At 43.6% G+C, this 72,089-nt stretch overlaps 1 protein-coding gene across 1 annotated transcript; it reads left to right on the top strand.

Moving 5' to 3' along the window:
- The first annotated feature begins 23,576 nt into the window (after positions 1-23,576).
- LOC134466117 (C-signal-like) lies at positions 23,577-60,202 on the top strand. Its single transcript, XM_063220016.1, has 6 exons — positions 23,577-23,773; positions 24,995-25,049; positions 25,902-26,089; positions 26,980-27,147; positions 30,085-30,195; positions 59,924-60,202. Exons 1-6 carry the CDS (start codon positions 23,636-23,638, stop codon positions 60,035-60,037), a joined length of 774 nt encoding a protein of 257 aa, XP_063076086.1. The 5' UTR covers positions 23,577-23,635; the 3' UTR covers positions 60,038-60,202.
- The last annotated feature ends 11,887 nt before the right edge of the window (positions 60,203-72,089 follow it).

Here is a 72,089-nt window from a genome sequence, read left to right as displayed (position 1 = left end):
GCCATTACTGGAAGTGATGAAATTCCAGATGTCCTGAAATGACTGTAAATGTCCCTCCACAGAATCATCTGCAAAGATTGTTTTTCTGTCTCTCTATCTCTCGCGTCCTTTCTCTACACCCTACTTGCCATACTTCTGTCGCCCTCTCTCTGTCACTGTGTCTGTCTCTCTTTCTCTCTCTCTTGTTTCCCTCCTCACTGTACTTCTCTCTGTCTCTCTCGTTGTGTCTGTCTCTTTTTTATACCTCCTTTGCTGTTTGTTTGTGTCTGTCATTTTGTCATTTTCTCTCGTTCTCTTCACATCTCTCTCTCTCTCTCTCTCTCTCTCTCTCTCTCTCTCTCTCTCTCTCTCTCTCTCTCTCTCTCTCTCTCTCTCTCTTCTCTCTCTCTCTCACACACACACACACACACACACACACACACACACACACACACACACACACACACACACACACACACTCACACACACTCACACACACACACACTCACACACAAACAGTTAAAATCAGGCTACTTAGGATACATTAACCTCTACTAAATATACTAAATAAGCCATAGGCTCCGAGTGGGAGCAGCACAAATGTCTGAAATGAATCACAGGGTGCCCAATTGCCTCCCTCTCCTCTTTCCTCTCTGGCCCTCTCCTCTCCCCTCTCCCCTCTCCTCTCTCCTCTCCTCTCCTCTCTCCCCTCTCCTCTCCTCTCTCCCCTCTCCACTCTCCTCTCAACCCTCTCCTCTCTCCCCTCTCCTCTCCTCTCTCCCCTCTCCACTCTCCTCTCAACCCTCTCCTCTCTCCTCTCTTCCCTCTCCTCTCCTCTCTCCCCTCTCCTCTCCTCTCTCCCCTCTCCTCTCTCCTCTCCTCTCTCCCCCCTCCTCTCTCCTCTCTCCTCTCTCCTCTCCTCTCTCCCCTCTCCTCTCTCCTCTCCTCTCTCCCCTCTCCTCTCTCCTCTCCTCTCTCCCCCCTCCTCTCTCCTCTCCTCTCTCCCCTCTCCTCTCTCCCCTCTCCTCTCCTCTCCTCTCCTCTCTGCCCTCTCCTCTCTCCTCTCTCCCCTCTCCTTTCCTCTCTCCTCTCTCCCCTCTCCTCTCCCCTCCCCTCTCTCCCCTCTCCTCTCTCTCCTCTCTCCCCTCTCCTCTCTCCTCTCTCTCCTCTCTCCCCTCTCCTCTCCCCTCCCCTCTCTCCCCTCTCCTCTCTCCCCTCTCCTCTCTCCCCTCTCCTCTCTCCTCTCTCCTCTCTTCCCTCTCTCCCCTCTCCTCTCTCCCCTCTCCTCTCTCCTCTCCCCTCTCCTCTCTGCCCCCTCCTCTCTCCCCTCTCCTCTCCTCTCCTCTCTGCCCTCTCCTCTCTCCTCTCTCCTCTCTCCCCTCTCCTCTCTCCTCTCTCCTCTCTCCCCTCTCCCCTCTCCTCTCTCCCCTCTCCTCTCTCCCCTCTCCTCTCTCCTCTCTCCTCTCTCCTCTCTCCTCTCCTCTCTCCTCTCTCCCCTCTCCCCTCTCCCCTCTCCTCCCTGGCCCTCTGCTGACCTCTCTGCTGAGGAGAGGAGAGCTGAGTGGAGGGGATGGCTACAGTGTCGTGCCACATGACTCACAGAGAGACTAGCAGCAGGGGAAACTGACGGGTCGAGGGGACAAAGGGGTCAGTTATTCCGGTGACCAGTTAGACAGAGAGAGGGGAGGCACCGAATTGGGTCCTCATGACATTGTATATATATTGTGTGTGTGTGGGTTGGGTGCTTTGGCTGGGCCCAGGCGGGTGATTTTGTGCTGGGTCCAGCCAAAGCTATCAGTGGCCCTGTGCTGTGCCCTGTACCAGCCATGAGCCTCTCTCCCACTGCTGCTCCTGCTCCTTTCCCCAGTGAATGGTGCAGCTCTTTACATTACATTGCATTTAGCCGATGCTTTGATGCATAGCGACCTATGGAAGAGGACATATACACTACAGTACCAAAGCAATATACCAAATGTGGGAAACATGAAGTACAGCCATAACCAAGAAAAATAACAATGCAAAGTTCAGCAATATGCATGAATCCTAGCCATAATTAAGTACAGCAATATACAAGAATCTTAGCTACAACAGCAATATACAAGAATACTGTACATGAGGCAGCCGTGTCCTAATGGTTAGGAAGGTGGTCTCAACACCTTAGGGCAGAGCCTATATTATATCCTAGCCTATACTTTCTGTCACCAACATTGTAATGTCTTTGTCTTTAATTTGTTACGCAAGGCTCCCAGTACTGTCATAGCAATGTTGTTATGGTGTAGTTGAGTATTTTCAACAAATAATGAATAGACCCGCCATCTGCAGTAAGACGCTTGAATTCCACCCTTACCTCTTCCCACACCTCCATCCATGACTAAAGTGCCCTTGAGCAAGGCACCTAACCCAACATTGCTCCAGGGATTGTAACCAATACAATGTAAAATAATGTAAATCACTTTGGATGAAAGCGTCAGTTAAGTGTAATGTAATGTAATGTAATGTATGTAATGAATACTAGCAATACCAAGCACAGCTACTGGTCTGGTGTCCATAGACTGGCCTACACTGACTCTCATGGTGACTTAGACTTAAGGCTGAATCCCATTTCACCCCTTAGGCCTTCGCCTTTCCCCTTCCCCTCCGTTTTGCATGTTCATGTGTAGGGGTAGTGCTGTAACAAATCACGTTAAGACAGAGGGGAAGGGGGAAGGGTAAGGGCTTTCTACCCCTTCAAACTGATATTTTCCGAAGGTACATTTCAAACGGAGGAGCGAATGCATTTAAAAAGAGGTGGCACCCACAAAGCACACAAATACAAGTATTTTTCACCGTAATTTACGGCTGTACAGTTGTAATAATTGTTGCATTGAACTAGGCTTACCTGTAATATTACCCCAATGTATAATGGTCATTTTCTCCATGAAACGCACATGAAGAAGTTCGATATTAATGTCCACCAATGCATGGAAATCGTGAAGGAATTGCAAGGGTCTTGCAACACCATTGTCCTTTTTTAAATTGTTGAACGAGTAATTACAAGGTAGTAACATCGGTTTAACCATAGAGAAGCTGGTTTTTGCATTTGGTGATTGCTGAGGGGCTGTCTCAATTCGTAGGGGTTTCGTTTCAAGCCCTACCCCTTATTGCTCTGTTTGAAGGGACGAGGGGCAAAGGGAAGGCGTAGGGGTAGGGGTAGAAATGGGATTTGGCCTTAAACTTCTTTATTGTCCATTAAACTTCCATAAAATCGGAATTTCTCTTTGGTAGTGGCATGAAGACACACAAAGACAAACACACATCACACTCAACATAATGAATAAAATAGATATGGGTAAGAATTAGATAAAAAACAATACAAATAAAAGCCTCCCACACTATTCTGTCTACTTAACTCAAATATATATAAAAAAAAAAACATTTGGAAGTTATCATACTACTGTTAGCTGTCTTTGTCTGTCCTTCTGTTTGTGTAATGCATACCTGTTGTGCAGAGATGTATGTGTGCATACCTCTTCTGCAGAGGTGTGTGTGTGTGTGTGTGTGTGTGTGTGTGTGTGTGTGTGTGTGTGTGTGTGTGTGTGTGTGTGTGTGTGTGTGTGTGTGTGTGTGTGTGTGTGTGTGTGTGTGTGCTTCGTCATGCTGATCTCAACCACATGTATTACAGTCCCTGCCCTGCCCTGGCATGCATGCCACCGTTCACCTGCACAGTCATGCTGACTAATGTTCACTTCACGCACATGCATGCCACCGTTCACCTGCACAGTCATGCTGACTAATGTTCAAGGCACATGCATGCCACCGTTCACCTGCACAGTCATGCTGACTAATGTTCAGGCACATGCATGCCACCGTTCACCTGCACAGTCATGCTGACTTCTGTAATGTTCACGCATAACTGCTAGAACAGATCAATACAATGACACTGTACAAATCACTCCAGCAGCGCACTTTCCAGCAGCACCATCGGAAAACACAGACTGTGGGCTATTTAATTCATTAACGTGATTCTAATTTGCAGCATGAGAGTGAATGGGTGTCAGTGAGTGAGTGAGTGAGTGGCAAATTGAAGTCAAGAGTATGTGTAAATCTCACACTTAACAACCGGGGGTGGCCTAGTGGCTAAGGAAATGAACTAGAAATCAAAGGGTTGCAGGTTCAAATCCCACCATTCAGCTCCCTACCACACTCCATTACCCTTGAGCAAGGCACATACGCCCCATGCCTCCCTTGGCCTGTTGTATTGAGAAATGCACCTCAGCATTGTGTGGGTAACTCCTTACTTTATTAAAATGAGGAAGGGCTTCATTTCACGTTTTTCATCAGTTGCCATGTGTAGTCATCTCCGAGACAGACAGACAAACATGACAGACATTCTCGACAAGAAAACAGTCTCAAACACACACACACACACACACACACACACACTCCCACACACAGCCATCTTGTTTGCCGTCTGCAGTTCACTGTGGCATAATCAATGTCATTTGGAAGGATGGTTGATGTGACGTGAGGTACCGTGCCTATTCTCTATTCTATTCTAATGGTGCAGTCTGCCTGTCTGCTGTCCTCGGGGACGTCATTAATGTCACTGGAGTGGAGAGTGCTACTGCAGCCGCACAACAGTCACACACACACACATACACACACATAGTCACACAAACACACACACACAGCATGTCATCACATCGCAGCTCTGGGAGGAAATGCCCGGGGAGGAAATGATGGCTGTTTGCCTGGCTGGGTGTTACGACGTTCACAAAAGAACTGATTCTTTTGAACAGCTCCTTGATGTGAACGATAGCAAACAAGTCGCAGATGAGGAGCCGCTCCTTTTCAGATTTTTTCTTCGTTTTGAGCATGTGGCCACCACATTACTACGCCATTTTTTATTAAAAAAACAAACAAAACAAAAAAACAGTGCCTCATTCTCAGAGACTGGCAGTCTTTATGGAAGACAGCCACGTATTATTTGGGCGATATGAGCCAAAGGTGGCTTCCTAAAATATAATGCACCGAATAAATAATTTAAGAGTTGTAAAAATACACCCTTAAAAAAAAATGGTGAAAGGATCTTTGAAACACTTCGAGACACAGGGCTGGACTGGGACCAAAAAAACGACTCAGCATTTTCGTTTTATAAACCAGCCCCTCACAGCCTCACTGTTTTTCTACCATATTATGTTTGGCTCTGTCCCTTTTCTATGTTAAAAATGGACCAATGGGCCACCCCATCATTGGTGGGCCGGTCTTTAAGGGGACAACATGCATAAATGGTGTATTTTTACATCGATCCATGTCAGCCACGAAGTGTATTATCATCCAGGCTTTTTAAATTACGGTAAGTAAAAACTTCCGTGCTGTATGTAGCACGGACGGCCGCCATGTTTCTTCTTAGAAACTTTTCTGTGTTTACTAGGTTGCCCGGCCACCCATAACGGTCCTCGCGATTTGATTAGCCCTGTCATCGGATAACTTTCAGCCTCGCAAAACGACCAGGGTCTGCTAGACTGCCCCCGGGAGCAAATTCTATTTGCGGTCGCTAGGGGCGTCTAGATTTCTAGGCTACCTGATATGAGGACTGTCGGCCCACCGGGAAAATGCCCTGTATGCCAGATTACCTGTCCAGTCCTGGTGAGACGCATGGTGTTGCAAACTCTCCAGTATTTAATCACATCCCAGGAGGCCTCCTCAGGCACTTCATGGCACTCTGCTGGCAGTGTCTATTCTTCACACTTGACATGGTGCACTCACTAATTTAATAATGCTGTCAAGTTTTTTGTCGACATAAATGTCGTCTCCAAGAGTGTTTACAGCACTCACTGTACATGCTACACAATGATTCTTTGTGGGTGATATATTGCTGTGATTAAAACTGAATGGGAAAAAGATAAATATTTCTTAAGATTGGATAATATGCTGCTGGTGTAGTGGTGGGATATAATGCATTTTGTGCTGTTTTGATTTAATGCATCACGTGTTCCAAATGCCCCATTGCAAATACACTCATACACACAGGCACACACACACATACACACATACACACACACACACACACACACACAAACATTCACACATACTCTTTCTTGAGAGAATGCTGTGTCACTCTGATTCTTTATGTTTGTCTGTGATCAACAGCAGCCTAGCTCCGTAAATATGTTACCAGTCACCATGGTGATTTGATTGCGATGCTCCACCCACGGACGGAGACCGGGCGTGACAAATAAGTCTTTCACACGAGAGCTCCCAGCTCTGTCTGTGTGCCTCTGTGTGTGTCTGTGTCTGCGTGTGTGTGTTTGTGTGTGCGTGTGTGTGTGTGAGAGAGAGAGAGACGGTTAGAGAAAGAAAGAATGTGTATGTGTGCGTCACTGTGTGTGTATTCCAGCAGCGGGTGTCTCTCCTGCGGCGCTCGTCAATGCTTGGGGGGGGGTTGAGACTTCCTTCCCGGCTGCAGCTTTGTTTACTGTAGCCAGATATAGTGTACACACCATCTTTCATGTGCCGCCCCCACTCCCACCCAGGGCCACACACATGCATGTGAGCCTGCCTGAGTGTGTGAGTGTGTGCATGCCTGCATGTGTGTGAATCTGTGTGTTCGTGTTCGAATCAGTGCACGGGTGTTCACAATGCTAGTGTTTACATTTAAAACTATGTTTCCACGCCCAGTCGCCCACCCCAGTGACCTGCAGACATTCCCCTGTTTCAGCCTGTAGCAGCCCCACATTCCCTGTGCTACAGTACATTACATTACACTTAGCTGATGCCTTTATCCAGAGCGATAGTTATTTATTTACAGGGTATTGGTTACATTCCCTGGAGACAATGTGGGCTTAGGTGCCTTGCTCAAGGGCACTTCAGGCATGGATGGAGAGAGGCATGGCTGCCCTATATGTTAGAGTAATTTGTCTGCCCACAGTCAGTCAGTTGTCAGTTGTCCTCAGTCAGACAGGATGTCAAACTCAAATTGACCAAGGACAAAAATCAACATCTGAAGCAAAGTCACGGGCCTAACTCAATTTATTTTAAAAAACAGACTAAAATTAAGACTCGTATTTAAATTTCACGAGCAGATTCCCATCATAGTTCAAATGTGCCTGCACTACTGTAGTTGCATTTGAGTGTATGCTGTTTCACTGACCTGGGCCCTCTCATATTCCTTTGATCCATGACATTTCATGTTCAAGTCTTTCTGTAATACGCTAAACATTTATGGTGTATGTGGGCCAACTGTAGTATACGTTTGAAATTATCTTGCGGGCCAAATATAATGACTCAGCGGGCCAGATTTGGCCCCCGGGCCTGAGTTTGACATCTCTGCGGTATCTGGATTTATACAAGTTTACTCTGAGACGTTGACAACCCATTTTTTACTGTGTGCCGAACTGCCCACATCATCCTCACCCCATCTACTCCGTGACTCAGCACAAAACGTGTCCTGCCCGTCTGGGAATGAAAGTACTGCATACAAAGTTTGTAGAAGCAGCCACAGCCTTAACTAAACAATTCAAGCCATTGTAGCCAAGCGACAATCAAAGCAGTACTGGTTGTTATGATCCAACCTGTTGCAAAAGAGAAAACATGCAAAGAAAGAAAGAAAGAAAGAAAGAAAGGAGAGGTATAGGGCGAGAGAGAGAATGGCTGTGTGCGTGTGCGTGCGTTTCATATTCTTTTCTTGTCCCCCAGAACCTGCAGGAGTTGGCATAGAGGCACCCTGTGGTGATGAAGGTAGCTTAGCTTGGTAAAAAGCATTAGACATCTCCTGAAACAGGCTACCACCTTACCACCATCATCATGTCAAACTTAACTCTCCGACGACAACACAAATGAATGCTCCAAAACAAGAGTCCACTAGCATTGTGAAAACATTTAAAGAAAAAAGAAAGCATGCAAGCAAGAAAGAAAGAAAGAGAGAAAGCCAGAGCCAAAGATTATTAACCACTTATCATGAGTTGGAATGTGAAAAACGAGTCGTCCTCCCTCCTGTGGTGTCCCATAGAGCTTAATAATTGTAGGAAAGCAAATCACTTCATGATGTAATACTATTTACAAAATGAGAACAAAAGTTATCAGTTGTGGAATTCGTCAATATTATCCTCTCCCTCCTGTAATTACACAAGTAGTGATTTGTTCATCAGGTTTCTTTACTGTGTGCTATAAAGATATGACTTCTGGCCAAGAAGGGAAAGGCTCATGTAATACCTTATTGTGTGAACAACCGTGTAAGCACAGCTCCTGAATCCCCTCCCTGCACAGCAACACAGCAGTGACTCATGTAGGACAGTGGTTCTCAACCTTTTTTGAACAAATGCCCACCCTTGACCTCATCATAACCTAACCAACGCCCCCTTGACCTCATCATAACCCTGCCAACACCCCCTTGACCTCATCATAAGCCTGACAAGAAGGATCCAACTGAGTTGCTTATTGCCATTGAGAGGCTTTAGTCCATTTTATTTGTTGATGCCTGGCTGGCTTATGAGGAGGTCATGGGGGCATTCAGAGTCTTGTGATGAGGTTCAGGGGTTTGTTCGAAAAAGGTTGAGAACCACTGGCTTATGGGTAGGCTATATAGGTAGGCCATATAGAGGGTCCAACACAGTCTCACGTTAAGTGGAGGGTGCACACATCCAAGAGAGAGCAAGTGCTTGAGAAGAAAGTACTTGAGGAGAAAAGGAGAGAGGGATTTTCACACTGCTTGAAAGGAAGAAAGTCCTTTGTAAGCAGTGTGAAAATCCTTATCCCATTTCCCATTGACCCCATTGACCTTTAAACAGAACCGGCAGTCCCACACTACACCAGTCCTTTGGCAGCAGTGAGCAGGTGGCTAAGGTTTTATTGCATTTGCAGACCTGTATAACATAGCATAACATAACATGAATACTGCCCAAAAATTTGGTTTTCGGAGAGCTGTGCATTTTATCCGGTGCAGTAATTTTGTGCTGTTAATATGTTATTCAATGATGGAGACGAAACACAAACATTGCTTATCACAAAAAAACAATGTTGTGTTAAATTATAAAGTGTGGTGTGAAAAGGGGCATTAGTGAAGGAGTACTTTACTTGTGCTGCTGTAATGTCTTAAACAGTTCTGAGCTCGGTGTGTGTGTGTGTGTGTGTGTGTGTGTGTGTGTGTGTGTGTGTGTGTGTGTGTGTGTATGTATGTGTGTGTGTGTGTATGTGTGTGTGTGTGTGTGTTTGTGTGTGTGTGGTGTGTGTGTGTGTGAGACAGAGCGCACGCGTGCGTGCATGCATGTGTGTGTGTGCTATTACATGGTGTTGGGTTGAGTATTGCATGTGTTTATAAATGGAACAACAGCCGCCTCTCCACCCACCTGCTCGCCCTCCATGAAGTGTTGTGCTGCACTCTTACCTGTGGTGGCATCAGCTGAGGGCCCCTCTGTAATGGCCCGACACCAGACACAACTTGAGCGATTCCAACGACAGAAGTAATTGACTTTGTATTGAGTCGCAGGTGAGAGAAGAGACAAAAGCGATTTGGCCGATTAGAGGCGATTCACGCGACTCAATCGACAGCTTGTGGTTGGACTTCAGTGAATATTATGCAAATTAGTCATGATGTGGTTCGACAACAGCCGCCACAGCCAATGGGAATATCAGAATGCTTGCATTCTGCTTTTAACGGGCATACTTTGTCGCTTCTATTGCTCATATCGCTCTTGCTACACAGTCCAGCGATTCTCTGTCATAACTCTGTACCCCTGTTGCTCCCGCTCACCCACGCAGACAGACAGGCAGGCAGAGAGGCAGCCAGGCCGGCAGACAGAGAGGCAGGCAGCCAGGCCGGCAAGCAGAGAGGCAGGCAGGCAGGTATGGTAGGCAGGCAGGTAGATAGGCAGGCAGGCAAGCAGGAAGACAGGCAGGCAGGTAGGCAGGCAGGCAGGAAGACAGGCAGGCAGGTAGGCAGGCAGGCAGGAAGACAGTCAGCCAGGCCGGAAGGCAGAGAGACAGGCAGCTGGCCGGGAAGTGGTATCGTGCATCCCTATTATAGGTGCACATTTCCTCTGCCCAGCACAGTGCAATAAAGTTTACCTGCAAGACCTGCTGTGTATGCACTAAGACCACCTTTAATGTACCGTACCGTATATACCTTTAATGTCTGTACTGCAGTGAGTGCTTTCAATCTCGTTGTGAATGTGTATAGTGACAATACTGTAGTGCAATAGGCCTTTTATTCAAGTCTCACCACAGGTGTTGCAGAATTTTGACTGCTGTAGCAGTAAAAGAAAGTTTTAGCAGAGGGCATTGTGGTTTTGCAATCTTACCAACAACAACACAATAAAAATTCTCCAAAGCCCAGATAGCAAAATGTTTTTGGCAGAGTTTTGGGCCAAATTGTGTCTTGGCCTTTTGGCTGGCTTCGGTTTGAGTCCCCGGGCCAAAAGTGGCCCAAATTTGGCATGCCAAAACCAACCAAACCCAGCCATAAATTGACCAAAGTTCACCCAAAACCTATTTGGGATTTCCAGGTACAGCCTTAAAGGCCCCAAAAGGAATTCCAGACCCCACCCTTCAGCCAAAATGCAGCCATAAAGTACCCATAACTGCCATAAATGAGCCTAAATACTGCCATAATGTACCCATAATTCAGCCATAATGTACCCATAACTCTCCCAGAACAGCCATAAATGACCCTAAATACTGCCATAATGTACCCATAATTGATCCCAAATGTAGCCATAATGGGGCCAAATGTCACTTATTTGTCTTATAAGTTTCCCTGTATACTTAAAATGTAAGTACCGGTATACAGAGAAACTTATAAGACAAATAAGTGACATTTGGCCCCATTATGGCTACATTTGGGATCACTAAATATTCCTGTTTTATTGTTGAAAATCGCACATTTAATAAATGCGTGATTTTCAACAATGAAACTGGAATATTTATGCATCTAGAAAAAAAAAACCAAGACAATTAAATACATTTCATTATACTTTATTGCCTCCAAATGCTGTGACTGGTTAGGGTGGGCAAGTGGCTGGATTTGATGGATGGGTATAGCTGCACGGCAGGTGGTGGAGGACTGGGTGACTTGATGGGTGCTTGGATGTCTCGGTACAGGCCTCTTGTTTTCATCTTGATCCCCTGGCCAGTAAAAGCAGGTACTCTATTGCCACATAGAGGTAGGTAGATCAGATCAGATTCGCGACATCTAGGAAAGAATAAAAAGATAAACCAAATTGAATTACTACATGCAAAAGTAAATTTGAAAACAGTGGCATTAAATTTTTTTTCTTCTTTTATTTAACCTTTATTTAACTAGGAAAATAAACCTGTTGAGATTAAAAATCTCTTTTAACAAGGGTGTCCTGGCCAAGTGGCGGCACAAATGCACTTGATTAATAGAGTAATAGACGGGAGAGGGGGGAGGGGTGTTATTAAAATTTGGTACCTGTTTTTGAGATCCGATTTGATTGACCCCTCCCACAGGTGACTGCAGTGTCCGTTCGCAGCACAGCATCTGAAAAGAAAATGTAGATGTTATTTCATATTTTATACATTTTAAATGACATGAGTAGTAGGCTACAGTAGATTGTACAACCATCTACGGAATTGTCAAAAGTAAAAGGGAGAAAAAGAATAGGGAAAAAAAACAATACTCAATCAAACAAAACCCTGCCAAAACATATAACTTGCACTTGAGTATATAGTAGCCCACTGATTCTAAGATTCTAAGAGTACTGGTGAAATTGGAGGTTTTTTTTAACCTAGCTTTTAGGTTTTTCAATAACAACAAAGCAGTAGGCTATCTATCTCATTGGGTGTGCCTACAGTAGAATAACTGGTGAAACAGACTAGTCATTATGTTATATCATGTGCCATTGTTAAAGCTTTCTGACAATTAGTAATGCTCCCACTACCCTGGACTTGTCAATAGGCATATCTGAGGTGTTTTTTCCCCCTTATTCAGTCTTTTCAGAGATCCTGGTCTGGGGGCAGGCGTTTGTTTACATTTCACCATGAATTCACTTCTACTTTTACCTTTGACACCTCTAGTAAGCTACTCTCTGTGTTGAGGTATTACAAATGTTAGAGCAAGATTACATAGGCCTACATGGGCCACATTTCTGTATACGGTTTACCCCCTGTTGTTGATAGCTGAACAATACACACTGCCTTAACAACTGATCATGTTAAATAGCCAGCGCTTAAACACAAACCGACCATTGCATTACCCAATACAGACGTATACTTAAAAGCAGTTACATTAAAAGCAAGGACTTTCACAACGAACGAAGATTAGACCAGAGAGAGAGGTTAATAAATTGTGGAACCAACCTGTAGTATGCCTGTCAAAAAACAAGTTCCTCCACCGGGTGACTTCAGCAGCAGCACATCTGAAAAGACAATGTAGAAAAAAGCAGATTCACTCGATTGCTTCAGTAGTAGGCTAGAATTACAGTGAGTCCAACACTTTCCGTGACAGACAGATATTGCTAGATAGTGCTCTGCTTTGTGCCGATAGGTAGAAGATGCTCCATGCCTGAGTTAGCTTGCTCCCGGCTTTTGCTAGCTGTCGTTGGGCAGTTAGCTGGGATTGCTAGTGTTGTTGTTCTTTGATTGAAATTCCCTTGGCATTGATATCTGAAAGTGAATTTCAACCACAGAACAACACTTAATCAACCGTTACTGAGTATGAGGGTAGCAACTAAGATTAAATGTCACAGTTGTGTGTCACAGACGTTTGTGTTTTAGCTCCTGTTAAAAGGGTATCTAAGTTTCAGCGCATAACACGGAAACCGACGGTCACAGACCTATGAAATCAACATTAAAAAACCGATAACACAAAATGCCTCATCTCTTAAGTCATCGGCGGTTGTATTTAATATAAAAACGTGTCAACTGCACTTACCTGCATAAACTGAAGTCTGACACACACTGGCGCTGGGGAAACTGAAGTGAGACAAGCACGAGTTTCTCTTGACAGTTGATTTTGGCAGTCTTTTGGGTTGCCGTAAGCGCACCAATGTAGAACGTTGCTGTCCCGCTCTCCACCCGAGGTTCAGATTAACCTGACACATGCCATAACCTGGCCATAACTCATTCATTCACAGTCCGCGCGTTTTAATGTGTTGTGGGAAGCCATAAACAACCCATATTTTAGCCAAATCTTTGTTTTTTTTTGCTTTCCAGAGGAACGCCCCAATTCACTGGCGCCCAGGTCAACCATAACCATGCCAAAATTTTGCCAAAAGCTTATGGCTTGCCAAAAGGAAGCCATAAATTGCAGATATCTGCCAAAACAAAGCCAAAATATCTGCTATCTGGGAGGTGTCTTTACTGAAATGTAGGCTACGTCGATTCACAGTTTGACGAATGGGCTAATAAGATTTCACAGCGGAGGTTAAGATTCATTGTAATACCATTTCAGCAATGGTGGAAAAGGTACACAGTGTACGTGTGTTTGTGTGCGTGCGTGCGTGCGTGTGTGTGTGTGCGTGCGCGTGTGTGTGTATATGACTGTAATTCGCAGTGTAATGCAATATATAAGTAATATTCCAAGTGTTTTAAATTGCTACATGCCTCCTATCTGCTGCATACTGTATGCAGGGCTCTGGCCCAGTGTGTCCTCTGCCATTTACTCTCCTTCATATTCCCTTGGACACTAATTAAGGATCGTCTGATTTATTATTTATTTATCTAACAGAGAGCTCTCCCAGACAGCCCTGCTGAAAGCCAGACATCAGACATGGTCAAGGGCAGGGCTGGCCTGGGACAAAACAGGATGCCAGGCATTTTCTATCATCTCATATCTGTTACGAGCTATTTTGACCACAACAGGCAAAATTAATATTGAAATCTTACTCAGAAAGGTCAGCTGTGGAGTCACGTGACCGTGCCCAGCTATGCAGACGTAGATTTCCGAGCTCTGCCTCGTAACCCTCCTAATTTAATATATTTCTGAAAACTGCCGTTTATTTTACACCGTTTGCCTACCTAATGTCGACTACCAGCATGTTGGGTAAAAGGGGGCTGGAAAAATCGTCACCAGAAAAAAAGAAACCGAAGGAAACCGTGAGTGTCACGCCAGAACTGGATGCTGCTATCCTGAAGGCTGTACGTGTAGCATTAGCAGAACAACAACAACACTTCGATGCTGCTATTTTATCTGCAGTCAAAGCAGCAATGGACAGTGCGGTAATACCAGCTCTATCTGATTTAAAAGTTCAGGTTAAGCAGACGAATGATGCTGTGCAGAACGTGGTGGCTGATGTTGAGCACCTGGGCAAAGTGGTGAACAAAAGCCAAAATAAAGTTGACTCGCTTCAGGCTACTGTGCGCGCTAACAACCGAGATGTGCAAGAACACAGTGAGCTAATCGCTGCCCTCAATGATAAAATCACTGAAATGGAGGATAGGAGCCGGAGGAACAATTTAAGACTGGTGGGTTTAGCCGAGTCCGCTGAAGGTTCAGATCCAATTGGGTTCCTGAAAGCAAATCTGCCACTATGGATCCCATCTCTAAAGGGACGTGAGATAAAAATTGAGCGAGCACACAGAATGTATGCGAACGAGAGGTCCGACGACCGTCCACGCACTTTCATCTTTAAATTGCTGGACTATACTGACCGCCAGGCGATCTTGGATGGGGCACGGGAGGTCTTCCCTATTTCCCATGATGAGCAAACCCTGTCCTTTTTCCCGGATTACAGCGCAGCAACGGGCAAGAAGCGAAAGGCGTTTACCGATATAAAAAGGAAAATGATCAAGTCCGGCCTGAACGCATTTCTCACGTACCCAGCACAACTCAAAGTCCAATTCCAACGCAAAACACACGTCTTCAAATCACCTGTCGAAGCGGAGAAGTTTTTCTTCAGCATCAAAGCACCAGCCACGACTCATCGGACGTCTGCCTCTTTCCTAGCAGTCGAGGGAGAAGAGGTGGAGCGCAAATCCAATGGCCAGAGCGCTGACGCGGACTACAACGGTCCCGACATGGATACATCCCAGCCAGCCCCGTGATTGACACCACTCTCTCTACCCCCTTTTCCCCCCACAAGGACGGTAACATTGATCATACTTGAACTATGGTTTCCGACCTATTTCGTAGGTTTTTCTGACTGAAGTGCTTGTATGGCTACATCATTTGGGTTTGGGGATGCGTTTGCATTGCGGTTAACTAGTCACGGCTCATAGCAAACTTGCTTTCTCTCAGGTCTTGGGGAGCGGGACTACTCCTGCGCCCCGGCGACCTGCTTCTCTGTATATAGTTTTTAGTTCTACCGTCATCTTGTTTTTTTTTCTTTTAGAAGTCTTTAACTTGGGGGATACAGTGTGCACATGTTTTAAGTTACTGAAAATGAGGGGCTCAATGTATGCATCGCCAGAGATATCTTTACTTCACTGTTACATATTTTATGGGTGACATCAATATAATAAGCTGGAATGTCAAAGGCCTCAACTCACCGATTAAACGCACAAGGGTTTTAGAATTCCTCCAACGTCACCATGTATCGATTGCTTTTCTCCAGGAGACGCACCTACGACGAGGGGACGTTCACCGTTTCCAGAATAGGCGTTTTAAAGTGGTAGCACACTCATGTGCAAATACTAAATCAAAGGGCGTTTTGATTCTTGCAGACAGAGGTTTACAAATAGATTTAGACCATGTAGAAGATATGGATGGTAGATTTGTTTTGGTGGTTGGCAGGTTTAATAACACACGTTTACTTCTTTCTTCCATATATGCACCTAATGATTTTGATCCAACATTTCTTAACTCAGTTCAAAGTAGCCTGTTAAAATTTCCTGACACTGACCAAATTGTGTGCGGTGATATGAATTCCGTTTTAAATCCTGCCTTGGACCGCTCTTCAGGGAACACATATGGCTTAGCCTCCTCAAATGCATTGAATGCTTTTCTAAAAGATTTAAATTTAGTAGACATATGGCGAATTAATAATAATTCGGCCAAAGAGTTCTCCTTTTACTCAGCACGTCATCGTACTTATTCCAGGATTGATTACATCTTTGTCTCACCTACTCTAATTAATAACATGAGGTATACTAAAATGCTGCCTATCCTCTTATCTGACCACTCCCCCATTCTTTGCAACTTTCTGCCTCCTTCCCCCTCCTCAAAATTTAAAAGATGGCGATTTAACACTTGTTTGTTGACCAATACAGAATTTTTGGTAAAATTAAAAAATCACCTTGTTGATTTTATTGATCTTAATAGAGACTGTACCAACCCACAACTTTTATGGGAAGCATGCAAATGTGCTATACGAGGTTTTTGCATATCTTTTTCATCTTTCCTGAAGAAAACAAGAAATAAAAGATTCTCTGAACTTGAAATAAAGGTGGGGACACTTGAGAAACAACAGAGTGAACAATTTTCAGAAGAAAGGGCAAACTTTATCTCCATTCTTAAAACAGAATATAATGCGCTCTCTCTTCAAAGATCGGAATTCATTTTACATAAAACTAAATTGAAATATTATGTTCATGGGGATAGGCCTAGCCGACTTCTTGCCTGGAGGCTAAAACAAAATGAAGCGAGAGCGTCAATAAATGCCATCAAAGACAAAGGGGGCAAGATAATTACTAATCCTGTGGGGGTGAATAATATTTTTCGTTCCTTTTATGAAGACCTTTATGCTTCAGATGCTAATTTTAATCAGCAGAAATGCACAGACTTTCTCAATAGGTTGTCATTACCCAGGCTTGACCCGTCTGACTCTGATTTTCTTGATGCACCTGTTACATTAGAGGAACTTAAGAAGGCAGCTGAATCACTTAATAAAGATAAATCTCCTGGCTATGATGGGATACCTCCCGAACTATATGTTGCGCTTTGGGATAATGTGGGACAGCTTGCTTTAGACTCTATTAATTTTGCAATAAAGAACAACTCATTTCATAGAGATCAAAAAACGGCTTTAATTACCCTTCTCTTGAAAAGTGGTAAAGATCCACTTGACTGTTCAAGTTATCGCCCTATCTCTCTGATTTGTGGAGATTTAAAAATGTATGCAAAAGTATTAGCCAACAGGATTGACACTGTAATGGATAAATTAATACACTTTGACCAAACTGGTTTTATGAAAAGAAGGCTGGCTGCAGACAATATACGTAGACTTCTTCACATTGTCGATATTACACAAACCCTTCCAGTTGATTGTGCAGCGCTCTCATTGGACGCTGTCAAAGCTTTTGACAGAATTTCCTGGCCTTTTTTGTGGGAAGTTCTGAAACAATTTGGATTTGGCCCCAAGTTTATTTCTATGGTTCAGACCCTTTATGAGACTCCCCTGGCTTCTGTCATAACAGGTAACCATCAGTCCACAGCCTTCACATTACAGAGAGGGACAAGACAGGGCTGTCCTCTCTCTCCACTCTTATTCGCACTGTCTGTGGAGCCTTTGGCACAGGCAGTTAGAGAACATGACCATATTCACCCCATCACTATACACGGTTCCAAACATGTAATTTCTCTCTATGCCGATGATATTTTACTTTTTCTGTCTAATATAAGAAGTTCAATCCCCCATGTGCTTTCGTTATTTGAAGAATTCAAAGATATAGCAGGTTATAAGATAAACTGGTCAAAATCGGTTTTACTCCCTCTTAACTCTGAGGCAAAAGCAATCCCACTTCCTCCTGGTATCCCTTCTAATTCTACCATGCGCTATCTTGGTGTGGATATATACACATCTGTGTCTAAAACTGTAAATGAGAACTATGCAAAAGTGTTCCAGAAGGTCAAAAGTGACATACAACGATGGAGTGTCCTGCCTGTATCTTTACAGGGAAGGAACTCCATTATCAAGATGAATATACTACCCCGTTTCAACTTTTTGTCTTTTATGTTACCTGCCCCCCCTCCTGCAAAACTTATTGATCAAGTCCAAGCTATGACCTCCAGATTTTTGTGGAATGGCAAAAGGGCAAGAATCAAATCAACCACCTTACAGCGTCCCAAGTTGGATGGAGGCCTATCCCTTCCAAACTTCAAATTTTATCACTGGGCCTTTCAATTACAAGCGTTGCGTACCTGGACAACTGTGAACTCTGCAGTACCTTGGAGGGTCATAGAGGAAGCTATAGCGGCACCCCATAGGTTGCAGGACCTTTTGTATATTAACCACAAACATAAGAGCCGTACTAAGCTAGGTAGTATAATGTCATACTCCCTTTTGGTGTGGTATAAAGTGCAGAAATGTCTTTGCAACATGCCCTTGTTTCATAAACTGTCCCCCCTCTGGAATAACCCTCTTATCTTAACAGCTAATAAACCATTCACATTTCCCCTGTGGTCAATGAAAGGTATCCATACTTTTGAAAATATATATGGTGACAATGGTCTTCATTCTTTTCAGGAACTGAGGCAAAAATTTGACATTCCAGCTTCTTCATTTTTTCTTTACTTAAGATTAAGATCTTCTTTGATGGCATGTGGCTTGAAGTGTGATGCGCAAATACAGACTCATCCACTGTCAGAGTGGTTTGGCATCTTTCAATGGGCCCGAGGATGGGTCTCAAGAGTATACAAAGAACTCACACGTTCTCAATGTAACCTACTACCCATCACAAGCATCTGGGACAGGGAACTTAAAGACTCTGAGCCGAACTGGAAAAGGATATGGACAAATATTAACAACACCTCCAGGAACTGGAGCCACCAGCTTATCAATCTTAAACTAATCCATAGATGTTATGCCACTCCTTATAGATTATACAGAATGGGCTTGCTTTCTAGCCCTGAGTGTACTTTATGTTTGAACACTGTTGTGGGTACAGTAATGCACATGTTCTGGGAATGTGACAAAGTTTCAGCGTTATGGGCTCATGTGTGTAAGGTTATGAGTAAGATACTCATGTTTACAATAGACCCAGATCCATGTTTATGTTTGTTAAATGATGACACAGTCTTGCATTTTAAAATAATTTACAGGAGGATCATTTTTTGTGCATTTACAGCAGCTAAAAAAACTATTTTGAGTTACTGGCATGATAAAAACTTGAATTTAGTCAGCAACTGGATGATAAATGTCAGATACATGGCCAATTTGGAACTCTCCACAGCTCGAGCACATCGGGCAAAGCCAGAAACTGTGGCTGCTTGGGGACATTTTATTTGTGAACTGTCTGAACTCCTTAGAGGCTCTTGAGTTAGGCCTGCACCCCTCCTTGGACAATTCTCTATGGTTACAGTACCATTGGATGACAAGCCCTCCCCCCTCCCCTTGTCCACTATTCCCTGACTTCATGTTATGAGGATGACGGTTTGTTTGTTTGTTTGTGTGTTTGTTTGTTTATTTTTTTGTTTTTAAAAAACCTAATAAAAAGTTAATCACAAAAAAAGAAAGGTCAGCTGTAGCAGCATGAGGATTGACACCACTACAATAAGCGGAGGACCAGGCCAAAATCATCAACAGTCCACCGAGCAAATGTATGCCTTATGGCCAATCCAGAAATGCCCAAGGGGCATTATTAGGCCAGTCAATCTAGCGTTTGACCTGGGACAAATTGCAATAGTAATCATTCCAAGTTTTTTGTAATCCCCAGGTATGTCTAAATGACATATTAAAAATCTACAGCTTTATATTTAGTGGAACATACTTTTTTTCAAGGTGAAATTTGGAGATTTCCCATTCATTTTCCCATAGGGAGACATATTGGAGATACTTGGGGAATTGGCTAAAATTTTAAACAATGAGATATCAATTTGAAACTTTCAGCGTCATTTACTCAAGCGAAGACAAAGATTTTTTGTATTGTAAGTTGTCTGAAATATGATGATTAAATATGCAAATGAGATCACATTCTCTTAAATATCCGATAAATTATGCAACTACGGACAAAACATAAAACAAATTGTAAAAGTATTGATTCACACTTTTTATTGATACGTAATCCACCCTACATCACATATGAAAAATCTACCTTCATCAATATAGTGGAACATACTTTTTTGAAGGTCAGAAGTAGCAGATTTTCAATGCATTTTGCCATTCAGTGGGTAAAATCGGATACTTTTGACCTTGGGAAAAGTATGTTCCACTGAATTGATGAAAGTAGATTTTTAATATGTGATGCAGAGGGTTTGAAGGATCAATATAATGTATGAACCATTACTATTGCAATTTGTTTTATGCTTGGTCTGTTGTCACAGATTTATCACATACACGTACATATGACCTCATTTGCATATTTCATCATCATATTTCAGAAAACTTGCAATACAAAAATTGTTTGTCTGAATGTGAGTTACCAACTGTGAAAGTTTCAAATGAATATGTCATAGTTTAAAATGTTACCCTATTCACCTTGTATCTCCTATATTGTCTCCCTATGGAGAAATGAATGGGAAATCTGCCAACTTTGACCTTGAAAAAAAGTATATTCCACTAAATATAAAGCTGTAGATTTTTAGTATGTGATACAAGAGGGTTTAAGGATCACTTAGAAGTAGGAACCATTACTATTGCAATTTGTCCCGGGTTTGGGCCTTTTTAGAGCTAGATTGACTGGCCTATTAGTGAAGGAGTACTTTACCTTTGCTGCTGTCTTAAACAGTTCAGAGCTCTGTGTGTGTGTGTGTGTGTGTGTGTGTGTGTGTGTGTGTGTGTGTGTGTGTGTGTGTGTGTGTGTGTGTGTGTGTGTGTGTGTGTGTGTGTGTGTGTGTGTGTGAGTGTGCATGCATGTGTGTCTGAGCGTGCATGCATGTGTGCGTATTGAGTATCCAGTCTGTGGTCTGCTTCCCTCGCCTCCTACCCTTTATGTTGTTCACTAATCTGCCCAGCCACAGCACTCGACAGGCTTATCTGCTCCTCAGCAGCAGACACACAACAAAAGCAAAGGCCCTTCCACCCACACCAGGCAAAAAGAAGAGGGAGGGGGGGGGGGGGGCGGGATAGAGACTCAAGTATATCACACACATTAGTGGAAAGATGGTGGGAGACATATACACAAACATGATGCCACCCACACCAGGAATGGGGCCATACATAAGCATGCCACCGACACAAGGAGAAAGCGGGGGAGAGACACAAGCGTACCACACACACAAAGAGAAAGGCGGGGGGGGGGGTGGGGGGGGGGTCTGGGGGGGTGGCGGGCATATGTACAGAAGCATGCCACCAACACAAGGACTGGGGGTTTGGAGAAACACACGCATGTCACCCACACCAAGAGAAAGACGGAGGGGGCACAGATACACATCAAGCACTCAACCCACACCAGGGCATACATACACAACGGGGCTTAGACTTGGGGCATACATACACAACGCCACCCACAGCAGGACTGGGGGCATATGTACAGAAGCATGCCACCAACACAAGGACTGGGGGTTTGGAGAAACACACGCATGTCACCCACACCAAGAGGAAGACGGAGGGGGCACAGATACACATCAAGCACTCAACCCACACCAGGACTTGGGGCATACATACACAACGCCACCCACAGCAGGACTGGGGGCACACACAGGTACCTCCCACATGGGGGGCATAGATACACATTACCACCCACATCAAGGAAAAGTGTGGGTGGATGGACATATAGACATAAGCATGTCAGAGGAAAGCAGAAATATGCTGAAATAACAGCTGGCTCGGCTCAGTCAGGATAGTTTACTACCACCATTTGGAGACCACTGCAGTAGATATATACTGACACTCACAGAACCAGAGGGGAAATAATAAGATTAATTGGAGTAGTTTGGAAAACATATGCTTAGTACATGTTACATCTACTGCAGTGGTCTCCAAATGGTGGCCCGCGGGCCAGATGCGGCTCAGGCGTGGGAAATCCTTGGCCCTCCATGAGGATGGAACAAATGAAAACATACTGTATATGTGTGCTATCTGTGGCCATACAGTCAGGTAATTTGTTTGGCCCTCAGCCTCATTTGTGCCAGCTAATTTGGCCCTTGGGGGAAAATAATTGGAGACCACTGGTCACATTGGGAAAATAGGCCACCATTTATTTACAGTTTTGTGTGCAACGTTTACTTTCTGTTCTTCACTGTCATGCCTAATAAAGGCTGTTTGCCGTTTCGTCCCCTCAAGATCACATGAACTTCATTTGAAGTTCATGAGAATAGGATACACCTCACACTCTGCTTCTCATCAATCAAAACCACCGCAAAAATGCGCTGGGCATTTCGGTTATGCGCACCATAGGGCAGTCATGGGTGAGCAGGGCAGTCATGGGTGAGCGGTTAGGGCGTCAGACTTGCATCCCAGAGGTTGCCGGTTCGACTCCCGACCCGCCAGGTTGGTGGGGGGAGTAATCAACCAGTGCTCTCCCCCATCCTCCTCCATGACTGAGGTACCCTGAGCATGGTACCGTCCCACCGCACTGCTCCCCATGGGGCGCCACTGAGGGCTGCCCCCTTGCACGGGTGAGGCATAAAATGCAATTTCGTTGTGTGCAGTGTGCAGTGTTCACTTGTGTGCTGTGGAGTGCTGTGTCACAATGACAATGGGAGTTGGAGTTTCCCAATGGGCTTTCACTTTCGCTTTCACTTTCATGTGAAAGCAGAAGTCCTGACTGTGGTTTGTGGTTTGTTTTGTTGTGCAGTATGATAGAAATGTAGTCTGAAAGAAGAGGAAAAAGCTGCACTCACGAGCTGTGTCTAATTATTTATTCATCAAATTCTACCATGTCCATGAGCAGATGCGAAACGCGTCTGCTTGTAGACATGGTGGTAATTGTAGCTTCTTCGTGCACCCAAAGTTATTTATTTTCCTCCAGAGGCTGAGCGCACCCTCTAATACGGTTCACTTGAAGAAATGTAGTCTGACCGGTATTTATGTGAGGAGTAGCTATGACACACTTGTCGAGGCGCGAGTCAGGAGAGTAGGGACACAAAAAGCTTTTGGTTCCTGGTTCATATACTGTAGGGTAGGCACTTGACTATGGGAAGCAAGTGATAGGCCTACGTGAGATGTCAGTCAGATGAATATTTCAGAGGGAAGATATCGTCTTGTCTAGCCAATGCTGAATTTTATTGCACTGTGCACTGCAGTGTGGCCAAAATGTTGTTTGTGCAATAAAATTGCATTGGAAAAACATTGGATAGACAGGAGTGTGCTGAAGTGAACAAGTACCCATTACCTGCACCTGAAAACTTCTGGTGTGCATTGGATTTCTCCTCAAAAAAGTTGACTGAATATAAATAATATATTCCACTTAAATCTGTCTGCTATCATCAGAGGCAGGGCCGTTCACAGCTTTGGCTGGGCCTCCCACTCAATACATAGCCTACAATGTAATGAGAACGCCAAATTCATTAGTTCACTTCCTGAATTTTGGATTAAGCATGTGAGTGACATCAGAGTGGCTGTCCACGTGGTGGACTGATCATCAAAGTGCTTCACGGGGTCCGCAGGGACCACTGCACTTAAGAAGCTGAGATAGATTACGGTGGGATGGTACCATGCTCCTCATTCATGGAGGAGAGCACTGGTTAAGTACCCCCCCTGTCCCACCACTAACTCCACCCCACTCCAACAATGGGAGACCAAAGTTGAATGAGTGCATGTGTGGGAGCATCCTTTTAGAAGGAGTGGTCTAGGGAGTGTATATCAACAGGCACATGTCAGAGCTGTTGAAGGATTTAAGCCACACACTCTCTTCTCCACACTGCACTACACTGCTGATCATCCTAATAGTGAACGACCACGACATGGCAGGAAAGACTTGTAACATCCTGGTCACTGGGGCCAACCGTGGCCTGGGGCTGGAGTTTATTAAACAGCTGGCCGAGAAGCCATGTCCTGGACGCAGGATCTTCGCCGGCTGTCGGGACCCCAGTAAGGCAGAGGTGAGAATTCAGCTCATTCAGTTAGGCCCCTACTTTCTTTCGGTAACACTTTGGTTCACTATTACAGGGGATCTACCACATTAGGTACAGTGTAATAACCAGGGTAACAATATTTAATACAATGTAGTACCAGTGTAACGCCATGTACCAATTTTATACATCATGTATTTGTGTTACACTGGTAATACATTGTATTAAATATTGTTACACTGGTATTACATTGGTATTACACATTAAATATTGTTACACTGGTTATTACATTGTACCTAATGTGGTAGATCCACTGTAATGGTGAATCATTAAAATAAAGTGTTAATTTTCTTTCTTTCTTTCTTTCTTTCTTTCTTGAAAAGCGAGCTGCACACAAAACTGCAACTAAGTTGATATTAAGTCAGGTGTTTTTGTTACCTTCGCCAGAAGGTTATGTTTTGCCCGCCGTGTATTTATTTATTTACAGTATTTGTGAATATGTCTGTTTGTACTTCGTCTAACTCAGTCAAAACTGAGCCGATTTTTATGAAATTTTGTGGGATGATTGGTCATGACCCAAGGAAGAATCGATTAGTTTTTGGGAGTGATTGGGTCAAAGGTCAAAGGTCAAGGTCAAAATGTTTGTTTGTACTTCGTATAACTCGGACAGAACTGAGCCGATTTTTATGAAATTTAGTGGGATGATTGGTCATGACCCAAGGAACAATTTATTAGTTTTTGGGAGTGATTGGGTCAAAGGTCAAAGGTCAAGGTCACGAAAAAGGTCAAAAACGTACATTGAGCCGATTTTTATGAAATTTAGTGGGATGATTGGTCATGACCCAAGGAACAATCGATTACTTTTTGGGAGTGATTGGGTCAAAGGTCAAAGGTCAAGGTCACGAAAAGGTCAAAAACGTTTTTCTTTGCCAAGCACTATATGCCAGAAGAACGTGTGCATGCTGAATTGAATAAGAGGTCAAGACTGGGCCAAAAATGTAATATTACGATATTCCGGTCCGATTTAAATGAAACTAACACCAAAATTTGGAGAATGTTATGTCCCACACTTTGAAGATGGCCAGAAAAAAATAAGTGGCGTAGGTGAAGGTTTGCGCTCTACCGAGTGCCCATTCTAGTTTTCTATTGTATTCTTTTCTTTCCTTCCTTCTTTCTTTCTTGAAGGGAAATCTTGTCAACCTCTACACTACAGTAGGTGACAGTTCACATTTTTCCTTCATGTGTGCGCAGGGTTTGGAGAAGCTGTCAAAGAAGCACCCTGGAGTCATCCACGTCATTCGCCTTGGTAAATAAGTAGCCTACATAAATGAAAAAATATTACATTACATGAGCACATAAGTAACCGGGTCCTACATTCCTCTGAGCATTTGGTGGTGCTTTCACACAAAGTGTTGTACATGTAAACCATCGCTTGTGGGGAAAAATGTACGTTTTACTGCATTATTAGTGCAGTGAATGCATTGTTTTTGACACACAAAAAAATAAATGCTGCAATAGGGGTGGGCGATATGGCAAAAATGTTGTATCACGATATTTTAACATGAAATCACGATTTCGATTTTTTATCACGATCTTCCATCCAAAAAATAAAAACAACAAAAAACAACTTTCATATACTTGCAATTTGTAATTTGCAGTCAATAAAATGTTAACACACTGATGATACTCTCATAAAGTGTACATTGGAATACAATAATGTAAAGAATAAAGTTAAGACAACAACACAAGTGAGAAAACGTCACTCTGATACTAATAATAAACATCCTCACTGCAAGACGATCTATACGATTTCTCCACTTTGGCAGATTCGAGACGATATTTTACTCAATATCGCGATTCACGATATAATATCGTCATATCGCCCACCCCTACACTATTGCAGTATTATGGCATCCAGTTTTGTGCTGCAGTTTTTCCATACTGAAGGGCTCACAGAAAAACTGCAGTACAAATGCAACAGGGGGTGGGTGGGAGCGTTGGTGACTGACTTTGTAATGCTACTGTTTCCCATCTTGGGATCTTGTTCATAAATAATAACAAACAGTGAATCCAAAACAAAAAAGAACTGCGACAGTAAGCTGGGACGAATGGATCTTTTGTACAAGGAAGAGAAAAACAAGTGACTTGTGGCTTACAGTTGTTGGAGACAGTGCCAGCGTGCTGGAGGCGGCCAAGCAGGTGAGCTCCATCCTGGGGGGCGATGGACTGAACCTGCTGGTCAACAACGCAGGCATGGCCTACCACAGCAACATGAAGGAAGCCACCCCCTCAGAGATGGAGAACATCTTCAACATAAACGTCATGGGACCCATGAGGATGACAAAGGTGGCATTACACTACACTACATTACATGATACTACTACATTACATGATACTACACTACACTACACTACACTACACTACACTACACTACACTACACTACACTACACTTGGCTGACACTTTTATCTAAAGCCATTTCAAGTCACTGATAGGCAATTTGGATTCGTTAGTTACAATCCTCATATTATATTCCAAATGATCTTGTTTTACCTGTCCAATTAACCCAGGTGATTAACCAATGAGCCTTCAACCAGCCTGGCTGGAGTGGACAGCTAAAGCCAAGTCATTAGGAATATATGGCAATAGAGTGTACGGTAACTAATACATTTTATTTGTTTTGACCATCACAGCTTAAAGTACAGTAATAGGTACAAGGTGTAGGTTATAATCTGAGGATGTAGAGTTGAGGTGCCTTTGTCAAGGGCAGGGCCACTGATGGCTTTCGCTGGGCCCAGGACAAAGTCACCTGAAAGGGCCCCCATACCCAATACATACAATGTAATGGGGATCCAATTCTGGGCCCCCTATCTTCCTGGGCACGGAACAACATACCCCTTTGTCCCCCTGTCGACGGGCCTGGTCGAGGGCATTTCATACATTTTTGTTTAGAAACAGACTAGTGCCTTATGATCCCCAGGTACACTCCCTAACCATTCAGGTATAGATGCCATGGCCCGTGGCACATGTTGCTATAAAGGTGCTAGCAGTGGTAGGCCTACTGTACATAGCATATAGGCTACCTACGTACACTAATGACTGTGGCAGTTCTTGATACTGTTTGACATTATTTCATAGTGTCATAATAACCTAAAGTGCATGTGTCGGGCGTCCTCTTTTTCACCTGCTAAGAAGATGGAACTGAAATCTCTCTCTCTCTCTCCTTTCTGCTATCAGGAGTTCCTGCCGTTGCTTCAGAAGGCTGCCAAGAAGAGTAGTGAGTCTGGCATGTCCTGTAGAAAAGCTGCGGTCATCAACATTTCCACACTGCTGTCCTGCATCTCGCAAGTGCCCGTCACATACAGCCTCTACCCTGTCCTCGCTCTCCCTTATCGCGTCAGCAAGGTACCCACATACTGTTTTATCTTTGAAAATTACGATGATGACGGTTATCATCATCATTAAATGAACAAGGTACTGAGGTTTCCATGCTGTGTTTTATGATGATGATGATGATGATGATGATGGTGATGATGATGATGATGATGATGATGATGATGGTGGTGGTGGTGATGATGATGGTGATGATGATGATGATGATGATGATGATGATGATGATGATGATGATGGTGGTGGTGGTGGTGGTGGTGGTGGTTATTTCTCCTTTATTTTAGCAGGGTATACACCACCACCACCACCACCATCATCATCATCATGTCACATTGAGGCAATTGCCTCTTTTCCAAGTGAGCCCTCTCCATGATTTGGGGTTTTAACAATGATGTTAGGGAGGCTTTGTTGTTTGGGGTTCATGAGTTTCTCCCCTGAAAATCTGATACAGTTTAAAGTGTAATTTAAACACAAACATAGACCTATAATTACGGGTTTTTCTGTAGTGCGGAGACTTGGTCCTCAGGGCCCCCTTGGCCTTTGGACCCCTAAGCCTGGGACTTGGTCCTTGTACCACGGACCGGGACCAGTAGACCTGTGTAGTAATCTGTCCTTGTATAGCCCCTTAATGCGCGCCGTACCTCCAGTGGCACGCTGTAATAGACATTGAAATGTAACTACCAGCACTACAATACTATGACACAACATAGGCCCTTTAGCAATGCACCACGACTTGGTCATTACCATACTGGCAACAACAAATTTATAAAGCCGCGTCTTAAGGGGTTAAAGGTGCACTGTGTAATATTTTAGTAGGTCATTTCCAGAATTCACACAGGCCATTCACAAATGTTACTTTTTTAACAAACACTTACCACCACCATTCGATTCTAAGTATTCATCATGGGAAAATTGCATTTTTCATACATAAAAAGGGGGCATCTTCTCCATGGTCCGCCATTTTGAATTTCCAGAAATAGGCATTTTTAGCGGCAAAACTTACTGTCCTTTAGTCATACTAGTAAATATTGGTTTATTGTATTAATATTCATGAAAAGATCAAATTTGGCAATAGGCAGCACAGTTGCAATACTTACTCTGGCCACCATCTTACACAGAGCATCTTTAAGAGACCCTCAACGTGATGTGAGATGATGTCGAATTCACTGTCTAGCACTAGCGCCCATCTGGCCAAGATGGCAGCTTTAGTCGTTTGTCCACATACATCCCGGCTGTGCCGTGCTGTGTCAAGCTGAGTGGTGCCGTTAAATATGTTTGTATTTCCATTACAACCCGTGTTACCCGGTGAATGGATGGAGTTATATTTTTGCCGTTGTCACATAGCATTGCTTTACGTAGGCCAGTTGACTTATAATAGGGCTGACAGATATCTCACCTTAAGTAGGCTATACATAGTTTCAGCGACATCATACTTGGATACTACAATATTGACTTCTGCCTTCGATTTTCATATCAAAGTAATACAGTGTCAAACTTGAGAGGATTCCAAGAGAGTTGATCTGGTGGCCACCATGATTATTTTTGTGGACGAGCTGTCTCAAATTCTAGGTAGTAGGCAGCGAAAGACCTGCTCAGCTCGTTTCAGCTGGTCGACTGGTTTTCGAGCTGTGTCGTGCCCAATCGAAACGCAACAATTGGCGTCCGAGTCTTCCTGTGTCGAGCTGTACTGGGTAGAAAACGAGCAGTGGAAAAGAGCCTTTTGATGTGCCAGAATGCCCTCCGCACACAGACTGTGAAGGAGAGTAGAGGGGAGGTCAAACAAGCCATTGTTTTTAAAGATGGTTTGTTTGGGCTTTTTTTGATGGGACAGTCGAGAAATACAGGAAGTGAGTGGGGATAGAGAGACAGGGAGGCTGTTCCAATCTTCGTACTTTCCGCCCTTCCCGCACTGTGTTAGGGTATGCAGGGCGGTTCCATTTCTAATCACGGCGGTGAAGTGTACTGTAAACTACCCGGATAACGCCCTCAAACCGGCCGTTTTTTGAAGTGTGGAGTTATGTACACTTTTCGCACTCAACGGCCGCCATGTTTGTTACGTAGTTTCCTCTCTGGTTGAGTGTCAGATTGGTCAAACTGCCGAATCTCTGTGATGACAGCATAGCTTTGATTCCAAAAGACAATAGCCATGTGTATAAGAGAAAATGGTAACCAGTGTCTTCCGTGATGAATTGTATATTGGCGGTTGATAAACTCTGATGACACGCGACAACCGTCATTTCCGTGAAGTGTATCAGACAGAACGTGAATTGGACCTGCACTTCACCCTCAAATTTAGCCGTTAAGTTGAGGGTGGAAAGTGCACTGTATCACAGTATACAGTGCAGAGTGTGGAGAATGGAACAGCTTTAGGGAAAGACTGGGTAAGGACCCAGGTCGGAATCGAACCCGGATCGCCGGTGTAGCAGTGCAGTGCATACTGTTTGAGCCACGGCAGGGCCACAAGCTATTGTTATCGCCTGTGTTGCCTCACCACTTGGCCCCAGATATAATACAATTCACACTCTCACTGTAAGGGAGTGGTTGGATCGAGTCAGACGTGAGTCAGCCGTAATATTGACAATATCACTTTGATATTGAATTTCACTTTGATAGGCCACTTGCATAGCCCGACTGGCAATGACTGTTCATCACCTTCAAACCTAGACCGAAACATAGGCATAATTATGATTCCCACTTGAGATAAAATTTCAGTTGATTTTTAATCTAAGTGCATTTAGGGGGGATTCAAATGAATGATTAGGCTACTCTTAACTTCTTCCATGGTGCCTGCTTGACTCAGCTGAAGCTGCATGCGCTCACTGCAAATAATTTCAACACACTGGCCCTCGTCAACCTCCTTCAAAATGAAACATTTATCTCTCACACTCACTCGCTCACTCACACATTCTCTCTCTCTCTCTCTCTCTCTCTGTCTCTCTCTCTCTCTCTCAGGCAGCTCTGAACATGATGACGGTGTGTAACGCGGAGGAATTCAAGGGGGACGGGATCCTCTTCACTCTCCTGCACCCCGGATGGGTGCGCACAGACATGGGTGGAGCTGACGTGAGTACCGCTCTTCCTCTCCCTCTCCCTCTCCCAAACTGGTCCCTCTCTCTCCCAAACTGGTCCCTCTCCCTTTCCCAAACTGGTCCCTCTCCCTACCAAACTGGTCCCTCTCCAGGACCAGCTGCAGTTCTGACCATTTGGGGGCCCTAGGCAAACTACTGACATGAGGCCGCTTGAAATGTTCATGCTGGTATATTAACCATGGTGGGGCTGACCGTTGGGGGCCCTACAGGGGGCAGATTTGGATGGGCCCTGGTCAATTGCCTATTCTGCCTATTGGTAAACCGGCTCTGCCAGGAGACTGCCATGGGAGGGTGTGGGGCTGAAGGGGGATGGTGTGGGGTGACGGATGGGAGTTATCGAAAACTATCGAGATCTCTTTAACACCAGGGCACGAACATGGGGAGGGGTATGCACAGGCATGGGGGGTGCTGACGGGACTAACAACCACAGGGCAATGATATGGGAGGCTGACGTGAGTCACTCACATTCGGCCCTCTCCAATACCCGGAGTGATACTGTGTCAAATCAGGTCATGTCTGTGGCACACTTGGATAACCAACACTAACCAAAGTGCTGTAGGTACATGAAAATTATCACAAAGAACATTTAGAAGCATTAAGGAAGACATTAACAGTAATAAAACATACACTTAGTTACAATAATAACACAGTGTATATAATAAAGCAATTAATGAAAAAGAGAAGTGCTGATTTTATTTTTATTTTATATATTACTTCTAGTATATACAGTATAAAAGTATACTTACAAATCTGCAAAAATGTGAGGGGTGTACTCACTTCTGTGACATACTGTATGATGCCATACAAGGCCCTGGCTGCTTGTACTGTATACAGTATTGATATTGAAAACTTTATTACAGACTCAGTGTGTTCAATGTTACATAAAAAACAAAAGTACATAAAAACAGACAGGTACATCGCGGACACCAGGTTATTAGGATACATACAGACATCTACAGGTATAGGGCTTCCACTTTTCAGAGAAATGCCTTTTATCACTCTGCCTGGTATCAGAAAGTGCAGATATTATACCATTGCTTAACCCAACAAGTCTACCCATAAGTCTATATGTAACAGAGGCTAACTAGCAGAGTTGGCGTGGAACGTTGGTAAAACCTCCCTCCGATAGTTTCATTCAGTGCCGATGCAGTTGGGCCGGCAGACTAGTCTCTTGGCCAAGCGGTATCGTACTGTGTCTCCCATTGCCAGACCGTTGTAGTTGAGGAGGTCGCAGGTTCGATCCCCGAGGGGGGTGAACAGGTGCAAGATGACCTCCGTCACATATACATAAAATTCCTCAATAGTGCTCGAAAAGTGGGGACATTACAATTTACAAATAAAGTGCTAGCACTTGTCCATCTTGGGAGCTTAAGGAGAATCCAAAAGGCGTCATTATATGCCACCTGCTTTTTTAGCTTTGTTGTATGGTATTTATACCATAGGTGTGCTGCAGAAAAAGGAGTGCAGTAAGCTCTGAAGAGATTGACCTTAACATCTTCTGTGCACATAACCTGCGCGCCAACATATTGGCTTGTGCATACAATTCACGGCACTGAAGCTGGATATGCTACCGCCCTATCTTATTTGCATGGTTTGATTAGTATACCAGAAATGCAATATTATATTATAATATAACTTTATAATATAATGCCATGCAAGGCTCTGACTGCTTACTGTACAGTATATTGTAATGGCATGTAAGGCTCCGACTGTTTGTACTGTATATTATAATATAGTGGGCTGCAAGGCCCTGAGTGTTTGTATACAGTATTAAAATATAATGGCATGCAAGACTCTGACTGCTTACACTGTATAGAGCAGTGGTCTCCAAATGGCGGCCCGCGGGCCAAATCTGGCCCGGGCATGGCAAGCATTTGGCCTGCCATTAGGTTGGAACAAATGAAAACATGGATGCGTGCTATCTGTGACCACACCGCCGGGCGATTTATTCGTCCCTCAGCCTCATTTGTGCAACACAATTTGGCCCTTGTGGAAAATGAATTGGAGACCACTGGTATACAGTATTAAAATATACCTGTAATGGCATGCAATGCTCTGACTGCGTTTGCTTTATCGTCCAAAAAGGGGAGATAGATGCTGCTGAGAGTGTGAGTGGCATGCTGAGCGTCATTGAGACGCTGACAGAGAAGCACAGCGGAGCCTTCCTGGACTACAAAGGACAACCTATGTCCTGGTGAAACACTAATGAAGAAGAAGGAAAAGAACGAAGCACCTATCAACCTGTCTTAAATATTTAGTGGCAACCTCACAGCCTCCATTTATTTTGTTGACATGTTGCTGCTGTTTTGTTACATTAGGATGCATTACATGTTATCATAATAAAGATGATGAGTCACTGGAAATTCTGCACGTTTTTTTAGTATTTTTAGAATTCTTGCACACCTCCTTTTGCCAGGTGCACAGGAGTGGAACCACTGGGTCACCAACATAGAGACAAAAAAGCTCCCGCTGCACCTGTTCACATTTGCAGAGTTTTCAGTTGCGACTTTTCGGTCTATGACCTTCTTCAAGCAATTCCTTCAAGTGGTATTATTTTGAAATGTATTATAACACCATTATAGATACAGAATTACAAACTGACTTCATTTAGAGTCTAAAATCAAGCCGCTTTTCTCTACAAGTGGAAATGCAGCGCGGAACAACAGAAATTCGGACGTAAAACTTTCCAATATCACGCAAAATTCGTGAAAAGACTGTCATGTTGGGGACACTTGGACAAGTATAGGGATAAAGATTCAGTAACTAGAATTATTTTGAGTAGCTTAACCGTTGAACACATTATTTCTAACTACTAAAACTAAAAGAAAAGAAAATAAAAAGAAAGAATAAAGCCGTAAACTAACCCATGCCCATCAGTTTCTTCTGTTCGCTAACACACAATTTTTGCAACTTTGACTGCTTTTTCACACAGATGCACAACCCTATAACCAAATTAGCCAAACCATAGCATAAAAACAATAGGACATGAACATGTCCCCGGTTCTTTGAGTACGATGAGGGAGCCATCTCTATGGCTAGACGCTCATTGGCTGTCGACCTGACGAAGACAATATAAAATCTATCCTGATTGGGCCAGCTGCGATGGGGCGGGACGCCACTTGCCAAAACTCCATTGCTCTGGCGTTTCCCTTGCCTGATTATCATGACTTTCAAATCTCTTCGAGACTTAGTCTGACCAGGAGCATAACAACGAACATTCTTAATGGCATTAAAAATGGCATGGTTGACCCACCTCCCTTCGTTTGCTATTGGTCGAAGGCAGAACAGGCTGAGCCAAAGTTTAAACCAAACATTTCTTTGTCCCAATCAGAGAGGTAGAAAATAACACTAGAGGTGACCCCGCCCCCCTTTTTACGGCAATCTGTAGCGGCCATTATCTGTAGGTAGATCAGAGAAATGGAAATTAACGGAGAACAAGGCTCACCTCTGTCAAAAATGGCTTAATCATGTGAAAATGTCCATCAACACACTATACAAGGACAATAGTTGAAGTGTGTTGCTAACTATGTTCATAAAAGATATTATTTGATTTTGAAATGTATTTTATCGACTCATATATCTCGGAATAGCGACATATCGGTTCAGTTGGTTGTCGGAATAGCAGTATGTCGGAATAGCGCTTGCCCCCCAGGGGCTGGCCCAGCCTAGCCAGCACACAAGTGTACCACACACATAAAGAGAAAAACAGGGGGGGGGGGGTTATATGTACACAAGCATTCCACTGACACAAGAAGTGTGTGTGTGTGTGTGGGGGGGGGGGGGTTTGTAGAGAAACACAGGCATGCACCCACACCAAGAGAAAGCAGTGGGGACACATACACACAACAACAACAAAGCAAAGACTGAGGGGCCCCAGATACAAGCACACAACCCACACCAAGACTGGGGGCATGACACAATGGCACCCACAGCAGGAGTGCAGGGATACACAAGTATACCACCAACATGTGGGGCCTTCATACACAAGTAAACCACCCACACCAAGGAAAAGTGTGGGTGGGTGGACATACATGTCAGGGGAAAGCAGAAATATGCTGAAATGACAGCTGGCTCCGCTCATTTGTGGTAGTTTACTATATTGACCCTCACAGAACCAGAGGGGAAATAATAGTATTAATTGTAGTAGTTTGCTTGTTACATGTACTGTATTCACATTGGGAAGATACCATTCATTTGCACTTTTGTGCACATTTCCTGTCTGTTCTTCACTGTCCTGCCTAATAATATTTACAGTTTTACACCTCAAAGTCACATGAACTTTATTCGTTACTGAGAAGGAGGCACCTCATGGACTTTGCTTCCCACTAACCACAACCACAGCAATAACGGTCTGGACATTTCAGTTATGGACCATGTGAAATCAGATATCCTTAATCCTGACCGTGGTTTGGGGTTAGTTTTGCTGGGCAGAATGATAGAAATGTAGTCTGAAAGAAGTCTGAGGAAAAATCGTTTTGTGTCTGCTTGTGGACATGGTGGTAATTGATAAATAAATAAATAATGAGACTCAGCTCTGCAGATTTTTAAAGTTTGTCGCTTTTTCACGCAACCAAAATTATTTATTTCACTCCAGGGCTTTTGGTGTCTGGTTCATAGGGTACACTGTAGACACTTGACAGACACTTGACTATGGGAAGCAAGCAGTGTTGGGCAAGTTACTCAAAAACTGTGATGCATTACTGATAGCATGTTACTGTCTTTTCAAAGAACCCCCTTACACTACAATAATACTATATTTAAAATGTAAGGCATTACACTACCTTTGCGTTACGTTCGCCAAAACAACTGTCGGCCTAAATATGGATCTGGCAATTTATTATAGTGTAGGCCTAAATCAAGCTCATGAGTCATGACTTTTTCACCTCCCATCCAGGAGCCAGGAGGTGTTTTGGCAGCATGCAGACTAAAAAACTACCAGGTTCAGGAATGGCGTCTTTCTGACCCACCACACTGAATACCACTAAAATCCAGGTCATTGTAATGCATTGTAACTTAACCACTTAACTTAACTGTCACACACATTATACATTTTTGGCTTCTTTTACGCCAGGGGTTGCAGTCATATCCCTGTTTGTGCTACACTAACACCCTTGCTCTTGTTTGAAAGATACGAGTCTGGAGTTTGTCACTAAATAGTCAAAAGAGCACTCTTATGTATTGTTACAAATCTACTTGGAATAAAACTTCTTGGAATAAAACACATTTCTTGAAAAAAAGGAGAAAATGAATGTTAATCCAAATAAATGTCACTCTGAAAGCAGTTCTCCCGATGAAACAGGAAAAAAAAACTTGCCTCAAGTCTTATTAAAAGTCCAGGACAAAGGATCCACTGAAAACACGTAAAAACAGGAAAAATGTGGATGTCTTGCATCCTACCGAGACCAGTCACATCACAAGGCCGATCTATAGCACACATTTTCGGGCTGCCGGTCCGCGGACACCCGGTCCTGGCTCTGGTGGTCATCAGAGCTGGAGCTATTGTGCTTTTCACCGAGGTGTTGTGGCTGGTCAAGCCCAGGCAATGTGCTTTTCGCTGGGGCACCCTGTGGACACATGTGGGAATTATTAGGTATGGAACTTTTTTTGTTTGTTTGTTTTTTTTATCTGAAATGACTACAGCCCGGACACTACACCCCCCGCCTCCCTCATGGAGGTCAATGAACTCACCTTATTCCCCGTTTGCCTGGCCTTTTATATGCCAGGACTTGAAGCAGTTCCTCGTGGGTACCATGCACAGGGCAACGTCGCATGTGGTGCATAGAAGTGGTGTCTCCTGTTTACAAGTCACACACTGTAGCCGTCCCTTTGTGCCATCTTCCCCGTAGTGTGCGGGCATATGCAGCGCATCAGGTGGTGATGGTGCTTGTGGAGGAGAGGGAACAATTTCACCATGCCCAGCACGCCGGAGCGGCAGAATCAGGTTCTCCTGGAAGACCTTCTGAGACAAGGGCTTTGCTCCCCCTGATTTCCATCATGTCTTTGTGGAGGAGGAACGTGTTCACTATGGCAATGTCAATAAAGTGGTTGTGCAGAATGTAATAGTAACTGATCAGATAATCACTCAAATCAACCTTACCCATGTGAGAATTGTAGTCTTGCACAGCAGGAGGGACCGGCACTTGTTCCACATTCCATATGCCATCTGTCTTCACCCTCCGCTGTATCGTGCTGCCTTCGCTGTGGGCTTGATGAATGCTGGAACACATCCGAACCAGACGAGTGTCTTTCCATTGTACGAACAGCAGACTTCCCTCCCGTATCGTACCCCTTGGGTGGCGATTATTAATGGCCCCGGATCTATTTTTTGGGAAACCGATCCTGTGTTTGCGAATGGTACCGCTTGCCCATATCTTGTTATCATCCAGCAGTTGCTGGAACAGTATTGGGCTTGTATAAAAATTGTCCACAAAAGAGCTTGTACCCAGTCCCCAAAACTGGGGAGGACACCAATTACATGACTATGTCAAAGCTCAGCCCTTTTCCAGATCCTGTTTTGTTTTTCCCCTCATAAACAATGAAGTCCCAGGTGTACCCAGATTGTGAGTCTGCTAGTACAAACAATTTGTACCCCCATTTCGATGGCTTATCTTTGCAGTATTGCAGGATTCCTATCCTGGCATCGGAGGCGACCATTCGTTCGTCAATGTTAATGTTCTGGCCTGGCTGGAAGTTGGCCATGCAGTTTTGACGGATATCAGTGTATAGCTGAAGGCGGTCGAACTCAGGGGTGCCTCTCCGAGCTGCATTGAGCTCGTCATCATCAGGGTCAGACAGATGAATATTGGCGGAGACTCGTCTGAATTTACGGCCAGACATGGTTGACCCAGCCCAAGGAAAGCCATACAATTCTGACCTTCGCCAGTAGTTTGTAATGGGTGGAGCGTGAACAAGACCCATGTAAATGATCAGAGATAGATAGCTGAACATGTCTGCCATGGTCAGTTCTTCCCAAAGGTGTGCATACCTCTGTCTCCCAAATTTGTTAGTGTTACAGAGGACCTTTTGTAAAACTGCATCCGAGATGAATAGGCGAAAGAGATCCAAGATGGTATAATTTCCCCCAGTAATAACTTACGGACCAGGCATACGAGTTGGTCTAAACACTGGTTGTTGTGGAAGTATATCTTGTACCTCTGTGTCCTGCCATCCACGTCCATCTTCAGCTTGGGGCAAGTCTCTCCCCCCTTCCTTCTAGCCTTCCAGGTGGGCGGCCTACTCCTCTTCCTCTGCCTGTGCCTCTGCCCTTGCTTCCTCTACCCCTGCCACGTCCAGGAGGCCTACTCCTCTGCCCTCAATCTTCTTTGCTGGGGGTATGTATTCATCTCTGTAATAGAAAACAATGCACAGAGACTTTCAAAACATGTTACCCCGACCGAACAGCTCTTGGCCCTGGCTGACTCAGTAATACACTCAGTAATACACAGAAGCGCTGTCTATGGTACTTACTCAAAGCTTTCGTCCAGAGATGAATTCAAAAGGGTGGCGTCTGTCTCCTCGCTGTTGTCAGGCTCCCATTCAACGTCTGTTGCGTCCCCGTCAGTGGATTCTGTTGGTTCAGCGCTCGCCTCAGCCGTGTTGCATATTCTTTTCCGAGGATTTTGTGACATTATGCCGAAATTAGTCGGCTTGTTCTACAGAAAAACGCGAAAAAATATGGCGAATATTGGGCAGCATACACTTTTACACTTCAGCTTCAATAACAAGCTGCACCTGTGAAGTACAGAACTGCATGCTGATTGGATGTTGCACCAACCCGCCCGTGGCTGTCTGATTGTTAATTGAAACCCGCCGGCGGGGTTCATTGATTGGTAATTGGAACCCTCCGGCGGGGTTCATCCCGCCCGCGGGGTTGATTGATTGTTAATTGAAACCCGCGGGCGGGTGTAATCACTCGCCCTCAGCTGGCAGCGGCAACTGGGTGTTACACATGCAGCTGCAAACCCCGGCTGCATGGGCCTGGTACTGTCGGGGTGTCTACTGATACTTAGTGCCCATGGAACGTGGTATCTGGACAGGCTGGGTGGTATCAGCTCAGCCCTGTGCCGTGGTAGTGGGGCCTGGCAGAGTGGGGTGTCTAATGTGCCCTGATTACCCATAGCAAGTGTCTCTCGAGCAGTCATGGTGGTGTGGACATGGTGGTGGAGAAAGCTCATTGATTTGTAACCGCCGGACGGGCTTTATCCTGCTGGCGGCCGGTGAATGTTAACCGGTTAAGTTATATAGCATTGTAACGAAGTAAATATTACAGATTTATGCCCTCTAATGCCTGACATTACTGCATTACAGTAAATGCAATGCACTAAAGTAATGCACTACAGTAATTAATTACTTTTGCAATGCATTGCTGCCCAACACTGGAAGCAAGTGAAATGCCTACCTGAGATGTCAGTCGACTGAATATTTCACCGGAAGATACCGCACACTCCAATGCTGAATTTTATTGCACAAACAACGTTTCGGCCAGTGTGGCCTTTCTTTGTGTAATACAATTTAGCATTGGATGAACAAGACTGAGTGTGCGGTGTCTTCCCTCTGAAGTGAACAAGTAGGCTAACCGCTACCTGTGCCTCGAAACTTCTGGTGTACTAAATAGGTTGTGGGCATCACAAGTGTATCATTCATCACACCCATCAGGGCAGAAAAAAAGGTGTTGCAGTTTTGATAAATAGATCTTTTAATTTCTGTATAGACTCCCGTTACAAGGATAAAGACGGGCGCTATGTTCTTGTAAATGGATCAGTGGATGGGGTTGCCCTGTCTTTGCTAAATGTGTATGCACCAAACAAAAACTGTCCTCTTTTTTTAAGAACATATTTGATTTGGTCTTAGATAAAGCAAACGGGGTCCTGTTGGTAGGGGGGATTTTGATCTGGCGTTAAACCCCTTGTTAGATAAAAGTTCTACCCAAACCCTACCATATTTATCAACAAGTAGTAGAGCACTTCAAAATAGATGTGAAGAGCTTGGTCTTACTGATGTTTGGAGGCATCTGAACCCTAAAACCAGGGATTACACATTCTATTCTCATCCTCACTTATCATATTCCAGAATAGACTACTTTTTTACACCAAAGACTGAACTATAGAATAACAGATTGTCAAATTCACAACATAACGCTGTCTGATTACACACCAATTTCTTTGACCTGGAATACAGTATAGGAAGGCTCAAAATGCCTAGCAGATGGAGGCTAAACACTTCTTTGTTAGGCTCATCAGCTTTTAAGGACTATGTGAGACAAGAATTTGTGACATATCTTCAATTTAATGACCAGGATGATACCTCGCCTGTCATATTGTGGGAAGCTGCAAAAGCGGTGCTCAGAGGGAAGATAATACAGTTTGCGTCACGTTTAAAGAGGGAAAGAATATCGAAACAAAAAGATCTGGAAGAACAAATAAAAGACCTTGAAAGGTAACACAAGATAAGCACATCCACTGATATTCTTAATAAACTCAAGCAAATAAAGCAAGAGTTGGAAAATCTATTGAAAGAAAAAGTTGAAAGAAATTTAAGGTATTTAAAGAAGCGATACTATGAGCATGGCAATAGGGCAAGCCGTCTGTTGGAATTTCAGTTGAGGAAAAAATGTAGCAGCACCATTGTCCAAAAAATCAAAAATAATACTCTTGATAAGTCCTTCGTTCACACACCAAATGATATCTCAGATGCTTTTGCTGAATTCTACAAAGACCTGTACTCAGATAAAGATACAGATAGTAATCCAGATTTAATAGACGCATATTTAAATATGCAACTCCCAAAATTAGACGAAAATACATCAAAAAATATAGATAAACCCATAACAAAACAAGAAATAGTGGAAGCAATTAGCAATTTGAAAAACAACAAAAGTCCAGGTACAGATGGGTTCAGTAATGAATTTCATAAGACATTTGTAGATATTGTCAGTCCCATTTTAGAAAGAGTATTCTCTTATGCTCTTGTGAAAGGGGAGTTACCCTTAACTTGGAAGGAAGCGATAATTTCAGTGTTGCTGAAGGAGCGTAAGGACCCTACCCTCTGCGCTTCATACAGACCAATTGCATTATTGAACACAGACTGCAAAATTTTGACCTCCATTCTTGCTAAAAGAGTTGGAACGATCATTACAGACCTAATACACCCCGATCAGACCGAATTCATTAGTTGACGTTACTTACCAGATAACATCAGGAGACTTCTAAATATTATGGAACAGTGTAAGAAAAGGCAACATCCTTGCATGGTATCAGCAGTTGACGCACAGAAAGCATTCGACCTTGTCTCATGGCCTTTCCTATGCAAAACTTTGGAAAAGTTTGGTTTTGGACCAAAATTCATTGGGTGGATAAAGCTTCTGTATTCTGCCCCTCAGAGCCTAGTAAGGGTCAATGGACACATGTCTAATTCATTTACTTTACATACGGGAACGCGCCAGGGCTGCCCGCTCTCGCCGTTACTATTTGCATTATTTATTGATTTGTTAGCACAGACAATAAGGGAAGACAAATCTATTTAGGGGATTGAAATAGTTTGGGAGGTGCATAAGATTTCCTTGTATGCCGATGACGTGCTTGTATATATATCAGATGTATCTTGTATATATATCAGAACCATTGTCCTCTGTCCCCAGACTTATGCAGAACTTCACCACCTTTGGTAAAATATCTGGTTATAGGTTAATGTAAATAAAACTGAAGCTCTGGCTATGAATACACTTATCACACAACAGATAAGGGATGCATTTTCATTTAAATGGCCTAAAGACGGAATTACGTATTTGGGGACCACAATCCCTCAAAATATAGACAAGTTATTCGACGCCAATTTTAGTAAACTGATAAATAAAATATCTGCTGATCTAGACAGATGGAATGTACTTCCTCTTTCTCTTTCTGGCAGAATAGAGTGTATAAGGATGAACGTACTCCCAAAACTTAAATTTCTTTTTCAAGCCCTGCCTCTTGTACTCCCAAATAAAACATTTACCACTTTAGATCGTCATATTTCCATATTTATCTGGCAAGAGAAAAAGCCAAGGGTCAGATATAAATTGTAAACTTATAAAATAAAACTACTTAAAAGCCAGGGAGGTTGGGGTTTGCCCAACCTGAAAAAATACTGGTGGGCCTGTCAATTGAGGGCCCTAATTGTGTGGATGGTAGACAAGACAGACACCAGATGGTTGGAAATTGAGAAGAATTTCTGCTCTTCAATACAATTGTCAGTAATACCTTTTACAAACAACAAGGACATAGATGATTCACTCAGTAGATGGTCTAAAACTACACTTAAAGCCTGGAGGGAAGTGCAAAAATCGTACAATCTCCCTGTAACATCAGGTCTTTCCAGTATTGCCCATNTTAAAGGGACACTGTGCAGGAAATGGTCAACAAAGGTACTGCAACTATGCTGCTCATTGAAACTGGGCTGCCTATTGCCAAATTGCATCTTTACATGAAAGTTTAGAAAGTAATAAACAAATATTTTCTATTATGGTCCAAGTTGAGTTATTTTTGCAGCTAAAATGGCTATTTTTGGAAATTCAAAAATGGCGGACCATGGAGAAAATCCCCCTTTTCATGTATGAAATGTGCTATTTTTCCAGTCATAATGAATACTTACAAGTTGATGGTGGTGGTAAGTATTCATGAAAAAGGTAACATTAGTGAATGGGCAGCATGAATTCTTGAAATAAACAACTAAAAATCTCACATAGTGTCCCTTTAAAGACTTCATCCCTCTCAAGCTGGACTCAGGATACAAAAAGTGGAAACACCTAAAATCTATACAGTAGAACTGAAATCATTTGAAGAACTAATGGAAGAGTTTAACATTCCTAAAACTGACTTTTTTCGATATCTTCAAATTAGAAGTTTTTTGACAAAGCATCCTGATTGGGATAAGATAAACAGATCTGACACTAGCATAGATAAATACTTGGTAAGACTTCAAACACAAATATGTATTGGAAAGCCTATCTCTATTTTGTAAAAAATATTTTCCAGCATGGATCAAGCAAACAATCTCCTTGTCAAAGAAAGATGGGGAAAAGAGTTTGGTATGTTAATCATGGATGACTTCTTTGAGAATATCTCTTTACGAATACATAAAGTCACTAATGCCGATATTTGGAGAGAGTTTCAATGGAAAATAGTCCATAAGTTCTTTAGAACACCTCATATCATCTCTAAATTTAATCCACTTCAATCAGGGGCCTATTGGAGAGCTTGTGGGGAACAATGTGCTAACCACCTTCACATTTTCTGGAGCTGCCCTGTCTTAAATGACTTCTGGAAGGAGATACTTGACTCTATAGATAACATTTTCAGCTCCACAATAGCGAGGGGTCCGTTCTTGGCCATTCTGGATGCAGTTCAGACTGAGACATGAGCAAAAAGAGAATATACTTGTTGCATATTCTTCTGGCTGCAGCTAAGAAGTCAATCACGCTTAGTTGGAGGTTAAGGTGGATCCACCAAGATATGATACTTGGCTGGACATAGTTAAGGGAATATACACAATGGAGAAGACAATATTTAAATTAAAAACTACAGGAGGAACAATTCCAGGCTAGGTGGTCTCCATGGTTGAGAGTTATAGAGGGGGAGAACAGTTCTTGAGGATGGGTTTTCTAGTGTGGACTATTTCATACTGTCACGGATGGAAAGATGAGGACCCAGTTGCGTCACGTTTCGTGCTTTTATTTTAAGGTTTTTGGGGAATTGTGAGTGATTGAGTCCGGGTGCCCAGGGACCTGTGTGTGTGTGTGTCCCAGTGGCAGAGACGCGTCCTTTGGAGCTGGTGATGGAGGTGCCAGAAGTCCTGGGGGGGGGGGGGGGGACACACACACAACAGGCAAATTAAAAGACAGAAGTACCATTCAGGGAAATCTTGGAAAGCGTAGTCAAAAGGCAGAAGGCAGATCAGGTTTACCGGGGCAGGAGATCGGAGGATGTCAGACGGGTCCAGGTCAAGATCGGGAAGTCAGGCAGAACAGGTATGGGTCGGGATCAGGTGCAGGATAACGGAGGAGGTCAGGAACGCAGACAAACCGGAACAGGGAGACAGAGATACACAGATACACAGGAACACAGGAGCCAGGTAGGCAGACGATCCGACAAGGACAAACACAAAGACAGGACTAGATATACACAGAGGAATCAAGAGGGAGATGGGATACAGCTGGGAGGTTAACGAGAGACAATGAGTCGAGACAGGTGGAGACGATCAGACAGAGCAAAGACAGAACAGAGAGTAGAGTGGCAGATGATAGAAAGTAATTAAGGTAGTTAACAGGTAGAGAGAATCAGATAGACAGAGATAACCAGATAGACAGACACACATAACGACAGACAGACAGACAGACAGACAGACAGACAAAACGAGAACGAGAACAAGGCAGGCAGACAGAGAGAGCAAGGCAGACGGGCAGAGAGAGAGAGACAGAGAGCAAGAGAGAGAGAGAGAGAGAGAGAGAGAGAGAGCAAGGCAGAGAGAGCAAGAGAGAGAGAAGGAGAGCAAGAGAGAGAGAGAGCAAGAGAGAGAGGAGCAGGCAGAGAGAGCAGGCAGAGAGAGAGAGAGTGAGAGAGAGAGAGAGAGAGAGAGAGAATGACAAGGCAGAGAGAGCGACAAGGCAGAGAGGGCAAGAAAGAAAGAGAGTACCAGGGAGAGAGACAGAAAACGAGAGTGAAGCTCATTCAGTGAGCTTCACAGATGGCTCATGACAGAACCCCCCCCTCAAGGGACGGCCCCAGAAGTCCCCAAGAGGCACCACCACACCGGGCGGGCGGAGGGGGGAGCCGGCGGAGGGATGAGGCAATGCAGAGGGACGTGCAGAGGCAAAGGACCGTGCCAAGGCAGAGGGTCGTGCTGAGGCAGAGGAACAGGCCAAAGCATAGGGATGGGCTGAGGATGTGGCACAGGTCGTGGGATGGGCAGAGGCAGAGGGCACAGATGGTGGTCCAGAGGCTGACACAGCAGTGCAGGGTACATTCACAGGAACAAACACAGGGATTTTTAAAGGCACAGTGACCGGGACAGAGACAGGAACAGTGATTGGAACAATGACTGGGACAGGCACAATCACAATGACGTTGACAAACGCAGGTGCAGGGAAAAGGGTCGTTGCTTGGGCTGGAACATGGACAGGGACTCTGACAGACACAGGGGTGGGTACTTGGATGCAGACAGGGACTGACACTGGGACGGTGAGAGGCACAGTTACAGGGACGGTGATTGGCACGGGAACAAGCAGGGGTCCAGGAAGCACTGGATGATGGTTAGACGTGAGATCAGGATTGTGCACAGGAGGTGGAGCAGACTTGAACACATGGGACACAGGAGGTGGAACAGGCTGGGATACAGGACTTGGGAAAGATGTGGACACAGGAGATAATTGGGGAGGTTGGTATGCAGGAGGCAGGGCAGGCTGGCAAGCAGCCGAAAACAGGGAGGCAGGGTCATCAGAAGAAGGATCTGGAGCACACTGGGAGGCGGGATCAGGAGCAGGAGAGGCAGGAGCAGGAGCAGGAGAGGCGGGATTGTGTGCGGAGCCACCTGGGCAGTGGCCAGAGTCATCTGGACAGAGGGCAGAGTCAGCAGGAGTGGGGGCGGAGCTCACAGAACTAAGAGTCAGGCCATCAAGGACAGGGGCAGAGCCATCGGGACCAGGGGCGGAGCCATCAAGGACAAGGGTGGAGCCATCAGCACCAGAGGCGGAGCCATCAGGGTCGGGGGCGGAACCATCAGGGCCAGAGCCAGAGGGACCAGGGGCGGAGCCAGCGGGACCAGGGGCGGAGCCATCCGGTTCGGGGGCGGAGCCAGCAGTACCAGGGGCGGGGGCAGCAGGACCAGGGGCGGAGCCAGCCAGGTTGGGGGCTGAGCCATCAAGGTCAGGGGCTGAGCCAGTAGGGCTGGAGGTAGTGCCAGCAGGCACAACGGCGGCCACAGGTGCATCAGAGGTTGCGACTTCATAGCCACAGGTGGACACGGCAGGATGGCCATCTTCTTGGAGGGCTGCGTCAGTCACGGGCGTAACCTCAAGGGCAACAGCAGCCACAGGGGCGAAGAAAGTTGCGAGACAGACGTCCGGCGGGTCAGGCAGACCAGGGGGTTTGCCATCAGGCGGGTCAGGCAGGTCAGGCAGATCAGGGGGGGCGCCATTAGGCGGGTCAGGCAGATCAGGGGGGCCGGCATCAGACGGGTCAGGCAGGTGGACGGTATTGCGGCCAGGGGTCTCGGCAGAATCGAGGGTCTTGGCCAGAGCGGGGGTCCCGGACGGAGCAACGTCTTCAGGGAACTCTGCCTGAACGACGTCTTCGGGGGTCCCGTAGAGAACAACGTCTTCAGAGGTCCAGGAAGGAACGACGCCTTTGGGGGTACAGGGCGGAACGACATCTTCTGGGGCCCTTGACGGAACATCGTCTTTGGGGGTCCTGGACGGAGCGTCGTTTTCGAGGGTCCCGGACCGAACAGCACCTTTGGGGGTCCCGGACGGAACGACGTCTTCGGGGGTCCCGGACGGAACGACGCCTTCGGGGGTCCGGGACGGGACGGCGCCTTCGGGGGTCCGGGACGGGACGGCGCCTTCGGGGGTCCGGGACGGGACGGCGCCTTTGGGGGTCCCGGACGGAACAACGCCTTCGGGGTTACCGGACAGACCTCTTGGCGTGTCTTTGGGGGTAGGCGTTTCAGCTGAGTCCAGCTCGTGGGCTGGCGTCTCAGCTGTATCAGGCTTTGGGTCTGGGTGAGAAGTGTTGGCCAAGGCTGCTCTCTCCTCAACTGCCAGCAGAAGTTCCAATAGCTTCTCATGAAGCTGCATGCTGTCTCTTTCGTCAGTGAGGCCAAACTCTAGGAGCCATGGCCTCTGCTGCAGGGTGTCGGTGAGAATTCTCACAGCCACCAGCTGCCTCTTTGTGTTCATCACAGAGTTGAGGGCTGGAGTCAACTTCTTCCTCAGGATGTAATAGTCCTCCAAATGTTGGAGGCAGGTAGCTATGTTAGGCTGCTGGGTTGGAAGGACAGATGAACAGGGTTGAGTGGACGGGGCTGGACTGGCAGGCAGAGTGGACGGGGCTGGACTGGCAGGCAGAGTGGACGGGGCTGGACCGGCGGGCAGAGTGGACGGGGCTGGACCGGCGGGCAGAGTGGACGGGGCTGGACCGGCGGGCAGAGTGGACGCGGCTGGACTGGCAGGCAGAGTGGACGGGGCTGGACTGGCGGGCAGAGTGGACGGGGCTGGACCGGCGGGCAGAGGCAAAGCATTCCGGAGGGCAAGCAGTTCTGTGATCTTGTCGAGTTGTTGTTGGTTCTGCCGGAGTTGCTGTTGTTGTTGCAGTAAGATGAACTTCATGGCTGTAGGTGATTGGGGAGTCTGGCTGGTTGAGACGTGCGCTGGGTCCATGTTGGTCGGATCGTACTGTCACGGATGGAAAGATGAGGACCCAGTTGCGTCACGTTTTGTGCTTTTATTTTAAGGTTTTTGGGGAATTGTGAGTGATGGAGTCCGGGTGCCCAGGGATCTGTGTGTGTGTGTGTCCCAGTGGCAGAGACGCGTCCTTTGGAGCTGGTGATGGAGGTGCCAGAAGTCCTGGGGGGGAACACACACACAACAGGCAAATTAAAAGACAGAAGTACCATTCAGGGAAATCTTGGAAAGCGTAGTCAAAAGGCAGAAGGCAGATCAGATTTACCGGGGCTGGAGAGCAGAGGGTGTCAGAAGGGTCCAGGTCGAGATCGGGAAGTCAGGCAGAACAGGTTCGGGTTCAGGTATGGGTCGGGATCAGGTGCAGGATAACGGAGGAGGTCAGGAACGCAGACAAACCGGAACAGGGAGACAGAGATACACAGATACACAGGAACACAGGAGCCAGGTAGGCAGACGATCCGACAAGGACAAACACAAAGACAGGACTAGATATACACAGAGGAATCAAGAGGGAGATGGGATACAGCTGGGAGGTTAACGAGAGACAATGAGTCGAGACAGGTGGAGACGATCAGACAGAGCAAAGACAGAACAGAGAGTAGAGTGGCAGATGATAGAAAGTAATTAAGGTAGTTAACAGGTAGAGAGAATCAGATAGACAGAGATAACCAGATAGACAGACACACATAACGACAGACAGACAGGACAGACAGACAGACAGACAGACAGACAAAACGAGAACGAGAACAAGGCAGGCAGACAGAGAGAGCAAGGCAGACGGGCAGAGAGAGAGTGAAAGAGAGAGCAAGATAGAGAGAGAGAGAGAGCAAGGCAGAGAGAGCAAGAGAGAGAGAAGGAGAGCAAGAGAGAGAGAGAGCAAGAGAGAGAGGAGCAGGCAGAGAGAGCAGGCAGAGAGAGCAAGAGAAGGCAGAGAGAGCAAGAGAGAGAGAGAGAGAGCAAGAGAGAGAGAGAGAGAGAGAGAGAGAGAGAATGACAAGGCAGAGAGAGCGACAAGGCAGAGAGGGCAAGAAAGAAAGAGAGTACCAGGGAGAGAGACAGAAAACGAGAGTGAAGCTCATTCAGTGAGCTTCACAGATGGCTCATGACACATACAGTGTTTACAGCAAGATGATGTATTGGTTGGACGAGACCTTTTATGTTTTTTGTTTTTTTTTGCTCTGTAGTTTTGTTTCCTTTATTATTATTATTATTATTATTATTATTATTATTATTATTGTGTTTTTGTTGTTAGTTTGTGTGTTGTGGCTGTCATTTTCCATATGGGAATTTCACAATGTGGGCATGTGGCATTTTTTGTATGTTTAAAGATCTTCAGGAGCACTTTTGTGAATGATAAGAAAATTCTTTCAATAAAAATTTAAGTTGCAATAAAAAGAAACTTCTGGTGTGTGTTTGCTTTCTCCTCAAAAAAAGTTGACTTAATATCTATCATCGGAAGCAGGGCCGTCCACAGCTTTGGCTGGGCCCAGGACAAAGTCATCTGAAAGGGCCCCCCACCCAATGCATAGCCTAAATTTAATGAGGGCCCAAATCTGGGCTGTGTGCACCCTCTTTTCCTTGGCCTGGGTCATGAATATGATGCCGGCGTTTACCCCTTTTGTCCACCCCGCCGGGCTCCCTGATCCAAAGCACTTTGTAGCTATTCAGATGTAATTTATTACTTTGCAAAGATAAGGGAATGCTGTTGAACTCAGTTTTATTTAGGTTGACCACTTAGTGTTGCATAAAACTTAATGAAAATAACTTTATGTTTCAATCATTTCAAGTACGGTCTAGTTTTAGGCAACCAATTTGCCAATTGCAAGTTTACAAGTTTACAAGTTTATTTATTTAAAAAAGGGACAGCATATATTACCAGCATTTAAACAAAAAATGCTAAATACACAAGATTATAGCCATGAGGCTAATTTCCATCCTTTGTCCCTTGACAGGTTTGATGTTCCTTAAAAAAAATGATATAACAAGTTTTCAAGTGTTTGTCTTGAGAGTTTTTGNTGATTGGTCCCATCTCATGAATTACTGCTGCGTTCTGTCTGATTTTCTGAGCACTTCAAAGAAACTTGGAATTCCTTTCAATATGCAGTTGCATTGCTCACGCTAAGCTTGACCTACCATTACCCGACAACCCTGCTTTTTTCATTTTGCCCTTTCAGGTGATCCTGATCATTCTAATGGTTTAGTCCTTTTTTTCTTCCAAAAACATCTTAACATACTCCAAATACCATCCCAAGCGTTACAGCTATACAGCATTACACCTTACAACACAGAAGTAACTTTTAGGATGAAGATCCTTTTTAAAAACTAACCCATGCCCCCATTTACAGTTTTTTCCTCTTCGCTAACACACAATTTTTGGAACTTTGACTGCTTTTGCGGAACTGTTCATACAGATGCACAATCCTATAACTAAATTAGCCAGACCAATAGCAGTTTGCAGTTGATAAAACACACACTGTGACAAAAACAGTCCATCACACACAAGACTCATTTTTTGTGTAATTGTGAATATAACTCACTGCATCATACACAATTTCAAATGATCAATACACTCCTGGACTTCTATCATTTCCTCGTAATGATGTGCTTTTTGAAGAGAGAAACCAAGAGGCAAAGTGAGTTTTCAATTTCTACCTCTAGTTGCTGCAATGTGTGTTAGTAATGTAATGTGTGTGTTTAGCATTTGGGACAAAAACAGGTGTGAAGTTCTGTTCGTTTGAAGAGTTCTGCAAAAAAAAAAGGTGTTTTAGCAGTTTTAGAAACAAGTTCGACAGGCGGACAAAGATGCATCCGTCTATGCCAGGGTTGGGGAACCTTCATTCGAGGGCCACTTCAAATTCATCCGAGGGCCGTAAAAGTCCTCCAAGGGCCGTACTATGAATACAAGCCAGGATTTCCCCCTGCACTTTAGGCCTACTGTATTGATGACAGCCACCTTTAGAACAGACCCCAGCTTCTCTGGGTCCCCTGAACATAACTTAATTGTACTGCAAACGTATTTTCTAAGATTCCATTGCAAAATGTGTCATATTTCACGTGAAGCTGCATAACATTAAAATTACATAGAGGGCCGGATAAAACGGCCTCAAGGGCCGCAAATGGCGCTGGAGACATAGGTTCCCCACTCCTGGTCTATGCAGATACTCTGCCGCCTTGTAGACACAGGAGGGAATTAAAATTTAAGAACGAGTTTCAGGCGGATGGATGGACATACCCTCCTATGGAGATGCTAGGACACATCTAAATGGCCAGGATCTCAGAAAAGGCTGAACAAAAAAAATGCAGTGTCATCGTCAATGGTAGTCGAGGGTTGTGTGTCAAGGGTGTGAGTACAACTTCATGTTGAAAGTGAAAAGTGATAACCCAACTGGTAAACTCATTGTGACACAGTACTCCACATTACACATGTGAACACTGCACACAACAAAACTCCACCCCACTACATCAACGGGTGACCTCAGTTTATCAGTGCATGTGTGGGAGCATGCTTTTAGAAGGAGTGGTCCAGGACTATATCAACAGGCACTCACACTCTCTTCTCCACACTGCACTACACTGCTGATCATCCTAATAGTGAACGACCACGACATGGCAGGAAAGACTTGCAACATCCTGGTCACTGGGGCCAACCGTGGCCTGGGGCTGGAGATTATTAAACAGCTGGCCGAGAAGCCATGTCCTGGACGCAGGATCTTCGCCGGCTGTCGGGACCCCAGTAAGGCAGAGGTGAGAATTCAGCTCATTCAGTTAGGCCCCTACTTTCTTTCGGTAACACTTTGGTTCACTATTACAGGGGATCTACCACATTAGGTACAGTGTAATAACCAGGGTAACAATATTTAATACAATGTAGTACCAGTGTAACGCCATGTACCAATTTTATACATCATGTATTTGTGTTACACTGGTAATACATTGTATTAAATATTGTTACACTGGTTATTACACTGTACCGAATGTGGTAGATCCACTGTAATAGTGAATCATTAAAATAAAGTGTTACCGAAAGAAAGTAGGGGCCTAAATGAATCGTTTCTAACTTTCGGTCTTTCGTTCTTTCGTTATTTCTTTCTTGAAAGGCGAGCCGCACACAAAACTGCAACTAAGTTGATATTAAGTCAGGTGTTTTCGTTTTCTATTGTATTCTTTTCTTTCTTTCTTTCTTTCTTTCTTGAAGGGAAATATGTCAACCTCTACACTACAGTATGTGACAGTTTACATTTTTTCCTTCATGTGTCTGCAGGGTTTGAAGAATCTGTCAAAGAAGCACCCAGGAGTCATCCACACCATTCGCCTTGGTAAATAAGTATATAAATGAAAAAATATTACATTACATGAGTACATAAGTAACCGGGGCCTACATTCCTCTGAGCATTTGGAGGTGCTTTCACACAAAGTGTTGTACATGTAAACCATCGCTTGTGGGGAAAAATGTACGTTTTATTGCATTATTAGTGCAGTGAATGCGTTGTTTTTTTTTACACAAAAAAAGAAATGCTGCAATACTATTGCTGTATTATGGCATGCAGTGTTGTGCTGCAGTTTTTCCATACTGAAGGGCTTGCAGAAAAACTGCAGTACAAATGCAACAAGGGGTGGGTGGGAGCGTTGGCGACTGACTTTGTAATGCTACTGTTCCCGTCTTGGGATCTTGTTTATAAATAATAAAAACAGTGAATCCAAAACAAAAAAGAACTGCAATAGTGAGCTGGGACAAATGGATATGTTCTACAAGGAAGAGAAAAGCAAGTGACTTGTGGCTTACAGATGTTGAGGACAGTGCCAGCGTGCTGGAGGCGGCCAAGCAGGTGGGCTCCATCGTGGGGGGCGATGGACTGAACCTGCTGATCAACAACGCAGCCATTATGTCCTACAACAACATGAAGAAAAGCGTTCCCTCAGAGATGGAGAACAACTTCAACATAAACGTTATGGGACCCATGAGGATGACAAAGGTGGCATTACACTACACTACACTACACTACACTACACTACACTACACTACACTACACTACACTACACTACACTACACTACATGATATTACACTACACTACACTACACACTACACTACACTTCACTACACTATACTACACTATACTACACTACACTACACTACACTACACTACACTTGGCTGACACTTTTATCTAAAGCCATTTCAAGTCACTGATAGGCAATTTGGATTTGTTAGTTACAATCCTCATGTAATATTCCAAATGATCTTGTTTTACCTGTCCAATTAAACCAGGTGATTAACCAATGGGCCTTCAACCAGCCTGGCTGCAGTGGACTGGTAAAGCCAAGTCATTATAAATATATGGCAATAGAGTGTACGGTAACTAATTAATTTGTTTTGCCCATCACTGCTTAAAGTACAGTAATAGGTACAAGGTGTAGGTTATAATCTGAGGATGTAGAATTGAGGTGCCTCAGTCAAGGGCAGGGCCACTGATGGCTTTCGCTGGGCCCAGGACAAAGTCACCTGAAAGGGCCCCCCTACCCAATACATACAATGTAATGGGGATCCAATTCTGGGCCCGCTATCTCCCTTGGCCCGGGACAACATACCCCTTAGTCCCCCTGTCGACGGGCCTGGTCAAGGGCATTTCATACATTCTTGCTTGTATGATCCCCAGGTACACTACCTAACCATTGAGGTATAGATGCCATGGCTCGTGGCACATGTTGCTATAAAGGTGCTAGCAGTGGTAGGCCTACTGTACATAGCATATAGGCATGGCCGTAGCCAGGAATTTGAAATAAGGGAGGTCCACAGATTTTTTTTTAAAGGTGCACTGTGTAGGATGTTGCCCGGAGTATCAATTGTAACTATGTTGCTCATTGAAACTATGCTATCTTTTGCCAATTTTGGTCTTTTCATGAATATTTGCTAAATAATGAAGTAATATTTACTGGTATGACCACAGTTTACAGTATGTTTTGCAGCTGAAAAGATTTATGGAAATTCAAAATGGCGGACAATGGAGAAGATCCCCTTTTTCATGTATGAAAAATATTATTTTCTCTAAAAATAAGGGAGGTCCGGACCTCCCTTACCTCATATGTGGCTACGGCCATGCCCATGCATATATACACTAAAGATTGTGACAGTTCTTGATGCTGTTTGACATTAGTGTCATAATAACCTAAAGTGCATGTGTCTGGCGTCCTCTTTTTCACATGCTAAGAAGATGGAATTGAAATCTCTCTCTCTCTCTCTCTCTCTCCCTCTCTCCTTTCTGCTATCAGGAGTTCCTGCCATTGCTTCAGAAGGCTGCCAAAAAGACTAATGAGTCTGGCATGTCCTGTGGAAAAGCTGCGGTTATCAACATTTCCACACTGCTGGCCTGCATCGCGCAAGTTTCTGCCACATACAGCTTCTTCCCTGTCCTCGCTCTCCCTTATCGCGTCAGCAAGGTACTCACGTGCTGTTCTATCTTTGAATAATTACATTGATGACGGTTATTATTATCATTACATTAACAAGGTACTGAGGTTTCCATGCTGTGTTTTATGATGATGATGATGATGATGATGATGATGATGATGATGGTGACTGTGGTGGTGGTGGTGGTAATGGGGATTAATATTACTATTTTCTATTTTTATTTTATTTGTCCTCTATTTTACTAGAGTAGTCACATTGAGGCAATTGCCTCTTTTCCAAGTAAGCCCTACTATTATTACTATGTCTTTAACACATTTTAAAAAAATTAACTCTGCATATAGTATAACAATGGTGTTAGGGAGGCTTTGTTGTTTGTGGGTGAGTTTCTCCCCTAAAAATCTGAAAATACAGTTTAAAATGCAATTTAAACACAAACATAGACCTATAATTGTGTGTTTTTCTGTAGTGCGGAGACTTGGTCTTCAGGGCCCCCTTGGCCTTTGGACCCCTAGGCCTGGCACTGGGTCCGTGTAGTTTTTCGTTCATTCATTATTGTATTTTGGAATGAAAAATGAAATTGAAAAAAGGGTGAAACTTCTTGTTTTGTTCAAAGCAATGAAAACAGAAACGGCTGTTTTTGGTTTTCAGCATGTGTTGCCTCATATGAAAATAGTATTTGGTAAATTGGCAAAATTTTTGATCGATTTTCAATTAGTAATATTTGTTTAATCATTTATTGAAATTCATTTGACTGACGCCATAGTTTACCCGGAAGGATATTTGCCGTCTGACTCGCACCAGCGAAGGTACCGGCCTATAGCAACCATGGAGCATAGAAAAGACGCTCCAGAAATCCAGCCAGGGATATAAAGGTAAAGTAGAAGAATAAAAAAAACACAACCTTCGCATGTGCAGGCCTAGCATGTATGCGTGGCGCAAGTGATATGGCCAGCCTCTTGGAGCTTGCAGAACGTTGTTGAATGAGCAACATTCCATTTATGGACATAATTATATCAGTAAGGCTCCTTGGTTAAATCGATAGCCTTCATAGCTCACTGAACATTTCCACACCGAGGATATACAGTAGGCTACCATAGAAAACAATTAGTCCAAAGCAGTGGTAGGCTTAATGTGACTGCCATATAATTACTGAATGATGCTTTGATTCTTATTCTCTTATTTTGCCACCATTTGCTTATTAGCTATCTAGCAGGTGAAATATGTAGGCTACGTGTGAACGGACCTGAATAATAGCCTACATCAAAGCAACAAAATTGAGTGGGGGGCCAATTCTTTTGCTCACGAGTTTGAAGCACTGACGCGCGAGTTGCGAGTTTGGAGAGCTGGTGCGCACGATTTTTCGAGCACTCAAAAAAAAACTACCACTGTTTATGTAGACGTGTATTTAGGGCATTAGTGGTAGGATGCTTCCAGACTGCATCTACAGCCCAGAGATGATCTGAGAAAATGAAGGTTGCTGATCATCAGAAGTGTCAAAAACCTCTCTGAATCAATGACAGTTATATTAATCCTCAACGTCAAATTTCCCGTTGCGCTTCTGTCCTTCACTGCTTGCGTGTATTTTCATAAAATGTGAAAAGATGTCAAATAACATAATTTGCAAACCTTGATTGAGCAAAGGGGAAAATGTTATGTTTGTACGTGATGCTCATGAATGAACCACAAATACACACGTCTGTTATTAGGGCGCTATGCAAACACAATCAAGTGAGAAGGATAGGCATAAATAATCACATGGACTCCCAACTAAATTGCAGCATAGAAACAGTAAATCTATCTTCTACTCCACACAAAGGGTGCCCTACTCAATATGGTGGTGGCGCATGCATGCGCCCTTGCGCTTGGGATATTATGTATACGAAATCATCTCACGAGGTAGTGACTCAGCATCACAAAATATTCTTCGCACATACATCATAGAGCAGACACGTCCTTGCAGTGCAGCAACGTTTCGGAATAGTGTAGCCACAATGCTGGCAAAGTTGGACAGCCTACAGTAGGCTATACTTCCAGGATCCCTTCCAGGTCACCCAAATTCGTGGTCCTACATCAACGAAAGACGCAACTTGAAGGGCATTTTTATTCAATACTTTTTTCTTTTTTCTACACTTCAGTGTTTCATTTTCAATACGTAACATATATCAAAACATGGCGCTGGATTTCATTTCACATGTGATTTTCAAGCGTAAAACATCACAAATGAGTCCTTTTTCATTTTTCGTGCGACATATAATAATGAATGAACGAAAAAATACACGGACCGGGACCTGTAGACCTGTGTAGTAATCTGTCCTTGTTTAAAGGTGCACTGTGTAATATTTTAGTAGGTCATGTCCAGAATTCACAAAGTCCATTCACAAATATTGAGTATTCATCATGGGAAAATTGCATTTTTCATACATAAAAAGGGGGATCTTCTCCATGGTCCGCCATTTTGAATTTCCAGAAATGGGCATTTTTAGCGGCAAAGCTCACCGTCCTTTGGTCATACTAGAAAATATTAGTTTATTATTTATTAATATTCATGTAAATATCCAAATTTGTCATTAAGCTGGCACAATTTCAATGAGGAGCATAGTTGCAATACCTACAGTACTCTGTCAACAATTTTACATGGTGCTCCTTTAAGAGACCCTCAACGTGATGTGAGATGATTTGGAGTTCACTGTCTAGCACTAGCGCCCATCTGGCCGAGATTGCAGCTTTAGGCGTTTTTCCACATACATCCCGGCTGTGCCATGCTGTGTGGTGAGGCGATTCCTTTAGGAGTACAAGGGAGGCGGAGCGGCGGAGCCTCCTGTGCGAAATCACGGTGAACAGTGTTATTTTTTAATAGTGTAACCGAGCGTTGGCACTTTGTCATAATAATATATTTAATAACTGGACACTGGATTCAGAGGGAGAAACTTCAGATCTGCTTTACTTCATCCGGAAGTCAGAGAGAGACAAATGGGCACGAGAGTTGATGTACACAGACCTACGGAAAGCCCCGAGGGGACAAAATACATTCACTCTCTTATTCTGTCTCATACAAATCTGTTACAGTAGATTAATGCGTTATCCAACTTTATAACATTGCTTTTTCATATCCAGCTCCATAGATGCATACTAATGCTCAACATGATAAAATCAGGCAGTAATAAGATTCTGTGGTTCATCTAACCTCTGCTTGAAGTTTTTCCCCCCTCATGACAACATTAGTGAGTGGAGTCTCACTGGACTTCAATGGCATGTGTGATTATGTGCTTAGTCAATGGCAAAATGCTAAACACTCATTGGTTATTGCCCAGATATTTTTTTGATTTGGAGGACTGAGCCTCAGTGGGAGTGAAGGGAGATGGGCGTGATCGGGACAGGAGACTGGAGCTCCGACTTGTGATTGGGAGAACCATGAAAAAGAAATTCGTGTCAGTACTTGACATGCGGATATGTTATTAATTTGACAGAGAAGTCTCATCGTGGTAACCAGTGAGGAAGCTATTCATTGCGGTACATTCCAGTTTTGTGTACATATTCTTGTAAATCTAGTGTTGCGAATAAAGTCTTAATAGTAGCACGTCCTCCTTATCCTTTTTAATCTCCCAATTCCAAAATATGAGGTTGCCTACTTTTCGAGGGGGCTAGCTTGCAAGAAAGTTAGAGAGCTATGCAAAATGGCAAGCATTGTGGATTAAATTCTGGTGAATTTCATTAGTCCTTATGAGGAGAAAATGAACATCAAGGAGCAGAGCAGAGCACTGCCTAATATTGACTTGGTGAAAAAGACAGGGAAGAACAACCGTTTCTTTTGAGCTTTCGTGGTGTGTCTGATCAACTGGTTAACACCCCCCCCCCCCTTTTTTTTTGCGTTCTGGACATATTGTAATTGATCAGCCTCCCCTGTTTGACAGACTACCAGCCGCCATGCTGTGTGGTGAGTGGTGAGGCTGAGTGGTGCTGTTAAACCAGACCGATTTGTGTTTCCATTACAATCCGTGTTACCCGGTGTATGGCTGGAGTTGCCGTTGTCAATTAGCATAGCATTACTTTACGTAGGCCAGTTGACTTAACGTGAAGCTGACAGATATCTCACCTATTGAAATAGGCTATAGTGTACATCGTTTCAACAACATCACACTGGGATACTACAATATTGACTCCTGCCTTGGATTTTCATATCAAAATAATACCATGTCAAACTTGAGAGCATTCCAAGAGAGTTGATCTGGTGGCCGCCATGATTATTTTTGGATTCACCGGTGTGGACGAGCTGTCTCAAATTCTAGGTAGTAGGCAGTGAAAGACAGACTCAGCTCATTTCTGCCAGCTGGCTGATTTTCGAGCTGAGTCAAGCTGTGTCGTGCTCAATCGAAACGCAACAATTGGCGTCCGAGTCTTGCTGTGTCGAGCTGTACTGGGTAGAAAACGAGCAGTGGAAAAGAGCCTTCTGATGTGCCAGAATGCCCTCCCCACAAGGACTGTGGAGGAGAGTAGAGGGGAAGTCAAACAAGCCATTGTTTTTAAAGATGGCTTGTTTGAGCTTTTTTTGATGGGACAGTTGAAAATACAGGAAGTGAGTGGGGATAGAGTGACAGGGAAAGACTGGGTAAGGAGCCAGGTCAGAGTCGAACCCGGGTCACCGGTGTAGCAGTGCAGTGCATACTGTTTGAGCCACGGCAAGGTCACAAGCTATTGTTATCGCCTATGTTGCCTCACCACTTGGCCCCAGATATACTATATTCACACTCTCACTGTAAGGAAGTGGTTGGATCGAGTCAGACGTGAGTCAGCCGTAATATTGACAATATCACTTTGATATTGAATTTCACTTTGATAGGCCACTTGCATAGCCCGACTGGCAATGACTGTTCAAAAATAGTTTCCTTCAAACCTAGACCCAAACAACCCTAATTATGGTTCCCACTTGAGATAAAATTTCATTTGCTTTTTAATCTAAGGGCATTTAGGGGGGATTCAAATGAATGATTAGGCTACTCTTAACTTCTTCCATGGTGCCTGCTTGACTCAGCTGAAGCTGCATGCGCTCACTGCAAATAATTTCAACACACTGGCCCTCGTCAACCTCCTTCAAAATGAAACATTTATCTCTCACACTCACTCGCACATTCTCTCTCTCTCTCTCGTCTCTCCTCTCAGGCAGCTCTGAACATGATGACAGTGTGTAACGCGGAGGAATTCAAGGGGGACGGGATCCTTTTCACTCTCCTGCACCCCGGATGGGTGCGCACAGACTTGGGTGGAGCTGACGTAAGTCCCGCTGCAAACTCCCTCTCCCAAACTGGTCCCTCTCCCTCCCAAACTGGTCCCTCTCCCTCCCAAACTGGTCCCTCTCCAGGACCAGCTGCAGTTCTGACCATTTGGGGGCCCTAGGCAAACTACTGACATGAGGCCGCTTGAAATGTTCATGCTGGTATATTAACCATGGTGGGGCTGACTGTTGGATGGGCCCTGGTCAATTGCCTAGTCAGCCTATTGGTAAACCGGCTCTGCCAGGAGACTGCCATAGGAGGGCGTGGGGCTGAAAGGGGATGGGTGTGGGGTGACTGATGGGAGTTATCGAAAACTATCGAGATCTCTCTAACACCAGGGCACGAACATGGGGAGGGGTATGCACAGGCATGGGGGGTGCTGACGGGACTAACAACCACAGGGCAATGATATGGGAGGCTGACGTGAGTCACTCACATTCGGCCCTCTCCAATACCCGGAGTGATACTGTGTCAAATCAGGTCATGTCTGTGGCACACTTGGATAACCAACACTAACCAAAGTGCTGTAGGTACAGAATTCTGGCAAAGGATCTTACACAGTCTCACCCCAAGTAGTCAATATCTGAGTACCTTTGACCAGACTGCAATTTTTGACGTCTTGGGTATTCCTTCCACGTCACATTTTGACTATGTCCTCAAAGGCGCCCCCTTGTGGCAGCATAACGTCATTGAGGTTAGGTTTAGGAATAGGTTTAGGGTTAGGCCACATAGTCAAAATGTGACGTGGAAGGAATACCCAAGACGTCAAAAATTGCAGTCTGGTCCAAGGTAGTCAGAAATTGACTACTTGGGGTGAGACTGCGTTGAAGGATCAGAAAGAACATTTAGAAGCAAATGAGGAAGACAACAGCACTAAACCATACACTTAGTTACAATAAGAACACAGTGTATATAATAAAGCAATTAATGAAAAAGAGAAGTACTGACTTTATTTTTATTTTGTATATTACTTCTACAGTATGTATGTAAGTGCCTGCCATTGACAGAGTGTGGCAGTAGCCTAATATCATAGGCTATTTGTTGTAGGCTACTGTTTAATAATTTAGTGGCACACAAGGTTCTGATTGCATAGACTACATACTGTAACGGTAACAGCATGGACTGTAGGCCTACACTATATGATACTATATGATACAGTGTGCCACAGAAGTGAGTACACCCCTGACATTTCTGCAGATGTATCTATCTTTTCATAGGACAACATTAAAGAAAATTCACTTCGACACAATGATTAGAGACCTGTTAACAACATATAGCCACTTAACTTTGTTGTTCACTCACAAAAAAACAAAAATACAGCCATTAATGTTTTACAACATCTAACAAAAGTGAGTACACCTCAAGTTAAGATCCTGTAAAGAGTGTCTGAGAAGGGGCCGTGTTGGCCCGAAATGTCTTGAAATGAAAAAGGATTAAAAGGGAGGTCATCGGCGTACTACAACCTTGCTTTACATTGAACTTTTACATTTTAAGTCTGTGACTGGCTAAAATAGTTGGGTGTGAGATAGCCTAGTATAAAATACACCTGTAATAGCATGCAAGGCTCTGACTGTGTTTCCTTTATTGTTCACAAGGGGGAGATAGATGCTCCTGAGAGTGTGAGTGGCATGCTGGGTGTCATTGAGAAGCTGACAGAGAAGCACAACGGAGCCCTCCTGGACTACAAAGGACAACCCCTGCCCTGGTGAAACACTAATGAAGAAGAAGGAAAAGAACGAAGCACCTATCAACCTGTCTTAAATATTTAGTGGCAACCTCACAGCCTCCATTTATTTTGTTGACTTGTTGCTGCTGTTTTGTTACATTAGGATGCATTACATGTTATCATAATAAAGATGATGAGTCACTGGAAATTCTGCACGTTTTTTATTTTTATTTTTAATAAATGACAGTGGCATTTTTTAGAATTCTTGCACACCTCCTTTTGCCAGGTGCATAGGAGTGGAACCACTGGGTCACCAACATTGAGACAAAAAAGCTCCCGCTGCACCTGTTCACATTTGCAGATTTTTTACTTGCGACGTTTCGGTCTATGACCTTCTTCAAGCAATTCCTTCAAGTGGTATTATTTTGAAATGTATTGTAACACCATTATAGACACAGAGTTACAAACTGACTTCATTCAGACCAGGGATTCTTAACCTTTTTGACATCGAGGCCCATTTTTTCTAGTGCACAGTGTCCCAGGGCCCATGTTACCCATGTATATATTTTTATTTTACATTATATTAGGCTACATTACATTACTTTGCATTATATTATATTATATTATATCATATTATATTATATTATATTATATTATATTATATTATATTATATTATATTATGATAATATAGGCTAATATATAATAGGTTAGACTATTACTGAATTATTTTTTACACAAGGAATAGCCCTATATTAATTAAGGCCAATAATCTCATTTAATATCACTCAGCAAATCCACTCACAATATAGCACATCAGAGTCATTCACACATTTGAATGCCTCTCTGACAGCTCAAAGTTTGCGTGACAGCTCTTGACTAGCGCTTTGTAATGAATCTTCTGATCCTAAAATCAAGACGCTTTTCTATACAAGTGGAAATGCAGCGGGGGAACAACAGAAATTCGGACGGAAAACTTTCCAATGTCACACAAAATTCGTGAAAAGACTATCATGTTGGGGACACTTGGACAATTCAGTAAATAGAATTATTTTGAGTAGCCTAACCGAACACATTATTTCTAACTACTAAAACATGAGGATATTAGGACACAGAAGACGTCGCCAAATCAGCTGGGAACCATAACCGGTTGGTAATTTCTCTTTTTGCAAATAGACCACTGCAAAGGGTGTTACCTTGTTCTTCATGAATCTTCCCCCAACAACAAAAATGCGTGTGGTCATTGCGTTATGACAGAGTTGCGTTTGAGGGAAAATACGCACACTAGTAGTCTATTTGATTAGCGGTCCCACGGCCCAAGCGGCCCAATGGTGCGAAACTGAAAGTTGACTGCGGCTGAGGTTGTGATCGCGGCGGCCCTATGGTTAAGAATCCCTGATTTAGACCATTGATTTACTGATGTGTTCTGTCTGATTTTCTGGGCACTTCAAAAGATAGAAAGCACTTGCATTGCTCACGCTAAGCTTGACCTAGGCCTCTAAGTACTCGACAACCCTGCATTTTTTCCTTCCGTCCTACAACAGACACCTTACAACACAGCAATAACTATTAGGATAAGATGGGGGGGGGAGGGTTAAAGAATAGAAAAGAAAAAGAAAGAAAGAAAGAAAGAAAGAAGGAAAGAAAGAAAGAAAGAAAGAAAGAAAGAAAGAAAGAAAGAAAGAATAAAGCTGTAAACTAACCCATGCCCATCAGTTTCTTCTGTTCGCTAATACACAATTTTTGTAACTTTGACTGCTTTTTCACACAGATGCACAACCCTATAACCAAATTAGCCAAACTGTAAATATGGAGATTATTGAATGACTCAGATTACACCAGACGTGGGCAAACTCAGGCCCGGGGGCCACATGCGGCCCGCTCAGCCATTTCATGCGGCCCTCAGAGCCTTTCCGAGAAAAAAATGCAGATTCATATGGTCACTCATTCTTAAATTGGCTACCTAAAACAAGGGTCTTGGAAACCTAAGATTACTTAAGTTTACATCTAGATACAATTAGCAAGAAGGATATAAGTGACAGAGGTGTAATTATGTTGGCGTACAGCATTTCTTATTATCGTCACGGGCAAGTTGCTTACGACATCTGGCCCTTCGGTCAACTTTCTAAACCCAATGCGGCCCTTGGGTCAAAATAATTGCCCCCCCCTGAATTACACTGTTGATGCTATCTCAAGGAGAGTTTGGGCCTGTTTGTGCTAGCTCTCCCCCCACTGAAGATGTGGCATCCCCCGTGGTGCCACTGGCCCTAGCAAGACAAAGGACACTTTTTGGGTGGGGGGTTGCCGTATATAAGCTCACCTTAGAAATTCCTCTGGGTGTCTCTTTCCATCTCTAAAGGGGCTCCAACCTCTGTCTTTCTCTCCCTCTCTCCCTCTCTCTTTCTCTCTCTCTGTCTATCTATCATAGGTAAACTGTATTTGATTTCACTGTATCCTATGTAACCTACAGTAGCCTTGAGTTAAATGTAATGTTAGCCTACCTTGCAGTTGATAATTAAATTGTCATATAACATTCATTCATTTGCATCTCCTCATCTGTATCATGCCATTTGCCTTTCCTGTGTCAAGTTAACACTGCTTCTGTTTCAAATGCCCACTCCTTTCCGTCGTTGGTTAGGAATAAAGTGGAGGGAAAAGTTATTATACTTTTACAGTGGTGACCCCGACGTGATCTGGATGCGCAAAAATTTGGAGTCAGATTAACGAAAACAATTCTGCATCGGGACGTGTGAACAAATCTGAGGGTTGGTGAGTAGGAATCTAACTCATTTCAAGTACATTGAGAAAGTGATAAAATCTCACCAGCAAATTCAGAAGCTTCAGCTATCCTTCCCATGCAGAATGGACAGTTGAGCGCACCCTGTGAAAGCGAAAGCCTGATACGGTACACTTGAAGAAATGTAGTCTGACCAGTGTTTATGTGAGGAGTAGCTACTGTATGACACACTTGTTGAGGCGCGCAAACAGACGAAACAATAAATCTTCGAGTCAGGAGAGTAGGGACACAAAAGGCTTTTGGTGTATGGTTCATAGTAGTCCTGGACCAGCCATGTAGACCCGTTCGCAATTTTGAGTTGGGGGCGTTTCTCACTGGAATTGAGTTAGTGGGTTCCTAGACATAAAAAATCACGGAGGTGCTCGTCCACCATAGTGCCAGATTTTTCACAATATGGCCGCCAAATATGGCCGCCATTGCCTATGACAAATATCTGTCTTTTTTACTTTTAAACTGTTCATACACATGCCATACATCAATTCTGACCAATTTTTGGAGAGGAATTCAATTCTGACAATTACATGAGGAGGATGTGTGATTTTGACCTTAAAAGGTCATTGCCAAGGTCAAATTTGCTATTCTGATGAATGTTAGAAGACTTCCATTGTAAAAATGAGAGACAAATGATCAATTATGGCACGAGGAGTTATTTGCTCATGTTACTATGATTATTTGTGTCAGTACTGTCCTTAAAAGGTCAAGGTATTTTTCCTATTCTGAAGAACTCAGCCATGTGCTTGCCCATTAGATCATTGTTAAGAATAAGGAACTGCCACTATAAATGTAAATCTAACATTTCTAACATTTAATATTTCTTAACACTTTAGGGACCATCATATCATGAACATTTAATGAATAAATGCCATGATAAAGGCCTTGGCTTAATTACGCCCAAAACACAATAAATTAACTTAGGTGGAACATTGTAACATTAATTAAGGTGGAAGATAACACATAATGTACACACAGTATTTTCTGTTTTTGTACTGAATTTGTGTATGCATGCAATTTAGTGGGATGTGTTTTTAAAATGGCTCCTCATTTTTCCTTGGCAATATATAGTCCGTGAAACTCCAGCAGCATTTTCGATTTTCACACTGTCCTACACATTTACATAATTTAAGCACACCTTATGATTACGGTTTCAGGCATTTTAATGGCAGGAGTATGCAAGATGTGTGCTCCTGCCACCCATGTTGCTTAGGCTCATGCCTTATTTTGGGGTCCTTGGTTCTTGCAAGTATGTTGCAGACTCTATGAACTAGAAATGCCCCTCTCTGAATGTGCCCTCTAATAGCACTACTGATGGGAGGAAGAGCATTGATTTCATCACCACTGCTGTACATTCATACTCTGTGATCATCAAATATTACAGCTGTTGTGGTTGATCTGGCCCCAGCCCAGACACGCACCAAGTACTTCCCAGTCAATGTTGCTTCTTGCTCGGTCAATATTTTGGCACAAATACAGTAATTTCTACATGAATGTATCAATTCGGAGAATTACTCAAACATGTCATGTGTATTTCAGTGTAATGCTTGACATTTCTGTGTAATTATGTGTCCTCACATTTAGTTAAATACATCCAGTAAATTTAACTGTGATAACGGCAGTAAAAAGTACTGCAATGTTGTGATCATTACATTAACTTCAGAAATGCAAGTAGCCTAAATGTTGCCAGTAGAACGCTGGTGTGACGTCAGACGTTACACATGCCCAGGTCGCATGCCCAGTGAGTGGGACTGATGAACTTGATTCAAAGTTAGATTTTGAGGTAGTCGTCGTGGGTGAAACTTAACGTGCATTCAATTCATTGTTGGTCGTCGGCGCTTCCCCTTTCCAGACGTTTGAAAGTGTGGAAATTCATCACGGTTAAGGTAAGCGCACTCAAATCAGTTCAATTTTGTTTTGCTACTTGCTTGTTTTGCTACTTCATCTGAACGCAATTTGGGGTAAGTAGCTACTGTAATATTGCAGCATATCGATAGTGGTATCTGGGTGGGTTTTCGTGCTATTGATGCGGCGATTTGACATCCCTGCTGCATTGAAAGTAGGACAGTGGTGCTAAGACGAAATATTGAGTGAAATAGTTACTGATTTAACAATAACGGAGGAGATTGTGAGCTGTTTTTCGCGGGTGGTTAGTTAGCTGGTGGAGTTGCTAGCAAACCAAATGTGTTCTAGTTGAAGGCTACGTTGTCGTTTGTAATGGCTGGGAATCATATTACGTCAGTTATTTTCAGTTGCGAATCGATTAAACACAATCAGCATTTACCACTCACTTATTTAAGGTCAGGGGTTTACGGGAAAGACTATGTATTATGCCTTAAAAAGCAAGAGGATAGGCGGCCGCGGACTATGCTGAGTGTTGGAATGAACTGTTACATCAGAAATGGTCACTGAAATGGTACAACTTGCTGGTTAGTGTAATGAGCACGGCTTTGATTCTGATGACGAGAGTATTAAACATGTTAATTTGTATTAAAGCAGGTGTAAGTAGATAAATGGATCGGAGTGAGGGTTGAAGAAGAAGAATGATCTGAGCCATGAACAGGCGTCTAATAGAAACCGATTTTAGAATCAGCTAGTTGTTAGCCGTTATGATCATATAAGATGGCGCTGACCTCGTGGTTGTGTGGGCCAACTGTTTTAGGTTAATAAAATGTTTGTATACCGGTACTAGGATATGTTTGGCGTCTGGTATCTCACTTGCAATCGATAAGTAAGATTGATTTATAGCAGAATGAACATTCCTAAATAAACTGTATTAGAAACCATTATCAGCTTGCTTAACAGCACACCTGACCGTAATCATATTAAGACATAAAATAAACAGTGAAATCGTGGCCCCCGTCATCAAACACTTGTCTAGTTAGTGTCTAGTCTAAGTTGTGTGCTGTAGCCTACATGTTCACTTTTTTTTTTTTTTTTTAAATCTACATCTAATTTGAACAGGAAGCTAGTTCCAACATAAATGGCTCCCTGTCTTTATTTCACCCTAGCTATTAGACCAGGAGTTCCCAAACTTTACAATGGGCATGGCAAGGCCATATTCTGCGATATTCCAGCCAAGGCCCCTTATGTGTCATGCCACACTGTTTTTGTGCGTACTGTACCCTTTCACAACCATTAGTCTCGGTCTGTTGCTCAGTGTTATGTTCAGAAATGCAATATAATGTTATAGTTCTTAATATTAACCAATGGGAATAGTGTTATAGTATTTTCGGTGTACATCAATTATTTCATTCATTGAAATATTTAGGGGGGCCAATCTGCCGCTGCCCCCCTAGCACCTCATTGCGGCCCCCAGTGGGGTCCCCAGCCCCCACTTTGAAAACCACTGTTGAAAACCACTGGGTTCAACCAGTAGAGGAGAATCACTTTTCACAATCTCCTTATAACCTAAGTCCCCCCCTATACAGAGAAGATGAGGTCAATAATAATTCACTGGTATACAAGCATGAAAAATGGCACATATTTTAATTAGAATGCACTCTTTCAATAAAGTGCGTTGGACACACTAAAATCCAAGATGGCCACCATCTTTCAAGATGGCCACTCTCTCCAATTGTAATTAAGGCCAAAAATAGTTGACTTTGATATGCAAGCATGAAAATTGTCACATATGTTCATTATAAGGCACTCGCAAAAATCCAAGAAGGACGCCATTTTCCATGGTGGCCACCCTGTCCAATTGCTAATAATGCCAAGAACACTTAATGATGCAAGCATCATGGGCGCAAGTGTTCAATAGAATGCACTAGTTCACAAAATAACCATTGCCCAAACAAAAATTCAAGATCCCTGGCATTTTCCAAGAATGCATGCATGCCATAGGTCTACCGTTATCCCTCTATCGTCATCAGAGATCCTTGTGCATTGTTTTCACTTTTAACTCAAAATGTTGAAACGTTTTCATTTTTGAACTCAGGATGTTTATTGTGCACATTATTAATTAATGGTACACTGTGTTAATTGTTTTATAGGAAGAGCTGGACATTTTACCCCTCATGAGGCACCCTGTTAAGGGTAAGTTGACCACCCTATCACAACACACCATGATTGTGTGTTGTGCACATTAGTTGTCTGTGTGTGTGCATGCATGCATCTGCACCAGAAATGTACAGTATTTATAGAAATTGTTTCTATTTTTCTCCCTAGGTGTCCCACCATGAGGTGGCTGTGTAAAAGTTGTAGCTTTGCCTCAAATAAAAGGGTTGATCTTTTCAAGCACTACAGACTCAAACATGGAAACAGTGGCCGTACTCAATCAATACCTTGCCTATATGCTAATTGTCCTTGTTCATTCAGAACGTTTAATGCTCTCAAGATCCATTTATCCCGTCATCATGTGGAATCAGTTGCACCAAATGTGGTAGTTTCGTTCAGTTGTCAGCGCTGCAGTTCAGTTTCCTTCTCTTCAGAGAAACAGTATTTTGAACATTTACACAGTCATTTGAGGAGTTTTGAAGTTGTTCAGTGTGTATTCAAAGACTGTAGCTTCAGTACAAACATCTATTCAACCTTTTGTTCTCACAAGAGCAGGAAACATGGTCAGCACTCGCTTGAAGACTTTAAACCTGAGGTCTTGAAAACGCATTCAGATACTCCCATTATCCAACATGATCCAGTGAGTTCTGAAGAGGATACAGAGGTTTTTGTGGAACCACGTGAGGATTTGTCTGAAGTTATACAGGATAGACTTGGACTGCTCTTTCTAAAATTGGAGAGTTGTTACAATGTGCCGAACAAGTGCATTGATGAGATTGTAGATGAGTTACAGTTCATATCCTGCTCTTCATCTGGACCTGTTTTGAGAGACGTTATCGAGTCCACCTTCAAAAAACACAACCATGACTTTGACTCAGTTCTGTTAAGTGATTTGGTGAGCAACTTGTGTGAGTCACACCCTATTAGTTCAGCTTTAAGGAAAGCTGGTCCTTTTACAACATCATATAGGAGGAGGGAATATATGAAGTCACATTTTTCAGTTGTGGAGCCAAAAGAATACATTCTGAACAGGAAGGAAAATAAAACATTCCAGTATATCCCTATACTGCAATCCTTGTCCCAGATTCTTAAGAATTTTCCAGAAAAGCACCTATTTGCTACAAGGAGCTCGGACTGTGCATTGAAGTATCAGTCATTTCAAGATGGGTCTCATTTTCAGAAAAATGACTTTTTCTCTGCTGACGAAGACAGATTAAGTCTTATCCTCTACATAGATGACTTTGAGATCTGCTGTCCGCTTGGGACATCCCGCAAGATACACAAAATCACTGCGGTGTATTGGGTGTTGGGCAACATCCCAGCACTTGCCAGATCGGCATTGACAAGTATATACCTAGCCATTCTCTGTAAGGCCAGTGACACCAAACAGTTTGGATTTCAGACAGTGCTAGAGCCACTATTGCGGGATCTTCAAAGCCTAGAGAAAGATGGTCTTTTTATTCCAAGTTTTGGGAAAGTGGTCAAAGGCAGTGTGGTGAGCGTAGTGGCTGACAATTTGGGTGCTCATGCTGTGGCAGGATTCGTTGAAAGTTTTTCAGGACCTCATGTCTGTCGATTTTGTCTAGGAGAGCGCTCTACATTTCAGACAACAGAGGTGAGATCAGGAGTTTTTCAGAGAAGAAGTAAAGAGCAGCACACCTTGCATGTTCAGACAGCTTTATCAAGTCCCTCTCTTACTCCATGCTATGGGGTGAAGAAACAGTGTGCTCTGTCTGAAAAGCTGTGTCATTTTGATGTGACGTCTGGTTACCCTCCTGATGTGCTACACAACCTCCTTGAGGGTATTGTTCCCCTAGAGCTGGCATTGTCACTGAATGCGTTCATCAAGAACAAGTACTTTTCCTTGGTGGAATTCAATAACTTACTCGCTCAATTCCCTTACAAGTGGACTGACCGAACAAATCGCCCACATTTGGTCCAGGCCAATTTCGCTGCAAAAAGATCAGTAGGAGGGAATGCCCATGAAAATTGGTGCCTGCTGCGTCTTTTGCCTTTTTTGATTGGCTTGAGAGTCCCTGAGAGTGATCCAGTATGGCAGGTGCTAATGGTTCTAAAGGATATAGTGGAGCTGGTTATGTCCCCAGCTCACACAGAGGAAAGCATCTGCTACTTGGACACCAAGATCGCTGAACACCGGCAAAGATTCCTGGATGTATTCCCCCAAGACAAACTAATTCCCAAACACCATTTCATCGAGCATTATACTGAGCTCATAAGGGAATATGGACCATTGTCTGCCTTGTGGACAATGCGCTTCGAAGCGAAGCATAGCTTTTTCAAGAAAATTGTCCGACAGACAGGCTGTTTTAGGAACATACTGTTATCCCTCGCCAATAAACACCAACTCATGACTGCACTTAGTTTCCATGATAGTCTAGTCGTGATTTCATGAACCCGGAAATGTTGAGTACCCTAAAGTTTTATTGCAGAAATATCATCTATGGGCCTAATGGATAGAATTTAGCTTGGTTGCCCAAAGTTGCACTTTGAGCAATTTGCATAATTAGCATAAATATATTGTTAAGGTAAGACCACTACAGGTGAATAGGCTAAAAAATTAAAATAATAGGTATCACCATGAAACTTTCTCAGTTGATTACTGATGATGAGAGAAGAAAAAAATGTATTGGATGTTTTTTGTATTTTGATGTTTAGATATGCAAATGAGGGCATACATTATCAATTATGCGCTAATTTGCATACGCACCAAATCACTTTCATAAGGTGAACTCTTGCTCAAAATAACTTTTATGTGGGTAAAATATGTATATTTGAGTGTTGAGATGGTGAAAACCTTCTGAGGCAGTGGTTCTCAAAGTGGGGCCTGGGACCCCTGGGGGGCTGCCAGGGGCCCCACGGCAGGCTGGCAGGAAAAATAAGGCAAAATAAGATGAATAGCCTAATAAATTGAATAGCTAAAGTAAGCCAAAATAAACCAAAAATAAGCTGAACTATCCTAGTGGAATAATTCTCTTCCTTACAATGTTTATGTACTATGCTGTCTGTAGTACTTGAATGGGTTTAGGAATGCACCAATTTCATCGAGTTGTGAAACCTGGTGCACAGAAAAAGATGGTGGAAAGATGGTTAAGATGGTGAAAACCTTCTGAGGAGTTTTTTTTACCTGGATATATGCCCTGTGCAATATACTGTATAGGCCTACATATAGGCTATTAATTACATAACGCGTGTATACAGCACACACATACATTCAGTGTAGCAGAACTATATTCAGTAGAGTATGCCTATGTACACAAACACAAAATAACTATACAAGAGTAATTTACTGGTTTGAGGAAAGGCTTTAACGCCTAAAATAGCACATACTGTATAAGTTTTTGAAACAAAATATGATTGTAGCAGACTTTCAGTATACGACATGCAGAATAACTACAGTACACACACACACACACACACACACACACACACACACACACACACACACACACACACACACACACACACACACACACACACACACACACACACACACACACACACACACACACACACCTGTAATGGTTTTTGTGGTGTAGGTTTTGTAAATCATACCTGTGCTCAATGGAATTGGGCAGAAGGATTGTGTTAAGAGGCTGAATTGCTAGGTATAATAAACCTTACTTAAGTAGATGACTTCATTAACTCCTCTGAAACTCCAGAAGATTCTTCAAAAGAATCAATAGTCAATAGTCACACAATTGCACAGTTGAAGTAAAGCCATGGCTGGGTTAGAGACTTCTGTAGAGCAAAGGTTGTAAGCACTGTTCAAAATCCACCCAGTATTTCATGTAGGAGCAAAAGTACATTGTGGAATAGTCATCCCTGTCTTAAAAAATAAAACAAATGGAAGGAAGACAAGAATGCTGACAGTATTTTTACCAATGACTATCCACACCACCTCAAATTCAAAATGCCAAGACTTCTGGGACTTGACTGTTTATAGAACCATCCACAGCCCATTGCATTAGCAAAAAATATTACTAGAATATTTAGGCTACATGTACAATTGATTCTGCTGGGCCCATAAAAGTGATTTCACATCTGAAATGTTGTTCTTTCCATACTGTTTAACATAATGCTAACACGAAATTGCTTTAAAAAACTATAAACAGACAAACCAATAATGTTTTTCAAAAGGGGTGCCCAATCATTAAATTATTGTATACCACTGTATATGCACACACATATTTAGGAAAAACCACATAGCCTTCACCATCCCCATACTTTCACGGTATTTTCTTCAGCACATGTGTATCCTGCAGCAATCACTGGCCTAATGCGCATGTTATTTTGTGTGATGTTGGCTCAACACTACCTCTTGACCAGGTCCTTCAAAAGGTTTTCACCAACTCAACCACCAAGTACATATGCTTTACCCACAGAACAAATATATTTGGAGCCATGGGTTTACCATATGAAGGTGACATAAACCTCCAGATAACTTTTGTCAGTGTCAAGGTCAATGGAGAGTTGTTCAGAGACACCCGTGTGTGTGTGTGTGTGTGTGTGTGTGTGTGCATGCGTGCGTGCGTGTGCATACTGTAGTTATTCTGCATGTTGTATAGTGAAAGTCTGCTACAATCATATTTTGTTCCAAAAACGTATGTGCTATTTTAGGCCTTAAAGCCTTTCCTCAGAACAGTAAATTTCTCTTGTATAGTTATTTTGTGTTTGTGTACACAGACATACTGTAGGCCTATATAGTTCTGCTACACTGAATGTATGCGTGTGCTACACGCTGTATGTAATAAATACATATCCTATATGTATAGGCCTATATATCGGGTCATGTATCCAGGTCAAAACTCCCTCTTGAAGGGGTTCCCAAACTTTACCATGACAAGGCTCCCCATATACCGCTAGATTCCAGCCAAGGCTACCCATATACTGCCAGATTCCAGCCAAGGCTCCCCTAACATGGGCCGTGCAGCACCCGTGCCACAATATTTTTTCTGTGCACCAGGTTTCACAACTCGATGAAATTGGTGCATTCCTAAACCCATTCAAGTACTACAGACAGAATAGTACATAAACATTGTAAGGAAGAGAATTATTCCACTAGGATAGTTCAGCTTATTTTTGGTTTATTTTGGCTTACTTTAGTTATTCAATTTATTAGGCTATTCATCTTATTTTGCCTTACTTTTCTTGCCAGCCTGCCGTGGGGCCCCCTGGCAGCCCCCCAGGGGTCCCAGGCCCCACTTTGAGAACCACTGCCTCAGAAGGTTTTCACCATCTCAACACTCAAATATACATATTTTACCCACATAAAAGTTATTTTGAGCAAGA

This window comes from Engraulis encrasicolus, chromosome 2 (genome assembly GCF_034702125.1).
Source record: "Engraulis encrasicolus isolate BLACKSEA-1 chromosome 2, IST_EnEncr_1.0, whole genome shotgun sequence".
NCBI classification, from domain to species: Eukaryota; Metazoa; Chordata; class Actinopteri; order Clupeiformes; family Engraulidae; genus Engraulis; species Engraulis encrasicolus.
The sequence above is the reverse complement of the archived record's forward strand: the minus strand, read 5'-3'. Positions and strand labels throughout refer to the sequence as shown.

Coding starts and splice junctions, on each gene's coding strand:
- LOC134466117 (XM_063220016.1), top strand. CDS start 23,636: ATGGCAGGAAAGACTTGTAACATCCTGGTCACTGGGGCCAACCGTGGC. Junction 26,090..26,979: donor GACCCATGAGGATGACAAAG/GTGGCATTACAC, acceptor TTCTGCTATCAG/GAGTTCCTGCCGTTGCTTCA. Junction 27,148..30,084: donor TCCCTTATCGCGTCAGCAAG/GTACCCACATAC, acceptor TCTCTCTCTCAG/GCAGCTCTGAACATGATGAC.